Source organism: Alosa alosa, chromosome 11 (assembly GCF_017589495.1).
Source record: "Alosa alosa isolate M-15738 ecotype Scorff River chromosome 11, AALO_Geno_1.1, whole genome shotgun sequence".
NCBI lineage: Eukaryota > Metazoa > Chordata > Actinopteri > Clupeiformes > Clupeidae > Alosa > Alosa alosa.
Genome location: NC_063199.1, coordinates 32,604,224 through 32,676,112, shown reverse-complemented (window position 1 = coordinate 32,676,112; position 71,889 = coordinate 32,604,224). Strand labels below are relative to the sequence as shown.

The 71,889-nt window shown below is 43.5% G+C and overlaps 3 protein-coding genes and 1 long non-coding RNA gene across 4 annotated transcripts in view; all 4 read left to right on the top strand.

Annotated features, from left to right (window-relative positions):
- Positions 1-6,940, top strand: part of LOC125302945 — an 18,451-nt gene extending 11,511 nt beyond the window's left edge. Inside the window, exon 3 of the long non-coding RNA XR_007194988.1 lies at positions 6,901-6,940. This is a non-coding gene — a long non-coding RNA (uncharacterized LOC125302945). The remainder of the gene's footprint in view (positions 1-6,900) is intronic.
- Positions 6,941-12,356: 5,416 nt separating this feature from the next.
- On the top strand, positions 12,357-50,564 carry pparab (peroxisome proliferator-activated receptor alpha b). Its single transcript, XM_048256333.1, has 7 exons — positions 12,357-12,546; positions 36,384-36,629; positions 38,676-38,833; positions 43,414-43,552; positions 46,467-46,666; positions 48,614-49,070; positions 50,201-50,564. Exons 2-7 carry the CDS (start codon positions 36,422-36,424, stop codon positions 50,443-50,445), a joined length of 1,407 nt encoding a protein of 468 aa, XP_048112290.1. The 5' UTR covers positions 12,357-12,546; positions 36,384-36,421; the 3' UTR covers positions 50,446-50,564.
- An 8,780-nt stretch (positions 50,565-59,344) lies between these two features.
- Positions 59,345-65,373, top strand: yars2 (tyrosyl-tRNA synthetase 2, mitochondrial). Its single transcript, XM_048257293.1, has 5 exons — positions 59,345-60,150; positions 60,296-60,463; positions 60,559-60,714; positions 61,343-61,513; positions 64,933-65,373. The coding sequence occupies exons 1-5, from the start codon at positions 59,375-59,377 to the stop codon at positions 65,090-65,092; spliced, it is 1,431 nt and encodes a 476-aa protein (XP_048113250.1). The 5' UTR covers positions 59,345-59,374; the 3' UTR covers positions 65,093-65,373.
- Positions 65,374-66,987: 1,614 nt separating this feature from the next.
- cdkn1bb (cyclin-dependent kinase inhibitor 1Bb) lies at positions 66,988-70,825 on the top strand. Its single transcript, XM_048257950.1, has 3 exons — positions 66,988-68,080; positions 68,394-68,520; positions 69,446-70,825. The coding sequence occupies exons 1-2, from the start codon at positions 67,636-67,638 to the stop codon at positions 68,510-68,512; spliced, it is 564 nt and encodes a 187-aa protein (XP_048113907.1). The 5' UTR covers positions 66,988-67,635; the 3' UTR covers positions 68,513-68,520; positions 69,446-70,825.
- The last annotated feature ends 1,064 nt before the right edge of the window (positions 70,826-71,889 follow it).

Below are 71,889 nucleotides of genomic sequence, written 5' to 3'. Positions count from 1 at the left end.
TTAATGATTAATGCTTATAGGTGATTAATATCGGCAAGTTTAGTATTTTTCTATTGCATGTCATGCATCATGTTCTAAAAGAATATTATGTTAATATCAATTTTGTTCGAGCTTAAACAGTTGTATTTTTGGTATGCTAGATGCTGTACCTTTAATAATATCCCACAAGAGAATGCGGTAGTGTCAGTCAACACAACTGTAAATTGGTGATAGGAACAAGGCCATGGGCCAAGGGTGATTCACAGCCAAGTTGACACGGGATTCAGTAGCATGGCCATGGATGGTATTTTTATATGTCACTTCTGCAAAATATTTGTCAAGTAATCGAGTCTGTAAAAAGATAGTTCCTTTGCCATTCTACTTATTCAAAAGTACAATAATTAGACCTAACAGTTTTCTGGCAACAGATGAGTGAGGATATCTAACTGGCCTGTCCACCTCATTCATGAAACCCTACTTCTGTCCACTTTACATCTTCCATCCATTCTGTTTACGTCATAACTTAATGCAGTCTCAGCAAGCTAACTAGAATATGCTTCAACTTATATTTTTTTATATAATATATGACTGACAGAAAAATATAAAAGTTTGCTTTTACTGTACATGGCTTAGGATACGTCAAGCACTGTACAATAATAGAAAAATGGATTTCTGAATACTTAGGTGTCACGGTGAATCGGTGTTGCCCATTGTTGGCTCACGTATATCGTGGATATCTGCATAATCCTATGTATTTATTTGTTTGTTTCTATTTATTGTGTATAGAATGGACTCATAGCACATACTGTAGGCACTACAGCCTGCTTGATGGTTTGCTCTCCAGGTATGATTTCCAGTAACGTTTAGCACTCCAACGGTGTCGTATATTGACAGCCATTGAAAACAATCCATTTTCTTAAATGTGCCCATACTTGGTGTGTAGGCTAACTGTAGGTAACGTTCACTCTTCCTGTCATGAACTCACATGTGCAGCAATCAAATGGGAGGATAGCCAACTTGTTCAAGTGGTGGCATTTCAGACTTGGACAACCAGTATTCCACAGGCACTAGTGTATGGCAGTCAAAAAATTTCAATTGTTCAGTGAAATTACTTGGCCTGTGTAAACGTGAAAATGTATGAATAGTGACTGAACTTCCTTTCGCTGTCAGTAGCTCACCACAGCCTGTCCCAAGAGTGTGCATATTCGTTTCTGCTGGATTCTGTTAGTCACTCGGCATCCATTTTGTGTATCTTTGTCAGACCTGTCAGGTAGCTGGATGAGAAGGAGGCAATTAATAGGAGGGTAGCTGGGCTTTAGGGCAAAAAGGTGGTAGTTTGAGAGTGCAGCAAGTAATACAAGATGATCAAACTACAGGATCTGCTCTTTGTTATTGGGAGCCTTAATTGTTGCTGACTGACTGCATATATATATATATATATCCGGCTTTGCAGTGCTCTGGACTATTCCCAGATGCTCGTCTCAAAGAGCTGACCTTGGTTGGGAGCCACAAACTGTTCTTTTCCACTGGCGCAAAATGTGCTGGCAGGACCCAGGGGCTGGACAGACCTGAGCTCCCCCTCTCACCTCCCCCCTTCCACCCCCCAACCGGCAGCCACCGTGTGCACGCTGCCCCCAGCTCCCCCGGCAGTCTGGCCGGTAACCTAACCTGCTTACAATGCAGAAGAGCCCCCGAGCCTGGCTGGCCAGCTCCTTCAGCCTCACTGGCCGCAAGCTCCGCGCCAAGCATTCGATTACCCAGGCATATGGCTTATAGATCCCAAAAAAAGAGTAGGGAGCAGGGGGTCTGGAGTGTGTGCTGCGGCTGCTGCTAGGCCTTAGCAACAGGGGGGCCTGGACACCCAGACCCCAGACCTGCTGTCTTCAGGGAGATTAGCCTGTGAGCTACGTAGCTCTGTAAGAGTCAGAAACGTGGACATAATTCGTATTTCAAGGACGGTCTAGAGAAGAAACCGCAGTACACCAGAAGGACTTGTGAATAGTCCTCTTAATTGAGAGATACCAGCTTGTGAATAGTCCTCTTAATTGAGAGATACCAGCCTGAATATACCCATTAGCCAGTTTCAGTGATGCATTACTGAAACTGAAATGTGTAGTGTTAGTATGACTGTGACAATTATCTGAAGTTTAAGTTAAAATTGAGTTTTATTTAGCAGACACTTTTATCCAAAGCGGCACATACTTGCAACGGCGAGTTCAGGGATGGATCTCGGGGTGACTGATTGTCAGGCAGTGATGTTATCACTGCTCCACCATGCCAGCTAACTTTATCCATGTCAGCCAGGGATAATGGGTACGTACTACAATGAAAAAGAACCTTTCTCAAACCAGTCTCATACACCTGAAGGAAACATGCGTTTTTTTGTGCGGTGTTGTGTGCGCCTTTCTGTGGTCTGGCCTTCCGCCGTGCTCTTATCCCCAATGCCTCGGCTCGGCCCGTGCTTTTATCCCCAATGCCTCGGCTCGGACCGTGCTCTTATCCTCAATGCCTCGGCTCGGCCCGGCCCGTGCTCTTATCCCCAATGCCTCGGCTCGGCCCGTGCTCTTATCTCCAATGCCTCGGCTCGGCCCGCCCGTGCTCTTATCCCCAATGCCTCGGCTCGGCCCGTGCTCTTATCCCCAATGCCTCGGCTATCCAGCAAGGCGCAGAAAACGGCGTCCATATTGTGTTTGCGGAATGAATTATGAATGACATTGCATAAGACTGCCCATTACACAGTTATTTCCATGTCATCCACCATGAGACCAAAGCAAGCAAAACATTTTCCAGCGCGGGCTCTTTGGAAGTGATATTGTGGAGTGGGCCTCCCGCGGGCAGCGTTTGCTTATGGTTCTCTAGAGCAGATGGCAGCCCAGCGGGCTCCTGCCGCTCCCTCACACACTCTCACAGGGCACCCTGGCAGCGAAAGACGCTCATGCCCTCACATCAAAGTAGACGTTTTAAAGGGAAATGTGTTCCGTCACACAGCTCCGTTTTTATTGTCAAGTGTTGACTGAAAACAGCAGTCCTGTGTCTTTCGTTGTAGCTCGTCTGTTTAGATGGGCCAGGCTCACATTCGCATTCAGATTTGCACTCTTTTCTCGGCGTGGCACATTTAACAGTGCGAGTGCCCTCTCCCCACAGTGGCAGGTGAGCAGCAGGGCCTGCGGCTAGCCCAGCTGCTAATGCGCTACTCAAGGCAGCCCATCCACTGGCTCCTCCAGATGAGCTTTTCAGTGATAGGAGAGCTATGCGTCCTGCCCTGCTCCTCCTATAAATAGCCCCCAGCAACAGATGCTGTTCTCTCTCTCGGGTGTGAGGGCCCTTGGATGGCACGGGGGGGGGGGGGTGGGGGCTCAGGAGAACATGTCAGAACTGATGACTTGTCTCAATCAGCCAGGGCCATCCAGGCCACCGCAGAGCCGCGTTCGTCTTCCTGAGTTGGCGTGACCATGAGTCCACCCACCTGCCCTCCACCCTGGCCACTTTGGCCGCTCCAGCTCCAAGCGGACAGCGTTGACCGCCATTCAGTGCCAGAGCTCTGCCCACACGCGTTGCTCTGCACAGGGGGCAACACTGCAAGCTTACTGACGAAAACACCTCCGCAGAGGATGCAGCTGTGATACGGAAGCCGTACATCACACTGAGCTGGCACCTGTTTGACATGTATGACTAACCCGTCAGACCCGCATTCAAGCCTACAGCGGTCCGTTTTTATGGCGCTGACGAGGGGAAATTGTGGTGCTCGATGCCAAGCTTCAGCCAGGTGCATGAGTTTGGCTCAGCTCTGGCTATTGTAAATTGAAAATGTGGCCACTCATGGAAAACAATGTCTTTTGCATTAACTGTCAGTGAAGTGATCCCATGGGGTTTTTTTTCTCAGTATAAGTAATACAGTAACATTCAATGGGATCTTTTATCAGTTGAAAGGGTAAAAGTTGATTATGGAAGAATCTAGATACGATTCTGAATGCTTTGGATGGGAAAATGGGCATGTTCTCAAAGCCTGTCTTCCACTTGGCCCTGTGGCCTCTTGTCAAAGTCAGTCTAACAGACCATATCCTACGTCGCAGGCTTTTGTTTCCCATTTTACAAATGTGGAATTATGTGGCTTTAGACTCTTCAATAGCTCAAGCAATCATTTTCTGTAAAGTGAAATATTCTTTAATTCTCTGGTAAATTAATACATTCAGTTAGGCTGCTACCAACAGCTATACAACAAATGATCAGGTCATATATTTAATGTGTACTGTATGTCTGCATATACTGTGTGTGTGTGTGTGTTTTTTTCATGTTTTGAAAATGTGTTTAATAGCCTAGTGCTTCATATTTACAGAGTAAAGCACCTCATGAAATAATCATTCGAGCAGAGATGATCTACTGCTTGCTGAAGAGTGATTTCTCATGTGAGTGCTGGACATCCTTATCTCCAGATTTTCTGCCCAACCCCCCATGCTCCAGCCATCTCTGGCCTCAAATAATCCTTTAGCAGAGATACTTCTGTCCATCTGTGCTCTGAAGAGACTTGCAGCCAGAGTGCTATTGATCTTGACATATTTACTTTAGCATGAACTGCCGGCGGTCATCTAGCCCGCAAGTGTCAATTAAAGGGCCCGAGATAGGTCATCCTGGGCTGCTTTGGAAGAGTGGTCGATTGCACAGTGGATTAGTAGACATTCAGCCACACTGCTCAAGGCCACTCACAAACCCAATGGGTTTTCAGTTAATATTTAACAAATATTTAAGATTCAAGTTTATGGCATTAGAAGAGTGTGCGCACAGGTTTGTGAGTGTGTTTGCCCATGCAGTGATGCATATATGTGTGTGTGTGTGTCTGAGATGGAAAGCAGCTGATGGAGGAGTCAGTCGTGTCTGCCCACCTCAGGGGCTGTTTTACAGTGCAGCGTCCACTCTACTGCAGCCAGAACTGGAGTCATTTTTCTTCTCTAAAGATGGTGCTGATTGAATATCATCTGCGATGGTGGAAGCTAGAATCCCTGTTTAGTCCATTGGATGTACACCCAATTTCGGATGTCTGTATTTATGTAGATGGTTTCTTATGATTATTTGGTAGTGTGTGCATTGTGGTTTGTGTATGAATTTGAGTCTTTGTGTACATGCACGTTTAAAGCATTTAGTATGTTTGATTTGTTAAAATCAGGCTATATGTATGGAAATATCTATTATAGACTATGTCTACACGTTTGTGTGTGTGTGTGTGGGTGGGGTGTGTGTGTGTGTGTGTGGCTGTGTGTGTGTGTGTGAGGCAGTGGAACTTCAGCGCTCTGCTCTCCACAGCACACACACATATTGTAATCCCCATGAAGGCCCCCTATCAGCCCCAGAGGTCGTTGGGAGGTCACACTGTCTGACTTTGACCAGAATACCCCCTTCGCCTGGCCCAGTCGTCCCCTCACACGTGTAACAGGACCCGCTCACCCCCTCGGGCTCGGGTATAAATAGCTGGCCGGCCATGCCTGCTCTGCTGACCTGTGTGTGAGAGGGGGGGGGGGGGTGCATAAGGAGGCATGCCTCTCTATTTAAGCATGGTCGCCGTGCGTCTGTCTGGATTCCTCCTGTCTGCACGGCCCTCTGGCCTCGGGGGGCTGCCTGCCAGCCACCTCTGATGACACAGCCAGGGGGCACAGGGAAGGGTGCCCCTGTGGTGCGGTGGGGGCCAGTCGTACCTCAAGGTGTGTGTGTGTGTGTGTGTGTGTGTGTGTGTGTGTGTGTTGGGGGGCGCTTGGAGCTAATGGACCTGCTGCTGTTGGCCTGGCTACTGTATGAGAAAAGCCCTTTTGCTGCACTACTCCCGCAGCTGATCAGCTGCCTGTAAACTCTCACCCATTCACCCCTGTGAACAAGTTCAGCTGCACTTTAATGTTTTACTGACCAGATGATTCTTGCCAACCAAACGTGAACCCATTTTCAGAGGCATTGTACTCACTTTCACTTTCTGATGCATTACAGTTGAGACATCATACACTTTTGCATTTTCTATTTACATATAGGCAGGAAAAGACTTCCATTAATTCCTTATTCCTAATTTCATTATAGTATATGTTCTGCTTTTATATATTATTCAATTTCCCAAAGAGTGTTTTATTTCTCTCCCATCATTGACCTATTCTGCTTGAATCCGTTGGAGATGAGGCAGTGAGAACTGTGAGCAGCTGGCAAAGCCTTGCCCAAAGCTGCATTGTGTGTGCTGTAAGAGGGTCGGACTCCAGGGCACTAGCCGAGGCCTCCATTGGATGCTGGGACACTGCCCTGCACCACGGCTGGCTGAGCCGGGCAGCAAGTGATCTCAGCTGCAGATGCTGCCTTTAGGAAAGAAGAAGTGCTCGCCCAATCAGGGACCAGGTGTTCGTTGAGCGCCCGGAAAAAAGTGCTGTCAGATTGCGTAAGCTCCTGGAGGCGAGCTGGTGTGGAGCAGTAACCGGTATCGACAAGAAGTCACATTTCAGCTAAAGCATCCGTCGCTGAATGGCATGTTGTGTGAAAAGAGCAGAGCCAGTGCTGTTGAGAGAGCTGGTGAAAGATGAGAAATTAACAGAGAGCGGAATGATATACAGAGATGTACCAACACAGTCTTTTCTGACTCCCACCAGACCGTATCAAGTCCTATTTATGGTCAGGCACATAACACTGTAGTCATCATGTGACACTGTAACTTGTCATGGGCCTCAGTAATGACTACCTCTTCATAACAGACAACATGTCACAATTTCAGAAAACACTGGAGGTAGACAGCAGTTACGAGAGTGCTGGGCAGTATTTTAACATCCTATTTTGTGTCAAACATCTCCGTAGCACAAGATGCTAATTCTTCTGTATGTGTGTTTATGTGCTTCTGTGATTGCTTTGGCCGAAACTCACCTGTGCATTGTAACTGACCCTACTTTCCTTATGTGTCTACAGATAGAGAATCTCTGAGCAAAACGGAGGTGCAGAGGACAGCATCTGAGGAGGGGGGGAGAGCAGAGGAGTGGAGGGATCTGTGAGCGTTTACTCCTCCCTGGCACGCAGGAGAGCAAAACAGGTGAGAGTCATTAGCAAAGGCAGTAATGGTCAGTGCACATGGGGCACCGAGATGTAATCTAGCGTAATATGGTGCACAGGAGGCGTGATTTGGGTATTAATGTGGATACGGGACCGAAATGGGCATAAAGAAAATAAGTAAGGAATTAATGCGTTTTTACTCTGTCTTTGCATACTGAATGTGGGTTTTTAATCATATTTGGATTTTTTAATAGCCTTAGTAGGAAAGGTTAATTATAAACAGAAATCTGTCATTGTTCCAAGCATTGGTATTTGCATGAAGATGAAAAATGCATAATTCTTCAATTTGTGTGTTGATCTTTCCTAAACAGTGCACTCCACATGTTATATTATTATTTGTAATTTAGCATAATGTGCAAACATTTCCATTTCTCTATGTACATCTGACCAGCATACAACATCTCACATTCATTCAGACCACGGTTTTCATTTTGTAGAGTTCAAAAACAATATTAATGCTCATTTTGCATACTTGTGCATTATTCTCCAGCTAGCTTCACCATTGTGCATGCTTTTCTCTGAGTGGTATCACATGCATTGACCAGTTGTCTAATTATTTTATCCTACAGAGGCTGTATGAGTGTTTTCATCTAGGAGGAAAAATGGATGCACATCTAAGGTGAAGGTTTATGATTAATATTTGTGTCACTGTATAATTTATTTGAACTGCAGCCTACCTATCTACCTGGCCAATGGACTGCGAATACCAAGAACCAAGACTGTCCTTTGGGGTGAGGTAGTAGGTTGTATAGTTTTAGGGTCATACCCTTCCTGTCAGATAACTATACAACTTACTGTCTTTCCTGAAGTGACTGTAATGTCATCGTCCTCCAGAAATGGACCAACCATGCAATCCTTCCAGCAGTACAAGTACCTTCGTTATACTCAAAACTGAAGGTTTATATGAAAATTGTTTGATGTGAAATTATATGGTGTGTGTCTGTGATTCAGACAGTCAGTAAAGTTGCATTTTTGGTGCAGTAAATACACTATTTTATATGTGAAGATATATCAGATGTTAAATAATCTGGGTGTGTTCTGCCTCTGTATAATAATGATCGTAATAATGATTGTAATAATGAAACATTGTGTCTATCCTACTTGTTCACTGACTTGATATCTCAAAGTACTGAGAGCAAAGGACTTTCACTGGTACTTTCTGTCCTGATGGCAACCAATGATGTTCGCACAGGGTGAGGTAGTAGGTTGTGTGGTTTCAGGGTAGTGATTTTGCCCCATCAGGAGATAACTATACAACCTACTGCCTTCCCTGGAGGGCAGCGATACAGCGCCAGACTCCACATCCATCAGGGCCAAAGAAAGACCAGACGCAGGCTAAGTCCATTCTGAACTGTCCTTAAAAGAACCCCCAAATCTACCTCACCTGGGATGTCTATGTACAGTAGGTGTGAGACATTACTTCAGGTAGGACAGTTCCAAACTCGCACATAGCCTCACATTGGTGAACACTCAATTCATTTTTCCGCTTTGCTTGCCTGTCCCCAAACATTGCTCGTGCATGTTCAGTGTGAGATGAATAAAAACAGTTGATTGTTGCCTAAAACATGGTTTTGGCTCTTATTTCCCCTTCGCCCTTTGTGCTATCGATCTCAATGGCCCGAGCCTCTGGTTCAGCCGGAGGCTTCAGCTAACTGCTGAAGGGGAGAGAAAGAGCGAGCTAAGCCTGTGGATAAATAAAACATGGGCTTCACCGCACGGCACATGGCCATTAGGCAATGTTCACGGCATGGCTACATGGCCTGTGGGACGCGGGAGGCCAGACAAGACAAGAACAGAGGGTTTGCAGGGCTTCCTGCACCACTGCCTCCGGTCTGACAAGCGATGCGTGCCTACGGCGTGAAACAGGCCATGGCTTCCTGATCTCCAGCTGACTGAGGCGGAACAGGGAGTCTTACCTTAACAGCGGTGGTGAACCAGAGAGGGCCAGAGCCACTGGACAGAATGATCCGATGAGCGGACTTCAGCCCTGCAGAACGACATGGGTCTAATATAGATACGTTGTCTCTTTGATAGTTCTGTATGTCTGACCTGCATGTGGATCATGAGAAGCATGTTGAAATTGTCTCGATAGATTGCTCCAGTCATTTAGTCAGTGTGAGGCTTAAAATAACCTCAAAGAACTGAGGGCAAAGAACAAAACAGCTTTGGGGCAAATCATTTTGTTCACTCCTCATTACTGTCCCCCAGTCACACGGACTCGGTTTGTGCCACTTCAGTTGCCCTGTGACCAGCCTGAAACAAAGGTAGCCTACACCAACAGTCATCCTCGTGGCCGATCCTTTGCATTGTAAACGAGGGAAAATCCTCTTTTAATCACTGGCAAGAAGGAAGTGGCTGTTTTTTTGGCCATAGCCAGACATTTTACATGCCTGTCTCAGCAGGGGGCAAAATTCTTCTAAATGTTGTGTAATTCGGGGCATTGCAGGTCAAAGAGGACAATGTAATTAAGTGAGATGAAAAATGGGTCAGGGGAGTCACATAATCAAGGCAGCCCCCATGTCCTGCTAATCTATTTACTACAGTAGCTTGATACCAACAGAATCTTTTTCTGATCTGAGTACAGATTAGCATGGCACGCTATGAGCACTAATATTTTTCTGCCACGACCCACACAAAGAGACTAGTGTGGGGACCTGTTGTTGGTGGTGGCGTTGTTGTAGAATGTTAAATGTGAGATTAAAGGCTGTATGTGCTGTTAGCGATCCTCCTGTGGCTCAAGCTGAGTTAAAAGCACCACTCACTTTGTGAAGATTAGTTGAGTTGAATTGTCGTGGACCTTGGCCCTGTGGACGGGGGCGGTTGAGTGGAATACTAAAAACTGGCAAGACAATGGCGCTGTGTTTGGCTTGACACAGGGAAGGAGTCTCACGGTTTTATAGTCTGTCTCACAGCGAGGGGTAGTTCCTCCCCCAGGCAACTGTTCGACTCATGAAGAGGAGGGGAGTACCACCTAGTGGCTATATGCTGCTACTGTTGAGGTTAGAGAGAGGAGGATTTAGTTTGAAATTCACTGATGCTTATATAGAGGGGAAAACGTGAAAAAACAGAAATTACCCTAATGAGAAGACAGAAGATTTTTTTGAATTTCTCTGGGATGGCACAACAATGCAGTTTATTTTGTGTAACTCACTGTATCACTCAGTGGATGTATGTGTGCAGAGACAGACAGACTGTAATCATTTTACTTCAGCACAGAATTGAAGAGGAAGAATACAGGTTTCTTGAGTCATGGTGTTTAAAGCCATATTTAGCACTTGAAGGAAATGTCTTTCCTAAAAGCCTGCAATTATTGTGGCCCACAAAGAATGCCTGACCTTGCCCTCTGCCAAAACCTTACTGGAAGCTGACCATATGCCTTCCAGACTTTAGATTATGACAATGTAACATGGTCAGTCTAAACCACTATCTGTCACTTCTATCTGTCATGCTCCAAAATATGCCGCAGTAATACTAGGTGGGAAATGGCAGGTTTGCATGTTTCTGTCAGCACAGCAAATAAACTGAGATCACTAAAAGACAACAAATAAGATTCCCCTTCCTGAATTGCTGATTGTATCAGCCAAGTGGCTACCAAGTAGCATTTAGAGCAAAAACAGAGCAGGCAAGATGGCAACAACAGCCCATTTCCTGTACTTTTTCAAAAGCGTTCTACCACCCAAAAGCTTCTAATATAGAACAATCCATAAACAAGACAAAAACAGATTGGAGCTGTGACTTGAAGAATGTGTGAACCTAGTGTACAGTGTCTTTAGAAAGCCAAATAATATGGAGGTTTGGTATTGGTATGGTATGGTATTTGATACAAGAGCCTTTTTCAGGATAAATCATCTTTCTTTTAAATCACACTTCCTTCTCCATCGTGTCTCAATTTTCCACACAGGTGTCACATTACGTGAATCTAATGAATGTTTGAACAGGATCATGAACATAATATGAAATTCAGACATTTCTGGAAGATTGTGATATTTGACGGTGACGTAACATTAGAACGGAGGTGCAGAACCTTAATAGACTAAATTATCTTACAGTCTTTCATTTGCTGTTTTGCAAATTTGCAACCTCTCTTGCAGAACAATATTAAGGGCTCACCTCCCTAACTCCTCCTGTCTGTGCTGCTCCTGATGTAATATATTCATCCCTACGGGCACATATTTCACTCCCGTTTGCAAAATGAAGAAACATCATTTCACCATAGCGTCGTGGCCAGGAAGAACACTAAAAGTTGACGGCTGATATTTGGCTTGGATAGGTCCAGTGAGGACATGTGCCGGGTTGTGCATGAATTGTGAAATGTACAGCCATCTCATGCCGCCCTCCCTCTCTCTCTCTAGCCGCACGGATGCTGACTTCAGCACAATAGTGGTCCAGACTTCTGTCTACCTCAGAGGGTGCTGTTGCAATGGTCCACTGTCCAGATATATGCGTCTGGTCACTGACGATGCTCTTGACGTGGCTCCAGGGAATGCTGAACACAGCCGATCATGCCCCTGTCATGGGGTATGCTTGGCTGGGATAAAACCGGGACATGGCCGACTTGGTCATCTGGAGGCCTGGGCCTGCTCCCAGAAACGGCAGAAACAAACCAGTCATCTGTCAGTGGCCTTGTATGTACAACAGATGCTGTGTGAAGTGTGATAGCGGCATTACAGAATGGGGCTAGTGCTAATGAGCAGTATTAATAATAGTTCACGTGGCATCACCAACAATATGAATTTAACATGTAACAAAGGAACATGGACATAAGGTTATTTCTATTTTTCCATATTGTGATAGGCCTATGTAACAGAAAATGCCTAGCCTAATTCAAGTAGCCTATGGGGGCCTATAATTGGTCTAGCATTTATTAACGTAATGAAAAACACCAGAACTAATCTTTTTAACCCTAAGCATCACCTAGAGTCATTAAAATATCACAACTGATGGATTCAATTCAGCTAATAGGCCTTTTTGAGATTGAAATTTGTTCTCATGCATGTGCACTGGGAGGTGAGGTGAACCACTGATAATCTTTTGAAATAATGAAAAACCTCTGTGGAAACGTTTGGCATAGCCTATATACATGAACAATTCAGATTTTGAAACAATCTTCGCACTAATGTTAATTTCCCCATTGCAAATGACTCATATCAACGACTGAGAAAAAAGGCTGCTGTCATTTCAATGTTAGGGGGCGTCCTGCTCTAGGGAAAGAAGATGCGTTTCTATTCGTTGAAACAATAGGTGTGTCAGGGGGTGTGGGGTTTCTTCTGCACGCCTGTCATTCATGACGCCACATCCGGGCGGTGGGCTGCGCGGCTGCTGCCCTGCTGCGGCTGGAGAGGGAGTTTGACAGCAGCTGTGCTATTGGAGACAAACAAGGACGTGTGTTAGGGGATTTTTTTTACCTTCTTGTTCCCCCACCCCCTGGTCATAGCTTTGACAGTCTCATAGGCTGACGAGTTTCTCGGCGATATGGCAGCTTCGGTCTGGACTGTTCAATGCAAGGTAAACTAGCATTTATTGATTCATATTACTGACCGACTGTTTTCATTGTATGTGGCATGGCTACACAGATCTAATGACACCAAGTAAACAGTCTAGAAATGGACATACAAAGAAATTGAGCCGCTGTGCGATGAAATAGTAGGCTACTTCAGGATTCTGATCTGTGATCAGTAACTGTTTGGGGCTACTATGTATTCGGGCATTGTTATGGTCCAGTTTATTTTTGCATGCACGCCTGCGCATGCAGCCTTGTCGATATCCTGTACTGTCCGTTGTTGTTACATGTAGTCCTTCCAGTCACCGCTTAGAATCATTAATTGCCTCTGAATCTAAACAGGTTATATATGGGAACTTTATTTTACGAAAGTATGTTGCTGCATCTGTTTTGAAACAGATTTAAGTACATCATGCACACTATGTTTTAGTGTCAACCCCTCAACAGGTGCATATATAGGCTATGTTAACTTTCTCCTCACTTTTCAGTAAGCCTACTTTCTCTTTCAATAGGCTACTGTTGATGGCAGGCAGTTTAACTGTCATTAAAGCTATATTATTTCTAACAACTGAAAGAAATGCTATAGGAAACATGAATTTGTTATGGAGTTCTGTTCATCTGTGGCTGTTTCTACCCTGGAGTACAAGGTCATGGTCAGGTGTTGGGATGGGGCAGATGAGCTGTTAGGAGGTAGCTGCTGGTGCTACTGAGTTTTGTCATTTTAGTTCAGTCTGATACCCTCAAGTATTTCACTGACCAACAGCTTTCTATGTTACCCTCATACTTTAAGTAGCCTACAGAAAGCATACAGTAGTGGTAGACTAGCACTTAAGGTAATGAGCATGTGTATCTTAAAATTTGATGCTTTCATAGACAGATGAAATAAGTGCGATGAATAAGACATCTAAACATGTCAATATATGTCAACAGTTTCCTATAGTCACCTACACATCAGTGTCTGGGTCTGGAGTTCATGTGGAACTAGGTGACCTCACCTAGTATGCTATGTGTTGCTCTGTCATCGATGACCTTCAGGTTGTGAATAGTTGCTTTAGAACTTTGTGGCCATTAGTTTGCTCTTCCATTGTCTTGGTCCTCCAGAACAATGAGTAGCTGGTTCAGGCTTTTTCCCTAACCTATGACCCTAAGCTTTGGGTGAGAAATGAAAAATGACATCTTGTGACCTCATGGAACTGTCTGTCTGACTTTTTCAGGTGGGAGGTTTAGGCAGCTTTTCAAAAGCATTTCTGTTCTGTTGCAAGGAGAGCTGTGTGTTATTTGTGCTATTCAGTGCTTTGAACTGGCGCAGCAAATTCTCATGCTTGTTTTCTTTTGCAGGCCTGAGTTTATTGTGATGTTTACTTGTTGTTATAGGCAGGCACTAAACACTGCAAATTACTCCAGTGTGTTTTACACAGACCAGGCTTTTCTGACTGCGGGCAAACTCCACCACTGCACCTTCACGCAGAGCCGGCCTTAGATCCATGTCATACATCATTTCAGAGCCCTGGAACAAGACAGCTTCACAATGGGAGTCCACTTCCTGTTGATTCCATTGTAAATGTTTTATCCAAGAGACATCTTCCCTTTGAGTATCTGTGACGTTAATGTTCCAACAAAGCTGAAGAGCTGCACCATGAAGAGGGTGTTTTGTAAGATGCCATGAAAGAGCCACAGCTTCTCCAAGCATCTCGAAGAGCATGGTGTAAAACAGTTTTACACATTTACCAATTTTGGCTCATTGTGCAAAAAAGCTAAGCTCCACTGAGAAGTTGAGCACAGCAGAGTTGGTCAGACTCTGTGCAAGCAGCAAGCCTGTTTTTAACGCTCTTAACCGGTTATGCATGGAGCACTCTCTCTCTCTCTCTCTCTCTCTCTCTCTCTCATTCATATTTACCAATCCTAAAAATGTCCTGTGACAAACATGTGCCTTATGCCCCTGGTGTTTCAGTAGAGTCTGGGACTGTCTTCTAATGAGAGGAAGGAGTAAAGTATGGCAGCACAACCATGTTAAAGCATGCAGGAGTCTTATCTAGGGAACTGAAACATGACCCATATCCTGTCTTACCTGTCGTAGTCCTGTCTTACCTGTCGTAGTCCCCCAAATCCACAGGCTTCCGAACATATTTAAGGATCTATTTTCCATTAATTAGCCTAGCCTAGCATGTTCTGTGTTAGGAATTTGCAGGTTAGAGAAAGAGACTGTTTTAGTTGTTTGGCACGTTGTGGAGGGGACTTGTGTCAACAAGCGCTGAAGGCGTAACATAACCAGAGGATATGGGGAAATTTGATAAAGTGTGCCATCATAATCTGTGCAAGGTGTTCCATGTTTAAATAACCTGTACACATTGGCTGCTAGGAGGCCATGCGCTTACATAACTGAGCCTAAGAGAACTCTCTTTCATGTTGTCATGGCTCTGGTGACGTGGAGTTTGCAGACAGTTCAAAAGTCCAACTTCAACTCTGGTTTTGGCCCACAGTCAGTCAGACAAATCTTTCAGGGCAAGTTGCCGAGATATGGCCTAATTTCTTTTTAATCCAGAGAGCAGCAGTGATTTTTGAGTCATTTACTTCAATAGCACAGACATGTTGGGACACTCATAGCCATTTCACACAACAGGCTAAGCTATATGTTCAGTTGTTATTTAGCATTGGAAGGCTAACATTTTTAGCCAAAAGACACAAAGGCTGAGGAGAAGGGAGTTTTTTTGTCATTTCCTCTACTAGGTTAGCTACTAGCCAGAGCATAAAGGAATGACCCAGATATTTAGAGGTTGAGGTTTCTGTGCTGTGTACGCATCTGCACACGGTACATTTGCTTTCTGGGTAAATTTAAAACTCTGATCCAGAGAGTATCCTTTACAAAGCTGTTGCTCTTTTCTGGTGTCTAGAATGTACCCAAACCGAGCGTCAACTCAATGGGGATTAATGTTGAGCGCAGTAATGAGGAACCCAGCCATGAATTTTAATTTGGTTCATTTCCTCACAGCTCCCCAACTTGTATGTGATTGTGCCCTACATTCTCACTTAAACGGATAAATGAACCGTTCTGAGGGGGCTCCTGAGGGCATTGACACCCAAAACACTGACTGGGAATATATTCTGAGTGTACTGTATGTTGATGGACTGCACATCCTGTTGCGGCCTGGTGGCGTCTATGCCATATTCCATAACATTACCTTTACTTCATTTCAAATGTGAGTTCTGCAGCATTGGTATGTCTAGACTACTTTTACCTAATACAGGTTCCTGATTCTCTGTGTAAACTACAGATGTCTACCACATTAGACACTACAGATTTCCTGTATGCTTTAGAAATCAGTGGCTACATGTTCCTGGCTTGTGTGTGTTAAAATGTTGTACTGCTTTAGCCTAGTTGTAGAAGCATTGGAATCTGACACCTCTAATCAGTCTGGCTTTTAAAAAACGTTTTCAGAAACGCACAGGAGTAGGGGGGAGGGCTATCTGGTGCTGCTCTCCTGAAACAGGATTTTCAGGTTGAGTTAACAACTGCTTCTTTCGGGGTTTATCACCTAGCTGCTCTCTGTAAGAGCAAACAGCCCTGTCTACTGCACAGGGTTAGTAACAGTCCTTTAGCAGCAAATCTTTCACAGGTGTGCAGTTAGAGAGATCCCACAGTAGCATCTCACCCAAATCCTATCCATAATCCAAGTCTCCTCACACAGATAGCATTGTTGTTGTAATAATGAATAGTGATTTGTGTGCCTAAGAGTACAGGTGCATCTAAAACAAAATGGAATATGGTGGAAAAGTCCAGTGCCCTGCCCAATTGCTCGGGAAACCATTGCTGGTGTTTTCTCTGAATTAGCTGGTTAGAGCTTCTCTCAGGTCAGTTTTACTGTATTATACATTCTTTATTCTAACATTTTGAGATACTGTTTTTTTATTTCTATGAGCTATAACCCATAATCATCAAGATTAGTATAATCTAGATTATATGTAAGTTTCACTTTTGTAAATAAGTTGCTGAAACGTTTTTCCATGATATTCAATTTTTTTGAGATGCACCTATATGTGTGTGTGTGTGTGTGTGTGTGTGTGTTTTGTATGTGTATTTGTTTTTGCTTTTGTATTTGTGTGCACCGGCATGAATTTGAGTCAAATGCCTTATACAGTCAAGTGTGTATAGAGAGGCAGACCAATAGACAGCCTGCACACACTGCCATGCCTCAGCTTTAAGTGTTCTCCTGAGGATCCCTCAGCCTCTCTCGCCGTCTGGCTGACATCTTCATTGGCCTAAGTGACTGAGCCCCAGTCGCAGACTTATGCTAATCAGCTCTGAGGAGATTGTCGGAGAGCTAATGATAAACGAGTGCACACTGCAGTCTTGCGCCCCCGGCTCAGCCTGAGTGCCCTTTGACCCTGAAGCCTGAAGCTTTGGTCCTGGCTATGTTCGGTGGTGGCAGACCAAGTCGCCCGGGCTGGTGAGGGTTTGACCGTTCGAGAGTGGCCATGTTACTTTGCGGAACCCTTCCCCCTCTCTGCCTCACGCATGTCAGCTGGCGGGCTGTCTCTCGCTCTTCTGCGTGCCTTGTAAAATCCTTTGCATGCATCAGAGCTGTAACATTACCACTGAGTGGAGAAGAGAGCCTAAGCCAAGCAGAATGTAAACCTCTCTCTCATTCCTCTACTCCATGATTGTTTCAGAGGGCTTCTGAAATATGAAATCCTTCAGGAATACATTCCTGCAGATCAGGAACAGTCGGAATCGGGTAAAGGGTTTACGTATTGGTCGATAATTTTGTTTTTCTTTCATATATTTTTACCATTTCATATGGTATTACATGTGCTTGACGTTATGATCTGCAAGAGTGTGGAGTATAACAGGCTTGGCTGTTTAGGCAGCTGACAATTGTGACACTGAGGACTTTGGGGGGTAATTAGATATGTTTGCTCTCTGGCCCAGCCTGATGCCAAAGGTTGGCCGTTCTTCTCTTCTCCACGATCTAGCTAGCGAAGAAACCCTCCCCGCCTCCCTGCTGTTAAATCAGCCTTAGAGGTTCATCAACAGTAGCAGCATGGCCATTCTCACCTGCTCTCCCCTAACAGGGGTTAACAGAAGGACTCGCTTGGCATCAAGGGCAAAAGCTCCTCTTCTGTGGCGATGCAACAAAGCTGTTCTCCAGGCTGTGCTCACGCGGGACTCGAGTGGTGTCGTCTGAAATACCTCCCACTCGAATGCTCGGCCGAATTTGGCAGGCAGCGCTCAGGGGGTGGGGGAAGTGATGTGGGGGCAGAGGGGTTCAGCTCAGCGTAATGTTGCACTGGAAAATCCAGCGGGGGCCACACAGCTGCTTTTCAGAGAGAAGCCAGGGCCGTTTCACTCTGTCCTGATACGAGGAACATTAAACAAAGTCGCCGCAGAATGAGACAAAAAAACACCTCCATAGATTGCCATGTTCACATGTGCATGCCAGTCCCCCTGTAATTGACCAATTTCACAGTGTCCAGGTGTCCGGCTTCATTGATGTTGATGATGCCTTAATTGGCAGGGTAAAATGTCTTCCTGTTTCTGTCTTTCCTGTGGACTTTTCTTTTGCTGTCTATGGGACAGTGCTCTTCCACAGGAAGTTGATTTACACAGCGGCCCCATCTTGTGAAATGGGCTAATTGTTTGGGGGAAGGAAAGCTCATGTGTTGTGTTACGAGTGGTTTTCTGTGTGCAGGCTGCGAGAATACTGTTTTCTTAAAAAGGAAAAGTCAGATGTTCTTCAAATATGTGACACCCCCATGGCAACTCTAAGCCGCCCTGGGAAGACCTCTCCCTGATTCTCGCCAGATGAATTTCGCTCCGCCTAGCTCCACTCACATCCATCTGGGATCGCTTCCGTTAAGAGTGATTTCAGCACGAGATTGTATGGTAGAGCCAATCAGGACGCAGGGCGGGAGTTTCATAGATGTGACGTAGTGTAGAAGCGACTGTGAGACTGTTCTCAGCGTCACGGGTTGGCTTCGATGTGAGTGGTTGAAGTAGATGACAATGTCAGTAGATGACGGACAAGTGGCTTATCCAATCAAATGCAAGGATTTTTGATAAGGTTTGATAAGGCCCAGCTTTCTGAAACACCACTCCAATGGATCGATCCCAGATGGATGAGTGGAGGTAGAACGAAATTCACGTTGGCGAGAGTCAGGTTACAAGTGAACTGCATTAGTATGGTATTGCAACAGAGTTGTCTTATCCAATGTGAATGGCGCTATAGATTTGAACCTTGATTCAAAGTCTTCATTTGATGTGACTTTCTCTGTGCAACAGAACTCAACGAAACAAACAGAATTAAGCAATGCGGTTGGCACCAGTGGGTTCCGAAGCGTAGTTTGTCAACATGCGAGTAACCCCCACCGCCCGTTGTCCGTCCCTCGTGGTGAGAGCGTAATGTCAGTGTGGGCCCAGCAGCAGCTGAGGTGATCTTTTAGCCGCTGCAAAGGACTGGCAGCGGTCCAGGGCCGAGGACGTTGGCTGCCCTCCTGTCCATCTTTGCCCCCCTGGCTGTGATGTCTGATGCCAGAGCTGTCTGTCTCGGCTGAGAATAGGGGCAGCTGTGGGAGTGAGGGGTGCAGAGCTGCACGTCTTTGGTGGGGAAGCGGAGTCTGTCGGATGCCCCACGGATTCCATCGATGGGGGACAAATGTTTTAGGACGCACGCCCTGAATCAGCTGACCCTGCTGATCCAAAGGAATGGGTTGGGGTTTGGAATAGGACGGTATTGCCAGTCGTCTGTGGGGCTTGGCTGCCGAGCCTTACTGTACATTGCAGCTCCGCTGCGAGTCATGAAGTTGCATGTGCAGAAAACTTGGCGGGGTTTCAAGAGGTGAAGCAATAAAAGTCCTCAAAAGTCTCCACCACTCCATCGCTTTCCCCAAACGCACCGTCAGCCAGGACACAACCACAGAGTGTTGAAATGCTCGTCTAATGTTGGATCTTGATGACCCCTTTAGAAATCAGCAGCTGGGAGCTGGCCACAGAAGCGCTCCGCAGCGATGAGTTGAGACCATAGACTGTAAAAAATATGGACAAAGCGTCTGTGACGTCACCCATAGATTTTCTGAAGAACGGTTATAAAGCCGTTTATGGGGGGTATGGGCAGCGCCATCTTGGAAAACCTTTGGGAAATCCTAACCCCGCCCACCTCCTGGCCAATCCATATATGGGTAAAGGGGCGGGGCTCTGTATGAGACTGGGCAAGCCAGTGAACCCGCCTCGTCGTCAGCCGAGCAGCCTCAGCTAAGCTATCTGTAACGTTAGGCCTACAAGATGGACTGGCACAGACGTTGCTGTAACATAATTTGCTGGTAAGTTTGATCTGCTAACATGAAGTTTATGTATATTTCTTAATGCCATGTTCAGACACTTTTTAATTTTGTATGCTGAAAGGTATTCGGGTGAACAGTTGAAAAGTTGAGAATGAAGAGTTGAGTTTGCAGATTCTAGCTTCTAGGTAAAATAAACTAACGTTAGCTATCCCTCCCTTGCTGAAGTTACGGAATAACGTAGAGTAATTTAGCAGTTTAGCGTTACAGGTTCAGCAACTCATACTGACAAAAATGTATCTTTGCCTTTATTGTTTTGTGAACGTTACCCATCTCATATCCTCAGTGGCAACCATCATTTTAACGTTAATTAATTTACGATAACATCAGCCAGCTCGCTGTATTCTGTCAACGTGTGTTGTGAATTGATAACAAAATCGTAGTAGGGTATTAGTTAACTTGTACATCATTAATTATTTTTGATTAACTCATAAGATCACATTTTGAAATCGCTATTAGGGGTTTGCACGGCGTGTCATCAGATCTGGACATTGCCATATTGGAGATACTCGCCTCATTAGAAAATATTAGGCACTGGCCGCCGCCAGCCTCTTGCCATCTGGATGGTTAACTTTGCTAGCTAGCCAGCTAGCTAGTTCCTATCTGACGAACGAGTAGTGTGACAACGGCATTCTTATGGAAACGTTGGTGCTGTTGCGAGTTGTTGCACTGGTTTGAATCCACAGTTTACGTGTTGAATTACACAATAAAACGTGTTTTGCAGTAAGTTGCTGGTTTGTAGAATGTAGCACTATCAGCTCGCTCAGTCTTGTTGCGAGTCCTGGCTCTCTCTGCTGACTGCCTCCCTCTCACCGCCAGCAATTTTAAACTGTGTGACGTAATACAAAAAAACATGGCTGACTTGGATGTGGGCTGGGCTTGATGTCAAGCCCTGCCTTCCCGCAGGAGCGAGAGGCTCCTCGTATCCCTAACATCGTCAAGGAAAATGGTTAATTATTGCAGTGTTTTAGGTTGTACCAATAGGTCATACTGAGAAAAACATCTGGTGTAGGTATCGACTTCCAAAAGTTATTAAAAAACCAGGGAGAAGGGCCAATAATGTCAGAATTTCAAAATATCGCGCCTTTTCTTGTGGTCCAAGTCCTGCCCTATATGCCTTTGCATCTTAGACGCATTTTAATGAGCTTTTCTGTTGTTTAGACACGCTGCAATCACTTTTTTGGGGGCAGCCGTGGCCCACTGGTTAGCACTCTGGATGTGCCCTTGAGCAAGGTACCTAACCCCTCACTGCTCCCCGAGCGCTGCCGTTGAAGCAGGCAGCTCACTGCGCCGGGATTAGTGTGTGCTTCACCTCACTGTGTGTTCACTGTGTGCTGTTTGTGTTTCACTAATTCACCGATTGGGTTAAATGCAGAGACCAAATTTCCCTCACGGGATCAAAAAAGTATATATACTTACACTTATACTTACTTAATTAGGGGTTTGCACCGACGTCACGTTCTGGCCGGTAACTATGGTAACCCAGCACGCGCAGCCATATTGGCGATACTCAGTGAACATAGCTGCCAACTCTCACGCATTGGCCGTGAGACACACGCATTTGATTAGTTTCACACACTCACACGCCACACTCCCCCGATTTCTCACGCAGATGCCTGAAAAATGAGTTTAGCCTATCTATAGATCTACCTGTTGAGCCACGATTATGCTTTCAGAGACGGTGAGAGGGTTCAAGAGCACCCCCTGTCTGTGGACTTTTCTCAATTTTCTCTCATTTGCAATGCTACTTCAGAAGCCGTCCCAGGCGCATTCCCCCCGCATTTCCCCGGCTTTAGGTATGCTTTGAGTATTATTGAGTATTTTTCACGCTGAAGTGTCAACCTGGGAGGTCAAATACCTGGCAGATGAGGTTCAACTAAACTAAACCTATACATATGATATCACACATCAGGTCACACATGCGGAATCTAAGCTTTCCAATGATGTTAGCGCCAAGTTGCTGTGATAAATGGTTCATGAGAAAATTAACATTGAACCGACGTGCAATTTAGGCTAATCATATTTGCATTTTGCACACAGTGCACACCCATTACTCTCGGTTTAATATTTCACTAACCCTTCACACAACACGTGGCAAACCCAATATCACAATAAACATCAAACGTACCGAATACGAGGATATAAAGCATGCCTCTGTGCAATAAGTGGTTCCTGAGTAATCCGGTTTTGAAATTGCAACACATTTCTACATAGCCTCATTGGAGCGAAATTATAATGTATTCTAATGTAAACTATTTGTCAGTAGGCCTACATAATTTTTTGTAAATTGCTCAGCCATAGATTATCCCACTATCATGGTTCTTATATTGTCAGGTTCCAGCCAATCCCATTACAGATAAATAAATATATTTATATTGGCATGCTTCCTAGTGACATTAATGCAAAAATATGAAGAATCAAATAATGAGACACAAATATTGATATAAAGCCTGACATAAGCCATATGCAAACATTCACATCATGCAGATATGGGTACATCCTGAAAAAGGAATAGCATGTAGGCTATAGGCTATGGCTATTACAATGACCAATATATTATCTTAAATAAACTAGCTGAATAACACAGGTGACCACTTCTGCATAATTTCATGGAGTGCTGAAATGTACAGACATTTTTGAACATTTCTGAACTGTGAAATGTAGCATATGTTTTTTGTTGTGGTTGTGAACTTATTGCAATATCACCATAACTATTCCACCTGTGTGTGCATGGTTATAATTCTGAAGTGCAAAATAGCTTAGGCTATAGCACAAATATTTCCATAAAAAATAAGCAAGTCTGACCTCTGAATTTATTTTGAAAGTGCACCTGATTGATGCATTTAAAAGTTAAAATATACAAACTTTCTTAAATTCTTACAAAACACCCACCCACTTTTTTTAAAATTGTTAGTTTGGACACCCCCACTTTTGCCGTGTGAAAAATACCAGTGCTGTTTTTTCAGCATCTGTTTAGTGCTTCATTGTCATTTTCATTGGATTCTCCCATTTGCGTGTAAATCGCTCATAAACTTTTTTTTTTGTTACACACATTCTCCCATTCCACTTCTGTCACACACACAGTGACAAGCGCCAAATCCCCGCTGAAGTGTTGAAGAGATCAGTCGTCCCCCTCACTTTTGATAAGGTAAAAAGCCTTATAGGTACGCCAAATAAATAATAACCTATAGGTTTACGCTAGGCTAGGTAAAACTCCCCATTAACAGCATCACGTCACTAACCACAGCTAAGACTGCACAATCTCTATTCACTGTTGGATATCTGAAGCCAGTTTGTCTACTTAGATACTGTAAATCCTCAAATTATGGCCAGGGTCTTAAGACAAAGTACAGGCCTTTAGGGGCAGGATTGTATTCGAGACAGCCCTTTATTTCTTATGCAAGTTTTATTTTGAGACATGCGTTTCTTGGAGCGGCATACTGGTAGGCCTTCAAAAGCATGACATTTTCGGTTTAGTTTGATATTTAATTTACTTTTGGACTGTTTGATTATATTGTTAAATGTTGGGACTGATGGGCACTGAAATTTGGGGAGGTATTTGATGATCACTATTACGTTCCATGTAGTTGAAAGAGTGTTGGGATTTCAAACAAACCTTTCATGCGTTCATTGAAGGTCATGGTGCTATAATGGAAACCTTATTGAATAGCCAAGTAGCCTATATATTGAGTTATTTTTAAATTATGCATGATTTTTTTATTAATTTCGTAGGCTGGCTTTATTTTGTTATATAGAAGTATCTAAATAACCTGTTAAATGTACCAGAATTCAGGAAATTGCATCTAGTCCAAAAAATTTTTTCCTGGGGAGGACCCCATACCCCCTGCTAAAATGTCCCACCCACTTTCAGAATGCCTCCGACGCCCATGGTCCTACTAGTAGGCTAGATCCCTTAGATACCAATGTTAATTTAACTCTGGGACCCTGGTCCCAGGGATGGATTACTGCACGGGCCTTCCGGCCCAGACCCAGGGGCCCAAGGTGTCAGGGGCCCTGAAGCCCAAGCCTTTGCATGGAATCATTGCCTCAATATCAACACATCAGGATGTAGGCTATGAATTTGATTGAATTTAGTATTGGCCATCCCCAAAATGCACCAGAATACAGGAAATCACATCAAACAAATGAAAAAATTCTGGGGGAGGACCCCCAACCCCCCCTTCCACATATGCGACAATTAGTGGGGAGCCCTTAATACATGTGGGCCCAGGGGCCCGAAAGTTCATAATCCGTCCATGCCTGGTCCCTACACCTGAGAACCACTGATGTATGTTTTTTTTACTGTACGGTATAATGCTGAATGAGCTGGTTCCGCAGCAAAATTTGGGTTGGCCCCACCAAATCTCACTCCAAGGTTTTGAAAAGTTGCTGAAATGAAGTACAATGGAGTATTACAAAAATTGTCATGTCTAAACAACAGAAAAGCTCATCAAAATTTAAGATGCAAAGGCATATAGGCCCAAGGGGCAGGGGGGCTTAACGTTCGAGAGCAAACTATCACTGAGGCCAAATAGGTTTTTGAAATTCAATTTTTGGCACTTTGACCAAATAACAGTTACAGCTGAAGCGTTTTAAGCCTTTATATGAACTTTTTCTATTTCCGGAGTAATACAACATTGTGTGATTGGCGTCATAACCTCGTAACTGACTTACAGACTGCGTAATAAACTTTTTTCCGAAATCAATGCTAAAGTGACGTAATAAGCATACAGCCAGAGCGGGTGAAAGCGTCGCACAGAAGCAAAATAACCGTATTCTCTGGATAAGAACGAAAGCATCGGAGCACAACATTTCAGCGATGTTTTGATGGATTGACAGTAGCCTAGGCTATGAATGTGGCGTGTGCTGTTTATATTAAATCACATTTATCTACGAACAACTAGGACATTTAGAACAGTAATGTAGACATGGTGGTAACGAAGTAAGTGGCTACATACCCATGATACTGCAGACTCGTAAAATTAGTTAGAAAATAAGGCAGAAAAACGACAAGTTTCCTCATGCTGCTTCCTTATGTTGGAATGTGCAAAAATGTACAAACAATCAAGAGGATGCCTTCTTGTATGTGATTTCTGCAACAGTGATCCTGCAAACGTGTTGATAGCCTATTGATGATTTATATCCTGTAGCCTAAAGCATGTCACACAGTAGCCTAGCCTACAGAAAACTAGGCTATGTGATGTGATATAATGATAACTTGTATGCCTACAATGGTTTATTAAACATCATAGTCATTTATTAGTCAGTCATCATGTTCATGTTAATGAATAGGAAGGACACCTAAACGATAGCCATAAACCAAAATTTCGCGCAGTATCTGCCGTGAGTCCCTATGCGTGAATCACGAGCTCCTTCCAGCTGACTCTGGCAGATCTCGTGGACAGTCAGTCACGATCGATTATTTAATAAATAAATGTGAATTACGAATAATAATAAAAAGCTTCTACCCAATGTGACTTTTTTCCATGAACTGTAAAAGAAAACACGTTTTTTCCAGCTGTATTCTGCATAAAGAGTAAAGTAAATTATGTACTTATTTCCGGAATTGACGTCACTTCCTGGACTCGTCTGAGGCTGGTCTAATGGGTCTGAGGTCTCTCAATGACTTAACCCCTACTGCTTTCTATTTTGGCAGTTCACCATGGGGAGGAGGTGGAAAGGAGGTCCATGGGCTCTAACCTGGGCCTAGAGGTCCAGGTGAAGTGGTTTGGCTGGGGTGTGGTGATATTGAACCCATTGAGACTATACAGTACATTTCACTTTATGTCTATTGATGGACTGTTACACCTACCCTTTACTTATGCCAAACCCATTTCTGTTCTTTAAATATCAGAAAGCAAACTTACTGTTGATGGCACTGAACTTGCACTTGGAAATGTTTATGGAACTTTTCTGAACTGTGAATTACATTAAAACTCATGCCAAACCAATTTGCCTGTGCTTTCAAAAACATTTACCGGTATACAAATCCGTCAGCTTCAGTCAGTAGGTTGAATTGAAGACCCAGATGCAGAAGTAAAGGTGATTTTTTACTTGTATATCTTGAGCATTACAGGTAACCACTGAATTTGTGAAACTAAAATAACAAAAACTAATATGTACTAAGCTAGTACATAGTCAATACATATTAGATCACTTTAAAGACAGACAGATGCAAATGCTGTAAATACAGGTAATCATCAAGGAGTCTGCTGGTGAACAAAGTCCTTGAAGTCAGAAACTGCCACTGCTCAATGACTTGTGCTCCATCTGGTAGGATTTCAAAATGTTCCAGATCTGAAAACAGAAATATTGGTATGTCACATCCTTGAACACACAACTCACAAATTAAGCTAAAAAAATATAGTTTTATGTGGCAATCATAGACTGTGGAGGCAATTTATGACAACAACGAAGTAAGATTTGCAGACTCACTCCCAATACTTATAATGAACAACAAACTCACAGAACACTTAGCTGAATGGGGACAGGACACGCATATTCAACTATTACACATGCCCTGTTTATGCGGGCAATAAGAAAAAACAAATGTGGTGTATTTAAAGTAATGTAGAATAACTATTTCTTGTATTTTTGTGTTTTCAGTGAAACAGTGTAAGCTCATATCTACACCCTATTGAGGTAGTTATTAACAGTTAGGCCAAGGTCCAGTCAAACAGTAGCCAGCCACTGGTGCCATATTGTTTAATTATGCAATCTGTATCCAACCAAAACCTGCTGATTTGAAGGCATAATACAACTACTTTCCGTGTGTGACTTATCAAAAGATGCTAATGATAATTATTTTGATAGTTATTGCACAGATGTGCCCTGGACTGCTCACAATAAAAGGCCACTCTAAATGTCTGAAATGCATTCATGTTTGTTCAGTATATGGTAACGATGTCTGGAATATACAACCAGTAGGTTGCTCCAATTGAAAAATGAAAAATGTCAAAGTACCATGGAATCAGTGCTGAAGTGATGCTTCTGAGTGTCGACTGCACAGACGAGAATTGAAGTTAGGAGTCCAGAGCCCTCTCCAGCACCCAGCCTGTCTGGATTACCTACAGGGAAACATTGCATAGACAAGAAGTGTTCGTTCAAATTTGTGTTTAACAAATAAATGCCATCAATAAGAGTTTCAAACGTCAGTTATAACTAACACCAGTTATGGTGACTAGCTATCGCTTGTTCTCACAGCTCCATGTTCAAAGTATACGGTCAATGGTTAATAGCGGTTCACAATTTTGCCTCAGACAACAAGCCTTTTAATGCTTCGGCTGAAGTTATCATATGAACAAACCGTTTTTTTTTTTTTTATCTTAAACGTGACAACCCAAAGACTGTATAAATTGGACTAAGCATTTCCACAGAGCGTATTTACAAAGGGTTTTTAAACGAGAACATGCTTTGTTGCCCCAGTATGTGTGAACTAACGTTAACTTTATAGCTGTCTGTTCTGTTAAGCTAACTCATAACGGGAGCACAATGGTTTTCACTAAACAAGTTAACTAAATGTATGTGTGTGCTTCTGCCATTCGGTCATCATTTTCGACATTAACTTATTTGAGGCGATTTGACGCTAACGTAGCCTAACGTTAGTGCCCACTCTATGCTAAACTAGATGTACCGCATAGCGGTACAAAATATGACCGCCGCTCAGCCCTGTACATCCATTCCGCGAAAATAAATCACACTTCAATTTGTCTCCATCTTTTACTCCATTCCCCACTCTTGAAACTTTTGTGTATGCTTGTTTGGCATGCCTGAGTGTGTGTGTGCGGCTGCACAGAAAGTAGCCTACTTGTGCTGAAAAGGTGAATAGATTGTAGAATAGCCAAAGAAGATGTAGCATTGTTATAAAACCTTTAAAATCTCTAAACAATCACAAGTAGGGCAGTTCATCACAGTTCATCCATTGCAACTGGATTGATGAAAGGTCACTTACACCTGTAGGCTACATTGTATTTGGGAAAAGCAAAAGGTATCAGCATAATGTTATTTATTTATTTATTTATTTATTTTTTATGTATTTATAAACAAAAACATCTCTGTCAGTTCCATGACGTTTTCAACAGCTATCAAAAACAAAGGTCATTTTTGGATGGATGGATTTTTTGTGAATGTTTCTTCTTCTACATAAGATTTTAGTCATCTTTAGTTCATGTAATACTTTGTCAATGCACAAATTAAGTAACAGTAGTCTGAAACGTTATTGTTAATGCACAAATTAAGTAACAGTAGTCTGAAACGAAATGCTGTTTTACATCTAACCAGTGGTGCAAATAACTGACATGTCCAAATGGGCCTTGATGAAATGCGTCGCTAGACTGTTCATACACATTTTAACGGGCCAAAGTTGAAGAGCTTTTGTCCGTTATTGTTCGTGCAAATATAGGCTGATTCATGTTCCCTTGCATTGTGTAACTGAGGTCCATGGCTAGTCTGGCTTTCATCAGACCAAGCTCAATCTTTTAAGAAATCAAAAAATAAATAGCGGGCAGATCAGGCTGGGTTCACCCAGCCTAGTCCATAGGCACCCGATATTGTTTAATTTTCAGATTGAGATATACACGCTCTGGCTATTCTAAATGCAAAAAATGCATTAGGGAGTTATGACAAAACTGTAACTAACAAACTAGATCCTAATAGAAAGCTGTTAGCTTCCCTAAGCTACAGGTAGGATTATAAGGTAGGCCTATTTACAACATAAATTGTCAATAGGCTATGCTGGCGACACAATAAAATCTCCTTTGGAAACCAATGGCTTACTTAACTTACAGTATCAAAGCGGACTTAAACTGCCATATCGTGGGCGAAAAGTTGTAATAACATTCACGCAGTTCCATGAGTCAAGGAAAGCCGAATGAAGTAGCCACTTCTAAATGGGACCCACTACACAGTAGCTTAAGGTGTGTTGCTAAAGCAGCCATAATGAAATGAAGGTGTCATTGTTTGGATACTTCACACACACGTGCTTTTTAATTTCACAGACTACAACTACCAAGCTGGAATCAAAGCACATCGATTCCCCTCTCACACCCTGCATGCACTTAAAACAAAATAAACAGGCGCCTCAGTCTCACGATGTATAGGCAAAACTGTATCAGACCGGTGTAACGTTGGTAAATCTTCCATTGCACAGAATGATTTTGTAGCACGTGCAATAAATGACAGTCGAAAAGATACAAACAGTGCTGCTATCAATTTGCTTGGTATAACCGCATTTATAGTTTTCTACAAATGCAATCAATCAAATGGGCCTCCATCACTCAACCAACGCTAACGTAACATTACCTAGGTCCTTATTGATATTACAAGATTAACGTACCTGCAGTAAAAACCAAGCATGTCCGATAAACATCCTCACTTCATCCTCACTTACACTTCATGTGAACATCGTCCTGTCCTTATTAGATGTTCGCCATGCGTAAATTACAGTCCTTGTAGGAAGTGTCCATTATTTTTTCAACCCACTTTTAACTTCCAAAAAAAATTACGTCTCACTGCAACGATCGCCATCTAGTGGACAAACGACTACTTATCGCCAATACTGAAAATGCAGCCATGATGATGATGATGAATATTTTGGCTTTCTTTTGATCCTATTGAATTTGTAATTATGTATCGGCCGTTCTAATACCGATAGTATGTGGGTGCCTGTGTGTGTGCATGTTTATATGTGTGCACCGCCATTTACAGGCCAATGAGTGTACAGTCACTAAATGTACACATAACCAAATTTTTAGCCCCTGGATGAAATTCCCATGGATGAAATTCTACTAAAATTTGGCAGTTATGAACCCCCAACTGAAGATAGGGGGCAAATAATATTGCAAATGAGTGATTATGAGCCAGGTTGATGTGGGCCCTTGAGACCAACATACCATAAAAGATTCACAGAGAACTGTGTCTGCCCTACCCTCCTTTCGGGGTCCAGTCCAGCGGGGGCTGCAGATGAAAACTAAAATGACGGTTCCATGCTATCCATGTGGGGTACATGCCCACCAAGTTTTGTGTACCCGGTCTTTCAGTGTCCCGGAATCCTTGTTGGTGTACGTCACTAAATGTACACATAAATTATTTTATTGTAAGGCCCCCCATGAACGAAAGTACACAAAACTTGGCATGCATTCAGAGGGTGTCATAATGATCCTACACTTTAAATTTCGTGCAGTTTTGACCTTGTCAGCCAGAGATATTGAGATGAAAACACCTCATTTTTTTGCTTTTTAATTTTTTACTAGGTGGCGCTTATACATGAAATAAGTGGTAATGGGATGGGTTGACATGCCCCTTAAGACCAACATACAAAAAAAAGGTGGACCTCTAGGCCCTACGGTTCTCGAGATATTCACAGAAAACTGTCTCCGGCCACCTACAGGCCAGTTGGTGTATAGTAACATAAATTAATTTATTGTGTGGCCCCCCCATGAACGGAATTCCACAAAACTTGGCGTGCATACAGAGGGTGTCATAATGATCCTACACTTCCAATTTCGTGCAGTTTTGACTATGTTAGGATTATAGGTTACAGATACCTTCAATTACACCACCTCATTTTTACTTTTTTTGTGTTTAACTAGGTGGCTATACATGAAATGAGTGGTTATGGAATGGGTTGACATGGCCCCTTGAGATCAACATACAAAAAAAAAAATGGTCCTCCTAAACCCTACGGTTTTGAGATATTCACAGAAAACTGTGTCTGCCCTACCCTCCTTTTAGGGGGTCCAATTCAGCGGGGGCTACAGATCAAAACAAAAAGCGATGGTTCCATGCTATCCATGTGGGGTTACATGTCCACCAAGTTTAAGTGTACCCGGTCTTTCAGTGTCCCGGGAATCATTGACGGAAATTTGGGCATCGCGAAAAAAAAAAAAAAAAAAAAAAAAACCTAAACCTATAGTCACAAACTCTTGCCGTGGCATCATAATAATGCTAACATCTAGTCAGAGAGGGTTAAAGCGGAGCTAGTAATCAAGGATCTTTGATCTAGTGCTAGCTGCTACGTGAAATAGTAGTGGAGTAGTAATATCACTTAACGTTACCTGAAAAAACTGGAACGAAGTCTTCTGAAAGTGTCGGTTAGTAGGCTTCAATTAATAGCTTAGCAAACAATTGTATGTCAGCTTTTTGAATAAAGATGTTCAGAAAGGATGTGGTAACTTTGTGTAGAATCATGGCTGAGACGTCAAAGTTTCAGGGTTTCCACTTTCCACTCAGCTGGCAACCTGCTGCTGTATGCCTCGACGTCAGCCGTCAATCAAGCCGACCACGCCCTTAATTATTCATATATGTTATATCTAAATGTGATCTAAACTAATGAGTTAGAAAAAAAATTCACCCCCCTCACAGTTGTCAGGCACTGGGAAACTATCGAAAAGTACAATAAAAGTCTATGGGACCAGGCTTTAAAAACATGTTTTTACGCTGTGAAAACGGACATTTTAACATTGGAGTCTATGGACATTTGCTCGCTTTTGGGACCAGTCCCTAGCGGATTTTAGATGTATTGCAGTTTTTCGAACTTCCGGGTAGGCTTCATTGTTCAGATTAGAATGTTGCCGCTTAGTTGAGACACAGGTGTCATGGTCAGTGGCAGGTCAGTCCGCTTAGTTTTAGATAGACGTAAAGGAGGCTGAGATAGTCACAGTGTGTAGGGCAGAAACGTACAAGAAATGAAAGAACCCAAATGACACAGTCTGAGACAAGCACAGCGCTTGAGATTAGGTGCATGTCTTTTGTGTGTGTGTGTGTGTGTTTGTGTGTTTGTGTGGATATGGACGTGATCGTGGGTGAGACCGATAGAGACAGAGCAGCTTAGTGACTGACTGTCTTTGGTTCAATTGTAAACAGCTCTGGCAGGTTGTTACGAGGGCTAATTTGTTATTTTGCCGGCAACAGGGAAGGTCAGGGAGAGGTGAGATCAGGTCCATTCAGTGTGTGTGTGTGTTAGGGGTGTAGTAACAGTACACAAAAATCACATCATGGTTCTTGACGTTAATGATGATAACTGACATATGGTCCACCACTTAATATACTTGTCTGGGAAGTCAAAATATGCTTACTGTTGATTACTGTTGAAGACTGCATAAGAGCCTAACATGTGCGCGTTTGTGCGTGCGCATGCGTGTGTGTGTCTCTCATATGCGTATTGCATTTTAGTCCAGGTTTAATTACTTGTGTTGTGAAACACTCATCTGTCAGATCATCAACTGCAATAGTGGAGCCCTAAGGGCAGTGTTGTGAAACTGAGTTTGGAGGCACACTGCTCTGAGCTGCCTGTTCCTTAATGTAGTGTTGCATTTCAAGTCACGCAGGGCTCAAGTGACAGATATGCTGCTGAAATATGCGTTTCAGTTGCTTTCCCCCCTCATTTTATTGTTTCATTTGAGTTTGTGCAAAGTCAGCAGTGTGGAGGCCTATTGCTACTTCCTCTAGGACCGCGTATGCCTGTGAACGTCCAGTAGTAACAGCAGCAGTGTGAAGACAGTAGCCTAATGGAGAATGCGGACAGCAGTTTCAATATTCCTACTTCGCAGATGTTCTGTGGAGCCCAAAGATAGACACATAGATCACATATCATGAGATGTACCACACATCATTACATCACTGAGATGGGAATGTCCTCCTCCAGGCTGTCAATCATCCAGATGAACTGCTCAGAAATATTCTAATGTGCAAGTCGAGTGTTCTTAAGGTATACAGTAGTTTTGTGTGTTGACACTGTCCATGAACCTCAGCTGCCTTTAGTTGTTGTAGTTGTTGTGATACGATATCAGCACTCAACCCTGAGCGTGTGGAGTATTTAAAGTCCTCTATACAGTGGAACTCAGATGGTGCCTGTTACATAATACAGTTACTGCATGTCTAATGTCCTGTACACACATGTCTAATGTCCTGTACACGCTCAATGAGTCAGCTAAATAAAAGAGTAATCAGTTGTGAAGCCCTCATCAAATCAAGTGGTCAATTTAAACATGGCTCGTGGATTTGTTTGTTTCCAAGTGATGTGAATCATTGTACAAAGCGAAAGATTTAGATTTTTTTTTTCACATGCTAGAAGATGTAGCCGCTAAACCGTGCACCGACAAGTAGGCTAAACCAGGGGCTACTGCCACTCCATCAGTTGCTGCGTGAGGGTAGTGAGTGACCGTGTGTGGTATCGATACACTAGCCCATGCCAGGGATGTAAGTGGTGTAGATTGGGTGGCAGCCAGATGTGTTTTTTGTCGCCCCTACGGCTGCACTGTGATAAGAGCAGCCCTGATGTTTGATTAGTGGGCGAATGTGATTGTGTTTGTTTATGTGTGGTTCTCAGTTTGTTCTTTGCTTTTGGAGCATAGCGTGTGATGCACCACACCATAAAAACACACACACACGCGCACACCACAGGTGTTTTGGACATCAGCTGTGAAAGCCTGGCAGGTGAAACTCGAGGCAGGTGTGGGCTGTGTCGTCCGGCCGGCCCACCTTGTCCCCTCCTCTGCGGGGGACGGCCCACTCTCGGCTCACTCGTCTGGGAGCCACTGGGGCCCCGAGTTGTCCCCCCACCACACCGTGACAGAGCTGTTAAAGATTAACCCAGACTCCGACCGACCCCCTCACCCCTCCCCGAGGCCACAGAGACTCAGTGAACCACGCCGCAGTGGGGGTGGGCTCGATCGGGAGGACCACGCTGGACGACCAGAGCGGTGCTTCTCCGAAGGGCTTACGGAGTGGTCAGAGATACGGTCATTAGTGTGGCGCTGCAAATGCGATTGGAAATGTCACTGCAGGTAGTGATGAGACTAGTGATCCTAACTTGATCCCACTTGTTGGGGGTTCCAAGAAAGCTGTTTTGTAGTCAACAGGTGCTGGCAAGGAGCATGTAATCCACAGTTAGCAAAAAGAAAGGAGTTGTACCTACAGATGAAATATGGGTGGTTAGAAGAGATTATGTTTAACTATATGGTATTCTTCCAAATGTAGCTTTGAGCATGTCACCACCCATTCAGCCCGTGCTTTTCCGCTGAAAAGCTGTTCTGTAGAATCCATGTTCAATGCTTAAGAAAATAAGCCCTGGTGAGTATGTCATGTTAAATATGGCAGAAAGTAGGCTGTGTTTACGTAAGGAATTACACAAGGCTTCTGGCTCCTTTCTGAAGGTAGGTGGTGTGCCACTTGGGTCACTTTGCCCTGGTGTGTTTATTCTTGTTACTTGGCTGTTAGTGTTCTCGGTGGTGGTATGCAGGGGGGGCCAGCGTAAGCTCTGCAGTGTCACGCCGCGTTGTGTCGGCATGGTGGTGGGACGTTTGGGGGGTGTCGTTGGGGTTTTGATCGGTCTCAGGAGGGGGCCACTTCACTCTTAAGTCACGTTTAGGCTCAGGCCATAGGAGGCTGTTCATCACTGGGCCCGCTGACTGCTTTATGTGCTGATGCAAGAGCCCTGTTGTCCTCTGTGTGTGGAGACTCACGGAGCCTGAATGAATGAACCCCCCCCCCCACCTTTACCGCCCTCTCCAATGAGGACAGACTATCCTTGGAGCTCACTACTTTGTAGCACTTTCCCTGGCAGCCAGAGCAGAAGCCAAATGACGTCTTTGGTCGTGAAAAACCCCAAAGATTGTGATCTTTAAGCAGTGGTGGCGTTTGAGTGGTTTTGCTGATTTTGCGGCAGATATCCCCTTGCATTGTGTCTGCTGGCTGGCGAGCATGCAGAAGGCTTTGGTGTGTCCTGGATTGCAGCTTGTGCCTGTGGTCTAATCCCAGCCGTCTAATCGTGGGCTGTGTGCTCGAGCCTGCCACAGCATGCCGCCGAAGTCCGTCCCTCGAGTCCCTGCCCCCACTCAGCCCTTCCCCCTACTAGGAGCTCCGCTGGCTTGCTGGGTGACCTTGTGCGTCCTGGTGTGTGTTGCTATGTGGGTATGTGTGGGTGTGTGTGTGTGTTTGTATGTTTTTGTCAGGACAAAGCTCGGCTGTTTCTCTGGGAGGCCCCATACCCTCGCTCTCTCGTTCTCTGTCTCACTCACTATCTGTAGGCCTACATCTATCTATCCTTCTATCACTCTATCATTGTATCATTCTGTCTGACACTCATGCTTTTTTCTTTTCTATTTTCTGATAATATCAATAATCGGTCCACTTGTCCAGAGAGACATTATTATATTCCATTCCATTATTATATACCGTTATATTTTGGTCACAATCAGTGGTCATCCTATGAATCAGTCACTGGCTTCTGAAGGCTTCTGAAGATTTGGCCTCCTCCACACTGTATGTGTGGAGACTGTTTACACTCAGGGCAAGAGAGCTTTGTGTGTGTGTGCTAAAGATATTAGCGATTGGAAAAAAGGTTTGCCACTCATTGCATTCCAGACGTGTCTTTCAGGAGAGTCTGATTGAGGGGCGTTCCTCATAACTCAGACGCCATATCACTCTCATGATTCATGTCCTTTGTGGAATAAATATTTAACTTTGGACATTCCATCAGCTCGAATGCTCGTACTATGGCAGTACTATCAGCCAACGGCCAGAAGAGAATGGTGTTCAGCGAATCATTTGAAAAGCACATGATAATCAGCGAGCATGGTGTGTCAATGTCAACTCCCCGCACTCTTCCTTGTTTTTGTCCCCCCTTCTAGAGAGTGCAGTCCTCCCGTCAAGAGCGCAGGGTTACAGCTGGCCCCAGTTTTGGCCGTTGAAGACGATGGGGTGCGGGCGGGTGTTGCGTTGCGTCCCCTTCTGGCTGGTGCCTGGGGATCGTGTTACTTGCTCTGGTATGTAGAATGCAGTGCAGTGTTGTGACATGATGGTGTAGGCTATGTGCTGAGCTGGAGCTTTGCGCTGGCCTTGTGACCCACTGTTGCGTTATTACGCCGAGGATCACTGGCAATTATGACATTAATTAGCGGACCTCAGTGTTGCACATCAAGCGTGTGTGTGTGTGTGTGTGTGTGTGTGTGTGTGTGTGTGTGTGTGTGTGTGTGTGTGTGTGTGTGTGTGTGTGTGATTGCTCGTCTGTATCTGCAGTGGGGAGGGGTCTATGAATACAGTAGGCCTAGGTCTTGTGGGCTAGTAAAGTAAAGGCAGAGCATTCTCTTCAATGCAACTCGATACATTTGGAGTGGTCACATCATGTTGTGCTGGCAGTCACTGAAGTGTGATTGCAGCTATCGTGTCTTAATGGAGTAATAATTCAGAGTGATAATAAAACATTTCCTCTATCAGCTCCATAATCACAGTGGGAGTTTTGCTGACTGCTGTCCTTCTGTTTATCTTATAGTGATGTGAAACAGCTTTGATGGAACAGTTCCACTTTGTTGATATTGCTGATTAATCAAGAAGTTGTTTGGGGACAGAATTGTTTTTTTCTATGAATTACCAATAATCAGCTGTGCCTGGTCTTTTTGTTTCATAGGCTTTTTCTCGTTTTCTGTGTACACTTATCTCTCTCTCTCTCTCTTCTCTCTCTCTCTCTCTCTCTCTCTCTCTCTCTCTCTCTCTCTCTCTCTCTCTCTCGTAGTCTGATGAGTGAGTCAGTCGCTGGCCCTGTCCGCCATAATGGTAGACATGGAGAGCCACTACTGCCCCCCGTCTCCCCTGGAGGAGTCGGTGCTGGGCAGCCCACTGTGTGGGGACTTCATCGGCAGCATAGAGGACCTGCAGGACATCTCCCAGTCCATTGATGATGACGCCCTCAGCTCCTTCGACGTGCCCGAGTACCAGTCTTCCAGTCTGGGCTCCGGCTCTGAGAGCTCCACCATGCTGGGTATGTGCCTTCTTCAGTCGGCCCAAACACACACACACACACACACACACACACACACACACACCACACTTCTCTCTCTCTCTTTCTTTCTCTCTCTCTCTTTCTCTAGAAAGTCATGATAATAAGTTATGATAATATGCATATAATAACTTAATAATAAGAAGTCATTCCCATAATCAGTCTGTTTTACTGTTATACTGTCTGTAATTAAACCATGAGCACCCTTTATAAAGGCTTAACAGAGGTAGAGGATGTATGTAGGTTACAACTTCCTGTGTTGTGATTGAGGTTGCTGAATCTTCCGTGTGAAAAAGAGTCTTTGTGAACTGTAGGAAATGAGAACATGTCAAACTTTCGCAACCTTCTCCAAGTTCAACCTACCACTACAATGAGGTTGATCATTGTAACAACTGAACACATGAAAACCACAAACTCTCTGCAGTGCCCTTTATCTTGCGTCGTGTGGCTGCCAGTATGTCACAAACATTTTCAAATGTTTGTAAAATGACAACACTCAATAGACATGATGATTTGTGAGCTTCTTGTGTGTCTTGTATGAGAGCACTTCTGACACATCTTAAGACGTGGCTAGTATAATGAATAATGCAACTTTCCAGAAAGAACTGGAAGCTTTGACACATGAGTTTGAATGGTGTCCATTTGGGTACATTATGTCACCTGTTTGGTAATTGTGCTGGTAAAGTGGCAATTTGCGGAGCTACAGTTATGTTAACTGGATAACTGAGACACAACTCAAGTAAAAGCAAAGTATTTCTTGAATTCAATGTGTAAGTTATTTATGATCAAGACCCATTGAACCACATACGTAGAGGTTTTTGTTATATGCAAATCATTAGCTGATCAGAGTAATCCCATAATAGCTCAATGAAAGTGTACCGGATAAGTGAGTCCAAGTGTAGGGGCAAATTGTGGAAGTTCTAACACACACAAAAAAACGTTTTAGTCTATTCTAAGGATTATGTCTAAAACCCGAACATAAGTCTTCTTCTGCTTGCTGATTGTCCTTGGTGAGCTTGTTAGGGGGTTAGCAATTGACCCAGACCTTTTAGGTCCTAAGATGCGGAGATTCCTCAGTCAGATGTTATCTGTGTTATGCTAGGAGACAGTCTTTTTTTTTGCCTCAAGGAAATTTGGATTGAGATGTTTTTCCAATGTTTTTCAGTCAATTAGAAAAAAACAACCATTAATGACATGACAGAAGTTTTGCTTTGCTGATGTCTGTGTCATTCTTCAAACCGAAGTCAAGGTTTTGAGGTGTTATTCTGCAACAGGATAGCATATGCCATAGTGAATAGAGTTGTGATTCCCGGAAAAGATTTGGTAGACTGGTTTTAGGGAAAGCTGTTGAGATATGATTTTACTGTTTACCATTTCTTACTGTCTCTGTAGATCTACCACAAATGCTACCACATCTAGTGACTCCGTAAAGACATGCAACATTTTACAAACACCAACAACAGCATAGCTTTGCAGCATCTTTTGGTCCAACCCAGAAGAACACAGAAAGGCAAACCTGTAGTCGGGCAGCCATTAAAAGGAATTTGAAGATGCCAAAACTAAATGTACGGTACACAAAACATATCTCAATTACAAATATACAAGTTGCAATTGATGGTCCCATTAACGGTCCAGACTTGTGTTTGATTATTCCATAAAGAGCTGTGTTGGTGGGTCAGGTATGCTGTTGCAAAGTGTATTAATAGAGCTTGACTGGAACACAAGGTGTGCATGCACTCAGCAGAGGCCTGACTGTTCTGCCATCAGTGAGTTTCCACTCGTACTCCTCTGCCTGACAACGGCAAGACTTGGCAGTCACAACAGCTAATCAGCCTTCTGTTGAACACACAGGGCCCAGGTGCTGTTTTGTGTGAGTGATATTTTACTACACTGTGCACATAAATTAAAATTTGTCTTCCTGTTTTGTCTTTCTTTCTCTTTCACTATTTCTTTCTCTCTCTCTACTTCTCCATCTCTGTCTCTCTATGTCTCTCGCCTTCTCTCTCTCTCTGTCTGTGTCCCGTATAGACGCCCTGACGCCGGCGTCCAGTCCATCCTCAGGTGTGTATGGAACGGTCCCCGGGCAAGAGGAGTTCTCCTCGACCTCGCTGAACCTGGAGTGTCGCGTGTGTGCCGACCGCGCCTCGGGATACCACTACGGCGTCCACGCCTGTGAGGGCTGTAAGGTGAGCGAGGGGATCCCTGTGTGGTACAACAGTTATACTCCCACATGGGAATCAGAACAGCAGAGATGCAGTCACGGATGCCTCTGGAATAAACCGACCGCTTGTGGGTACTTTGACACTAGAGATTTTGGTGTGGACTGGAGTCTGCTTGGGCTGTAGTTTGGTTTGTTTTGTTGATTTGAAAGATGTTTTCCAAACTCAGCTGGGCAACAAGAGGGTCATTGCCTACGGTTCACCTGATCTAATCACATAAATGGACCATACTATAGTTCACAACAAAATAATGTGGAAAAAACAGCAGTGACGGGGGTGGGCGCTGTATCGCTGTATCGCTGTGTGGGGCGGAAGCTGCACTGAATACAACAGGAAAGCCCTGCAGCGCATAGTGAACACAGCTGGAAGGATTATTGGTGCTTCCACTCCCCTCCCTGAAGGACATTTACACCACCCACCTCACCCCCAAGGCGACCAAAATTGTGAGTGATGCAAGTCACCCGCTCACAATCTGTTTGATCTACTGCCCTCTGGGAAGAGGTACAGAAGCCTGTGCTCCCCACTACCAGACTCACCAACAGCTTCATACACCAAGCTGTAAGGATGCTGAACTCTCTCCTCCTCTCCCCTCCACCCTCAGCTACATAACATCCTGGACATTGGACCCAAAATGGCCGCCTGCACTACTCCACTTGCACACTTGCACACTTGTACACTTTACAACTTGGTGTTGTTGTCCTGAAAACACAACACTTCTGCTGCTCTTACATAACTTGCACCACTATGCCACTTTCTTTCTTACTTAGGTCAAACAGAACTACCCAAGCCTTTTATTGGCCTGACTTTGCACTACTATTTTATTGACTGTCTATGCACAATTTCAACCAAATTTTGCTGCTCTTATTTTTTCATTATTATATGTGCCCTCTTATTTACTTATTTACTTACTTTTTTGTTTACTTGAATGTTATGTTTGTCTGTGGACCTAAATTGGCAAAATATGTCTTGTCTTCACCGTGGGATAGTGAGAAACGTAATTTCGATCTCTTTGTATGTCTGGAACATGTGAAGAAATTGACAATAAAGCTGACTTTGACTTTGACTTTGACTTTGGGGGAAATAATCCCCCCTTAGTTTAGCCCAAGTGTGGATATTACCTTGTCCAGCATCCGTGATGTTTAATGCATGTGGGGTTAGGATAACTATTCCACTTTAATACTTTTTTACTGCTGGACTGAACAGACAGCTATTGGTTGAGGGTTCTTCCACTTGAGAGCTTTTGGTGCACACTGGGGTCTGCTTGAGATGTTTGTTTTGTTGATTTCAAAGCCGTTTTCTGAACTGTTTTGCGCACTAAGGGACCATATGTGAGACCAGATCTGAGCATTTCTTACATGTGTATAGTTTGCAGGCAATGAGGCTTAATGTCTGCAATGTTGGGATAACTGCTCCTTTACCTGAGGGTGAAATAAAGTCAGTCCCTTCCTCTCTCTGTGGTGAGGTATTGCTGATAGAGGCTGCTACACAGGACCGGCTAATGTTGGGATAACTGCTCCTTTACCTGAGAGTGAAATAAAGTCAGTCCCTTCCTCTCTCTGTGGTGAGGTATTGCTGATAGAGGAGCTACACAGGACCGGCTAATGTTGGGATAACTGCTCCTTTACCTGAGAGTGAAATAAAGTCAGTCCCTTCCTCTCTCTGTGGTGAGGTATTGCTGATAGAGGCTGCTGCACAGGACCAGCTAACAGGGACCTGCTCCTTTACACAGGACCCCTTCCTCTCTCTGTGGTGAGGTATTGCTGCACAGGACCGGTTGGGATAATCAAGTCACCCTTCCTGTGGTGAGGTATTGCTGGACCTGCTACACAGGACCGCTGCACAGGACCGCTACACAGGACCCCTTCCTCTCTGCACAGGACCTGCACAGGACTACACAGGACCGGCTACATCAGGACCGGCTGCACAGGACCGGCTACACAGGACCGGCTGCACAGGACCGGCTGCACAGGACATGCTGCCTCTCTGTTCCCTCTGCATCCTTTTCTGAGGCGTTTTGCGTTGCCTCTCTGCGTTTTGCTTTGCCTCTCTGCGTTTTGCGTTGCCTCTCTGCGTTTTGCTTTGCCTCTCTGCGTTTTGCTTTGCCTCTCTGCGTCACTAACCAGAATCCCACTTTAAGGTGGTTTTGGGTGCCGGCCTCGCCACATTGGCCTTTTGTTGCCAGGTTGGATTGTTCCTGACCTCTTTTTCACCCAGTACTGAGCAGGGATGGCATACGTCTGGCTAGTCAGAACCGATGTGCGATAGCGTTTGCTTTTAGAAGTCCAAGGCCAGGCCAGCGAGAGGCCTGCAGGTACTGCTGAGAAAGCAGACCTGATGAACTCCACACACCGTCGGGAAGTTCTCATAGGCCCCGCCTCAGCTGTGCCTGAGGGGAAGGTCACGACCCCCAGACTCATCGCTCCATTATTTCTCTCACGGAGGCCTTCACAAACAACCAGCAGAGCAGGCTGGAGGCATTCGAGCTTCACATTTATGAATGGGTTAGGCCTTTTTCTCAGACTTCTCTAAAGGTCTTGACTGTCAATCAGTGTCAGTTGAGTCTGAGTGCTTTTTTTTTTGTACCCTGGTTTCGTCATAAATTGTTTACCCATGTTCTATTAATTCCAGTCGAAATCCATTTTTCACGAGACAAAGAAATAAGTTGCTTGAAAGTTTTTAGCCAGGTATTGGGGTGGGTGGGTGATGGTCACAGAAAATTGGGTCTTGAACTCTTCCAAATACGTGCTGAATAGCACACATACATTGTGGGTCATAACACTTAAAAGCACATACAGCTGCTTCTTCCTGTTGAATTATGGATCTTGATGGAAGCTATGTTGGGAAGGCAACGAGAAGTGCATTTCCACACGTGCGCTCGGGTCCAGCTGTCCTGTGGCCTGAGTGGCAGAGCATGACCCTGTCCTGTCCTCACACTGACCTGTAGCAGTGGACACGGCCAGAAGCATGGCTCTCAGCTGCAAATAGACCCCTAAGCATCTCCCCTCCTCTCTCTCTTTCACACACACACACACACACACACACACAACACACACACACACACAACACACACACAACACACACACACACACACACACACACACACACACACACACACACACACAAACACAAGCTTAATGCTCTCGTTTGAACCCTTCACGCACAGACCCAGAGCTGTGTCCACATGCCTGCAGGGCCACAGGGGGGAATGTCAGGGGATGTGTGTGTGTGTGTGGGGCCTAATAGCTTCTTAAGCAACGCTGCTCTGGCCAGCCTGCCCCTCATCGTGTCCACACAGCTGGCAGCCAGCTCCGGGTGGTGACACGCCGTTCCTTTACGCCAGACTTGCACAACTGGATTGATAGCAGACTTGGATGGGCTCCCTGCTTGGGTGGACTTGTGTGCTCTCTGCTGTTAAAGGGGTCGTCTCCGAACGCTAGTCCAACCACCCCCCCCACACAGCCCCCCCCGCCCCTCCTCGCCCTGTGTCGTTTGTCACCTGACACAGGATGCCTGCGCCAGCATCTTATTGATTTAAAGGAAGTTGACTCGCTGTTTATCCCGCACTAAACTGGCTGTCTTTGACATTGGCTGGGAATCATCGTCTATATAAGAGCAGAGTGAGAGAGCCATGAGTGTCGGAGGCGGGGGGTGTTTTCTCCTCTTCCCTCTGACAGCTAAGAACATGTCAGGACACATCAGCTCACCCTTAACTGCTCACAGCTTCCACTGTATGTTCTAGTGCCGCTCTATAGGCACAGCAGCCAGCTATGTGGTGCATATTGGACGAGGTGGTATAGAGACATATGATGGACTAGGTTGTATAGAGTATTAAACTGTGTATTAGCATCATGGGTGATTTATAGCCAAACATACATTAATGCATCTCATGCCATATGCTATTAGTTGTCTTTGTATACCTTTTGGTGTGAAACCACATGCTTGCAGACAGTGGTTCCATTATGCCCTGTCTAGTCTCAACGGAAGTTGTTTCCACTAAATACCCATTGATCTTGGGTAATGGCATGAATACCACAAATAACAGCCCCAGCTTATATGAGCAGCACAAACACGGGGGCGTTCTGATCAGTGGAACACGCTGGAGGCTGAGATAACTAACAGTATAGCATGAAAGAGTAAACATGCTTACTACTGGGCTTCCGGTATGGAATGCCCAAGGGAGCTGTGTTGTTGAAGCGAAGCTACGACAGAGTATTAGGGCCACACATGAAGAAAAAAAATATTTTTGCCATGGCGAGATTAAACTCGACATGTTGACTTTAAAGTCAGCATGTCGACATTAAACTCGACATTTCGAGAATAAAGTTGAAATGTAATGTCGACTTTAATCTCGACGTGTCTTTATTTACGTGTCGTCGAGATTAAAGTCAACATTACATTTCAACTTTATTCTCGAAATGTCGAGTTTAATGTCGACATGGCGAGTTTAATCTCGTCATGGCAAAAATATTTCTTCCTTCATGTGGGGCCCTAATACTCCGTCGTACGAAGCTGACCAATCACGTGAGCTCTTCCGCTGCCGCCCACAGGGTTTCTTCAGGAGAACCATTCGCCTCAAGCTGGAGTACGAAAAGTGTGAGCGGCACTGCAAGATCCAGAAGAAGAACCGAAACAAGTGCCAATACTGCCGCTTCCAGAAGTGCCTGTCCGTGGGCATGTCCCACAATGGTAAGATCTGTTCAATTCGACCGCGCAACACACTACACACACACACACACACACACACACACACAAAAGTTTTAAGTATATTTTTGGGCTTTTTGTCTTTATTTGGGTAGGACAGTGAAGATAGACAGGAAGGAGTGGGTGAGATGGGCTGGGATCGGGATATGACTCGGGTCGGATTCAAACCTGGGTCCCCGTGGGCACTTGGACCCGTACAGTACATGGCACGAGCGCTGTAGCATGTTGAGCCACAGCGCCCCCCTCACACACACAAACCTAACTTAAGTGTTGCGTGCAATGGCCTGGGCTAACCGAGGAGGAGCACTTGTCACTCAATAGCATGTCCTGTCCAGATGCTATATTTCAGCACCTCTGAGGGGCAACTGCAGTCTTTTGAGTGAATGACACCTGCAGAGTTGGTGTTGTGAAAGAGCCATGCGTGAAACATGAGTAGCAGAGAGTAGGCTAGCTGGGAATGGTGCTTTATCGCCAGCTACACAGTCTGCCATGAACGTGAGCCTGAGCAGCTTGCTATAGTATTGGCCGTACAAACGATACCAGCCAGCTCATGCTGGAATTTACAGACATGTCAGATTTAATTCCCAAATCCCAAATTGATGTTCATCCAAAGCGCGGGATTTAAGCACACTTGGAATTTTCCCACCACTCAAGCTTGATGTTTATTTTGTTGTTGTTTGCTTGGAAAAGCTCTCTAGTCAAGTGACTTGAAATAGCATGTGTAGATTCAGAACACATTATATCAGGTTATCCAGCTGTGGGCGATCGATTAAGAGGATTGTAGCCGTTGACCCACAGTTACCGTTCTAGTTTTCACGGCGTGTCGGGGTAAAGGTCTCAGGTGGATGGTGCTGGTCAGATCACGCCATCGTTTAAAAATGTTCGACCCGAAGGCCAGTGGAAAGGGGCAATGTGTAAATTACCGCATTTGTTTACACTGCGTGTTGGTTTATCCCAGAGAAGCGATCCATAAATGGGTTGTGGTCAACATCTTTCTGTCTGACACGGGGCTGTGTATGTCTGTGCCCTCTGTGAGTAAACACTTAGTGTGGCCAGGCCAGGTCAATGACTTATGACATGTGCACTGCTTCTGTTTCCATGGCTACGGCAGGGTGTCTACAGATGTGGAGGAGGGAAGAGATTGGACGTTTTGACCACACTGTCGTGGCTATGAATCAGTCCGATGTTAAAGTTATCCAAAGCGACACGGACTCACAGCGGCGGGAATCAAACCGTTACTGCTGCTCCACCACGTCCGACGATCTCGAAGAAGAACTTCAAAAAGATAGATCGATAGATAGATAGATACTTATTGATCCCCAAGGGGAATTTCCATAGTCATCATCCCCTACACACATTTCAGACACATTTCCTCTTGTTCTCCATGCTTCTTCTAAAGGCCAGCATTTCCTCTTGTTCTCCATGCTTCTTCTAAAGGCATTTCCTGAAAGCATTCAGACTCTCAGTGCCCCACCATCCTCCCTTTCTCTTGCGCCTCCTACCAAACCCGACTCCTCTCTCCTGTACACTGTCTGCCGGGCTCTAGCAGACGCCGCAGGGTCAAGGAGGCAGCCGCTCGACTGACCCTGCGCCAGGCCTCGGCTCAAGGCTCTCATCCTCTCAGATTTGGCTCAGGAAATGTGCTTAGGCTGAGCTGGATGGGAGCGTCTCCTCGTGGCATCTTTAGGCGCTTGAGCCGCTAAATGTACAATGTTGCTTTCTCAAGAGGATAGCTTGTGTTGGAGCTGCCAGAGCTTGGAGAATTGTAGCCTGCTTTGCCTCTCAGTCATGAAAACTGTTGTTCCCTTTGGCTTTCAGCATACAGTCCTGTCCATGTTTATACACAAGGAAAGATTTAGGTCAGTGTTTATCAGTGTTTGTCCTATAATCAATGTGTGTGTGTGTGTGTGTGTGTGTGTGTGTGTGTGTGTGTGTGTGTGTGTGTGTGTGTGCTGTATGGATGCTGGGGTTGGTGAGCAGAAGAGAGACGTGCTCTGGGAGTAACCTGCTGTCACTCATCAGTTATAACACTCTGAGCAGAAGAGAGACGTGCTCATCAGTTATAACCTGCTGTCACTCATCAGTTATAACACTCTCCTCACTCTCCTCACTCATCAGTTATAACACTCTCCTCACTCTCCTTACTCTCCCTAATGCACCCAGCTCTGATCCAGGATCAGTAGAGCATGTGCTTTTTAAGAACACTAACTTTTCTTAAAAGCTCTTTCATGATGTGTCATGCTTCAAGTTAAATGTAAAATGTCTGAGGCCTGTAAAAAGGGGGGATTCTTAACCACGGTTGTCCAGAATCCTTACAGATCCTGCATCCGTTCCCTTGAAGTGGGACTCTATAGAGGGTCCGCTTTTGAAGGCCCCTCCAACTTGTAATCTGACTCAGCCTGTCCCCCTGGGTGTCCGCAATCTGTTCAAACAGACGAGGCCCCTGCTGTAGCTGCGCCTGGCCAATCGCTGCCTCCCGGAGTTCCTTAAGAGGGATTTGAACATCCCAGTGTCTCAACAGTGCTGACTCTGCCAGCTCAGCGTCCCATGCCATCCCCTCCTTTCCTCACCGCGCCAGAGGCTCAGCTGAAATAGAGTCGATTGCGTCGGCCTGTCTGCTGATCTGTCTGGTCAACGCGGGGTCACAACACTTCCTTTTTTTCCTCAGCCAGTCTCCAAAAAAAGCAGAGAGAGAGAGAGAGAATGTGTCAAGTGCCGGACATTTGTACTGTATATTATTGGGGGAGGTGGGGATTCATGACATTTCCTAGACTATGTGTATGTAGATATATTGTGCTGTAAGTTGCAGTCATTAAAAGTGAATAACAAATCAGCTTTCAGTGAATGGTTACTTTAGAAGGGATGTGCTTATTTTGCTGACCTGCACTCCTCCTGACAGCTATCCGTTTCGGCCGGATGCCCCAGTCGGAGAAGCTGAAGCTGAAAGCGGAGATTCTGACGGGGGACCGGGATGTGGGGGATCCGCGGGTGGCTGACCAGAAGACGCTGGCTAAGCAGATCTACGAGGCCTACCTGAAGAACTTCAACATGAACAAGTCCAAAGCAAGAACCATTCTCACGGGCAAGACCAGCACACCGGTAAGGGGAGTTGGGGATGTGTGTGTGTGTGTGTGTGTGTGTGTGTGTGTGTGTGTGTGTGTGTTGTGTGTGTTATGGACAAAAAAACCCACATCAGTTGGCCTAAGAATGGGTTTGCTTCATTTTCAATAGTTGTAATCTTAACATGTTTAGCACCCAATAGGGTTGGAATTGTACTAATTGTACCATATCCAATATAGGACTGTGTGAGCTATACGCCCAAACCTCAAATCAGTCACTCACAACAATCAGTCCTCATCCATTGCAATGGTGATGAGTCTGATGCGATCTTACATTAAAACATTGTTGAAGACCGCACACAAAGTTAGGCGTTGACGTATCACATTATTTTTTTACAGTCGATCATTTGAAATCTTATCTCCTAGTCACCACATAGAGTACCACATGTGAGAGGTGTATCGAGGTGGAACCCATTCTTTTATGGGGTGTGGAAGGAATGTGAAGTTGAAGGGGAGGGGTCAGTGCTGACCGGACTTCACAGTGTCTTATGTGTGCAATACTGGAGCGATTGTTGCAGTCACTGACTGTTCACTTCCAGCGGTTAGCCACGGCTCCCTGGAGTCAGGCACAGCTGTTGGGAAGCCCCGTTTTCAAGCGGGCGGCTTCTGTCCTGGTATATTGCACATTTTAGGTAATGTGCTGGACAGCTGTATTCAGACTTTCTTTACAGTATGACATTCATCCATTCGGTTCATTTCATATTGGAGATCATACTAGAGATTACTGTATGGTTCTAAGAGTCTGAACGCGTGGTTCATACTAGAGATTACTGTATGGTTCTAAGAGTCTGAATGCGTGGGTCTTCTAACCTTACAACATAGTTCTGGACCCCTCAGCATCTGCTCAGTCTAACTTTGTAAGCCATTGTTTAACCTTAAGAGAGGTTAAACACATAAACAGACTTTATCATCAAGAGGCACTCACTCTGTAAAGCCAGTAATTACTCTACAGACTATGTAACATGAACAGGGTGGACTTACAGTGCTACTTACTGAGTAACCTATAAATAATCCTTGGCAGATAGTCAGGGAAGCCTCTTCCTTTTGACATACATTAGTCCTTATCCCCATAAGGGAAAACAGACCTCTCATTCATTTCTACTTTGCACCAGCGACGAGGCTAGCAGGCAGATGAATCTCTGTCTGAACTGACAGAGTCCCGGCTCTGATTATTTCCCACTCTGACTGTTGAATCTCAGTTATCTAGTGCTAGCCTATAGCTTGGCTGTTGTTTATCTGTGAATAATACCTCTGTTCCCTAGCCACAATGAGTCACTCTGGGCCTGTCTAGACAAACAGCAGCAGGTGCTAGCCATGACGCCTGTGTTGCCCCTCGGCTTTGCCCTCTCTACCATCTCATTGACACATGTGGAACAAAACGGGAGCACTATTTCCCGTGGCAGTTTAGCAAGTGTTAAGATAAATATACATTGGTGTAGTTATACAACTTGCTCAATGGAGTGTCAGGTTTTCTGCAAGTCATGGGCCCACAGCTAAAAGCACATTGCTGATTAGATTAGATTGGTTTTGTTTGCACACAGTAAACATCGCACACTATCACCTCACTGCCTTGCCCTGTTAAACATCTTCATAATTAGCAATATGTTTTTTCATATATTCTCATGTGTTTGCTGTTGCACACAGACATTCATAGAAAGGGTCAAATTGTCAGTGTAAGACAATGACAGTTGTAATTGTAAGCATGCACTGGTCTACTGTACTCAAATGGCATGCATTTCAGCATAATACCTTTCCAAAGCTATCATGCATCTATATGCTACTGAGACCTTGAATTTCCCCTTGGGGATCAATAAAGTATCTATCTATCTATCTATCTATCTATCTATCTATATGCAACACAGATGATTGTCAGTGTAGATCTCAAAGTCAGTCAAAGCCATAACTGGCGTTTGTTTCCTCCCTCTAGCCCTTTGTCATCCATGACATGGAGACGCTGCAGCTAGCTGAGAAGACGCTGGTGGCCAAGATGGTGGGCTCGGCCGCGGGCAGTCTCCAGCACAAAGAGGCCGAGGTGCGCATCTTCCACTGCTGCCAGTGCACCTCCGTGGAGACGGTCACTGAGCTGACCGAGTTCGCCAAGTGCGTGCCGGGCTTCTCGGGCCTGGACCTGAACGACCAGGTGACACTGCTCAAGTACGGCGTGTACGAGGCGCTCTTCGCCATGCTGGCCTCGTGCATGAACAAGGACGGGCTGCTGGTGGCCTACGGCAGCGGCTTCATCACGCGCGAGTTCCTCAAGAGCCTGCGCCGGCCCTTCAGCGACATGATGGAGCCCAAGTTCCAGTTCGCCATGAAGTTCAACGCGCTGGAGCTGGACGACAGTGACCTGGCCCTGTTTGTGGCCGCCATCATCTGCTGCGGAGGTGAGGGGAGGGAGAGGGAGAGGGGGAGAAAGAGAGAGAGAGAGAGAGAAAATATGGCCATATTATAATAATAATAATAATAATAATAAAGCTTTATTTGTATAGCACCTTTCATACACAGAATGCAGCTCAAAGTGCTTTAGGCACACAAAATAATAGTCAGTCAGTCAAAATCACTTTTCTTTGCTGTTTATGTTATTCAGAACATATCAAAAATATAGAAAATGGCGTCATAAGACTGGCAGCCTTAACCCTCTTACCCCCACAAGCACGCCATATGGCAACTGTGGCAAGGAAAACTCCCATATTCCAGGAAGAAACCTTGAGCAGAACCTGACTTAATAGGGGAGCCATCTGCTTCTGGCAGGCTAAACCCTCAATAGTAGCAGATGATCTGAAAATGTAGTCTACAGGATAAGATGAGTTAACTAAAAGTTTCCTGTACAGGTATGTTTTCAGATCTTTTTTAAAATATTTACTGTTATGTACAGAGGCAGGGTGTTCCATAGTTTGGGGGCATAATGGATAAGCAGCTTCTCCATCTTTGTTTGTGGAGCACTTTGGGTATTTGCGATTAAAAGATTAGAATTGGATGATCTAAGTTTCCTTTGTGGTTGATAAGATATTAAAAGCTCAGATATATATGAAGGTGCTATGCTATTCAGAGCTTTGTAAGTAATTAACATAACCTTAAAATCAATTCTATAGGAAATAGGGAGCCAGTGCAGTTCAGCCAACACAGGGGTGATGTGTTCTCTCTTCTTAGTCTTAGTTAAAAGTCTAGCCGCAGAGTTCTGTATGAGTGCCAATTTCTTTAGATGTTTCTTTAGATATTGCAGGCAGGCACACAAATGAAATTGCTGATTGATTAATGAAACACAAATAAGCCAATTTCACCAATGATGAAATCAGTGACCTGTTAGTGGCTGCCATTATCTGACCAAATATCTAGAGGAGAAATTGACCACAGTGCAAGCAAGCGCACACATACTGTATAATTGGCTACACAGAACCACCACGGGTGAAAAGCCACTGACATTGTTTGAATTCAGAAGCATGACCTGGGAACACAAGGTAAAGTGTGTTATGTCAACACATTCTAATACCCCCCCCCCCCCTTCCCCCTCCAGACCGGCCGGGCCTGGTGAACGTTGCGCACATCGAGCGCATGCAGGAGGGCATCGTCCACGTGCTACGACTCCACCTGCTGGCCAACCACCCGGACGACGCCTTCCTCTTTCCCAGGCTGCTGCAGAAGCTGGCCGACCTGAGGCAGCTGGTGACGGAGCACGCGCAGCTGGTGCAGGAGATGAAGAAGACGGAGGACATGTCGCTGCACCCCCTCCTGCAGGAGATCTACAGGGACATGTACTGAGGAGGAGGACCCCCAACACCCCCATGTCATCCTCTTTAGCAGGCTTGCGCTGTGATACTCCAAGCATGTGTGTGTGTGTGTGTGTGTGTGAGAGAGAGAATGTGTGTGTGTGTGTGTTTGTGTGTATATGTGTGTGCAAGTGGTTCCCAACTGAAACACTGCAGAGGAGACAAAGAGCCCACTCTGGGTGACCCTGGGGGGTGCAGACATGAACACTGACCCCTGACCCCATCCACGTCAGCCGCTCCTTGACGCAACTCCAGAGGATCTTGGGTATTTTAGGGTCGCGGCGACGGCAAACTCACGGGCGCCTGAAGGGGAAGGCCAAGGTCACAGCAACAGCAGCCACGAGAGCCACTGGACAGGTGGGCGGGTTTTGGGGTGTGAGGGGGTTGATTGATGTCGGCAATGAGGACTCAGTGCAGAGCCTTGACCTTCATACTCTCAGAAGCACTATCCCTTGGCTAACTCAAATTCTATGGTTTTGCTCTCAGAAGCACTATCCCTTGGCTAACTCAAATTCTATGGTTTTGACATTAATGGAGCCACTAGAGAGTGTGTGTGAGCTAGAACTGCTGACGTGCTCCTCCATGACCAGCTGTATCTCCTACATTGTGTATTACTAAAGAGCCGCACGTCAATGGTCAGAATGACACCTTTAGATTTACAGCAGTGACACCCAAGTGACTTCAGCATAGAGCGCTGCCATCCAATGCAATGCAACTGACTGTGTGTAATAATAAATACTCAGGGCCAGGCACTTTGCTCCCCACAGTCTCTGGGAGCGATTTGATAACCAGCAACTGACTTCCACACCGTTCAACCACTGAATCGCTTAGCGAAATGTAACACCAAGCCATGTACTGTTAAAGCCACCACTGTCTGTTAGTCTGTTATTAATATCAGTCAAGGTCATGAGTGAAACTGGTTCAGCCATCAATCAATGCCCTGTGCTTTTTCTCTGCAAGCGTTATTTGCCTGTTTGAGTGTCTTTGTGTTGCGTGCCACCATTCTTTGCTTTAAAACCTGGTTTGAGGTCAAGGGCGCAGTGTTGAGATAAAGTCCCTAGACACTCCTTTTAACACTGCAAGCCTTTGCCTGGACTTTGTCCCTAGCAGGCAGAAGGACATCTTATACATACCACCACAATATTAGTCCCTGATTTCAAGACTTTTCTTACAGTCTGAATGGGCTACTCGCCACATCCTTCACTCATTTGGCTATTCACTGATACCATTGTCAAATCTATATTATTATTAACCTGCAGTATGTTTATGATGATATAATTAGTATCATAAACACATAGTCTGATTTTAATGAATTGAGAGTATGAACGTGGACAATAACCCAGAGATTTTATTAATTAAATTATAGATTTTATGCTCTTAATTTGCTGTTAACTAATGAAATAATTGTGTCACTCACTGCATTAGATGTGTTCTGGCGTGGACAGCTCTGTGTTATTAATTTCACTGCTCTGTGAAGCCTGTAGGGAGTGTGGTGTAAGTGCACAAACAACCCCACTGTGCTCAAGGCATGTTGACAGGCTGGCTTTCATGAAATATTGCTGTTGTGTCTGATTGAACTCCAGCGCGTCCTAATCTGACTCGGTCACGTCCTGTGACTTTGTCCCCCTGGCATTGAAGCCATATGGAAACATGGCACGTTGGAGGCATGCTTTTCACCCGTGTAAGCTCAACTCAGGTTCCTGAGTAGGGGATTTTCCCCTCGCCTGTGACTCTACTGCCGATACTCCAACGGCATGGCTTAACCAAGCCTAAATGTGCCATGCCGTACTGCACCAAATGTGTTTTTTAGGGGTTATGACTGTGATTGGCACGGTCACCTTCTCAAATCTGAGTGTTTGTTTGAACAATTCATGTCAGAACAATTTATACAGAAGTAATGCTAAAGAATAAAGGTTATGATCCCTTCTACACAAGAAAGCCAGAGTAATGATCCTATCCACGAGAAAACTTGCATTTCACTGTAGTCACCACAAAATGGGTACGCATATGGCCGATTCTCTGGGGCTACATTCACCAGAGTAAGATAATTTTCTTGTTCAGGGAGTGGTGGTTTGCAGCACTATCATAACATCACATGAAAATGACTGACAGCCGACGTGACTGAACAGCACATAGGTTCACTGAGTACATGCGATACTCAAGCACAGCACACAACCGTGCGTATTAATACCTCACTTTACAGATGCCTTCTGACTAAACAAATGCTTCACACTCCAGCTTGGGAAAGTGTATTTAGTGTTAAAGGGCTAGCTGAAATACAAACAGATGCTATTTTAAAGATTAAAACAGGTTAAGGTTTGCTCTCTCTCTCTCTCTCTCTCTCTCTCTCTCTCTCTCTCTGTTTCTCTCTCTCTGTTTCTATCTCTCTCTCTCTCTCTCTCTCTCTCTGTTTCTATCTCTCTCTCTCTATCTCTCTCTCGTCTTCTTTAATACTCCACCTCTCTTCTTTCACTCTCTCCCATCCCCTCTTTCTGTCGCTCTCTTAACCACAGTGCCTCCTCTGGTCTAGCATGCTGAGTCCCACTGTCTGTCTGCTTAAAGTCTCACTGGTTAGATTGTGATCTTCAGTTGTCTCCTCATGTATAGTAGATTCTTGTCTCTTTAAGACAAGCTGTAATAGCTGCACTCCAGCCATGCTTTGCTCCTGATTCCATAAAATGTCATCCTGGAGGATCTGTAGTTGTTGTTTTTTTTTGTTTGTTTTTTTCCAGTGTGACTGATAGGTTACTGTAGAGGCTTTGGGAATACAGTGTTGGTCAACTGAGGAATTTTGTAATCACAATAGTTCACTTCACAAGGAGGGCAAAATGTTTGAATTGTTGAGCTTTTGTTTTAAAAATGTACCTCCTTGAAATTCATGAATAATTTGCCTCCAAGTGTTACACCATAGAAAAGCTCTGTTAAGCACTGTCATTGTCAAAAATGTTATTTTGACTGGAGTGCACATTTAAAAGCTAGATAGTATACTGAACATCACTGTTTTACCAATGGCTTTAGATATCATCTTTAAAGTATGCATACAAAAGCAGGTTACTGTATATCTGGACCTGATTATCCTCTGAGAGAAAATGGAGGTCACCTGCCTCCACCAGCACCAGCTAACAGTCAGGATAATGTATGATAATGGCATGATCCATGGCATTATTACTTTGTGCATGTTGCTGTTGAATTGTATAGTTGTACATGATCTGAAGATGTGTTTATTTCAAGTCATTCAGTCAAAAAACGATTAGTCAGCAATGTCAATTAATTTCATCTGTTAACACCACATTCACCGTAATTCTTACAATGCCACTTTTTAAATGGGAGAATGTACATTGTCTGACCTGGCTGCGCTCACATACAGTTTGTATAGATGGGAAGAGCTTGCTTTGTAACCCTGTACATAGAGGTAAATATGAATAATCTGTTGCCCTCGTTAACCTGTGATATGCTACGGCACCACTGGCACTGCAGTATGTTCCTCTTTTATTGTCTTGCTTTTCCCCTTCTCTTTCTTTGTCTATGACTGTACAAACATTTAGCTGCAGTATGTCTTGTTTTTGTCACTTTATGCATAATTTTGTGATTGTGCTGTTAATTGAGTTGAATCATATTTTTATACTAAAGCTAAAAAATATATATAAATATATCATTTGTTTTGATTATCTGAGATGTTAGTGCAATGTAAATAGAATTATGGTTAACTCTGTAACAGATTGTATGACCTTAGAATTGAATTGGCATGAGGACATTCCTTTTGTGATTTCCACATTGTAGAAGAGGGATTAAGCCATGTGCTCTGTGCCTGGAGGTTCTTGCCTTGACATACATAACAGATACTCCTCCATAGCTGCCATTAAAACTTGACCTGGGGCCAGTCCCACCAAGTGGACTTGTCAGGTTAACCATTTTCCTTAGTTATCTGAAACAAACAGGTCTGTCTTGGCTATCTAAGTCCTCTCACAGGGCATAGCGGCCTTTGTTCCTGCTGTGGTCTCAGGTAAAAGATCATGCTATGAAGGGGATGGTTCATGCCTAAAGTTACCACTGAGATTCCAGAGGACTGACCATAACTGCTATGAAGGGGATGGTTCATGCCTAAAGTTACCACTGAGATTCCAGAGGACTGACCATAACTGCCATGGCAAGCCAGATGGTTCTCATCTCTCTGGGTGCTCGCTTATAAATCAGTCACAGATCAACACATCACATAGATCAACACATTGTTTTCTGTCCTAAACCTAGTCCTGATCTAGAAGAACCCTAAAACAAGACATAAGAGTGCTGAGTTAAATATTTATCATTTTCCCCAATGCTGCACGTTACTGAAACTCATTCATATTATTGAAAATATCAGAAGACTCCAGAAAATGCAGTACAAATGAACCTCTTCAGCTAATGTGAGAGATTCAAAGCCGGTGCCTTAACAGTCTCCCTTACCATTAAGAAGGCACAAGGATGGATTCTGATCAATAAAACAGTTGAGACCGCATGTTGAACATTTGTTCTTAACAGAAATATTACAACATTTATGTGTCAGTGGAATGCTGACTCCGCAGCCTGTAGTGATAAACGTTAAGTGAGTGTCATCCCCACATATTTTCCAATGCAAAGTCATGCGGGGTGTCAAGTTCTCTGAATAAGTTGAGCCAAAATCCAGGGAGCAGACAGTTTTCAGTTAGAATTGTAGGTTATATTTTAAGAATTTAGAAGGGATTATAATTGTTATCAGGGAATATATACCAGTCTTCCCTAGTTTGTACTAGCTCAGGTCACATTGAGGTACTATTTTACCTTTGATGGATTCATGCTGACTTGTAGTCAAGCAATATTTTTTCCTGAATGATCCCTAATATTATTTCTTATCTTCCCCAGGTTGGTTGGTTGTCTAGCTCCTGTCATGTTAGAACTACTGCACAATTAGTGTAATGTTCATGTATAGTAATGGTTTTGTAACCATACAATAAATGTTTGGCAAATGTAATGTCTAGTCATTTAAACCATAAATAATCTGATCTTAACTGGATTTCAAAATAAAATGTCCAAAATCTATGTGTTTCTTGTCATACTCTATAAATCATCACTATACAACACTTTTTGAAGTATAGCTAGGATGCAATTCATGAAAATTGGGCACTTCTGGATAAGTTTTTGATTTTTGGCAGGGTGTTAGGTATAGACCTAAGGTTTTCAAAAATCCATGGATACAAGTTGGGGTGGCCCCCCTAGTGGCAGTTATCCATAAAATCCAAAATGGCCCCATGAAAAAAGAGAAGGTTATATCTCAGCTTCCTTTAGTCTTAAATTGTTGTATAATGTATTTTCTCTACTTTGTTTAATACAAGGAATCCAATTTTGATATGTTCTTCTTATTTTAAGTCCATTTCCATGTAGTATCATAGTCATATTTAGCTCATAAACTGTCAATATCTCTGAAAAAGTCACATTGAAATACTCAGGTCCCTAGACCCATATCTTTACCTCCAAGGTATGCTTTTCTTTGTTGATTGGACAGGTCACTATCACTATAGTGTCAAAAATCACATGTTGTGACCAAAAGGACCATTGTTGAGGCCTTAAATAAACACAACTTCAGAACTATGCCACAGTGAAAAGTTATATATTAGGCTTTTCACCATGTTACGGATCAATATTACATTTTAGTCAAATAACACAAAAAAACAATTCATACTTAAACATCATGTATTTATTCAAAGATTTTTGGTTTCACTCTTCATCTTTACAGCCTCCCTCACACTTGCACAATGTGGTACAGCAAAGTCCAGCTCAGTGGCACTTACAGTTGCCCATACAGGCAACCACACAGCCACAGTTGAGGAGGAGTGAGGATCCCTTGCTGGCATCTTCCAGATCTGTCCAATATGCCACCCAGACTTTGGTTCTGTCATTCCATTCCATTCTGAAATCTCTGGAGTTTTGGAGAGGGACTAACCTGACTCCGCCAGATGGATTGCTTCACATTTGCTCCGCATATCCATCTGGGAACTTTCCGTTGGAGAACGTTTGGGAATGGGGCGAAAATACTGGTTAGCTGATTGGATAAACCATCTGTCTATCACCACCTATGTTGGTCGGTCCAAATCAACCAATCAGATAAACGAAACGTTCTTCTAATGCCATCTTTTAACATACAAGTTAGATAAGTAGCTAACGTTAACGTTTTTAAACTTACTATTTGTATGTGACATGAACCTCATCAACGACAATCCCCCACAAAGTTTTCATGGTAGGCTACACGTCTGAAGAAAGCATATTCCTTCTTGTTAAGTAACTAAGATTCAGTGCTACCAAACACTAACTTGAATTGACCATGGAGGATGTCTGTGTCCTTCATTCCTCCCAGCTACATTGCAGAGACTCCTAGCTTCCCCAGATATACTAAAATATATTCAGATAAAACTTCAGCGATAGCTATGGTCATCTCATCCGTGGAAGTCCCTGTTCTGTTCCAGGAGTTAGGCCTCTCAGAGCTGTGGATTGGATTTGGATCAGGGAAGGCATATAAAGATATTCCAATCCACCACATCTCAGAAATACTGGGACCTCAAAAATGCCAAGCACTGCCCCTCTTCTACGCGTTCACATGATGTGACGTTGTATCAGCAATGTATGGAATTGGCAAAAAAACTGCATGGATTGCGTGGGCAGCTTACCCAGAAGTCACCGACAACCTCATTCTGATCACCAAGACTCAACCAGCCTCACACTGGAATCAGTGCACATACAAGTTCTCAAATGCTGAACTGTACTCATGTATAGTAAGAACTGCGATGTCGAATCAGTCAATGAAACCCGGAAGCTTCTTTTCACTCATGGCCTCAAGTCCCATGGACCTCAAGTTGGATTCAATCCCCCCGACCCATCATGCCTTATTCCAGCATGGAAAGCGTGCCCTGCACACTGCAGCTTTTGTCTGGAAGCAATCCCTCTCCAAAACTCCAGAGATTCCAGACCCCAGTGAGTGGGGTTGGGAATGGAATGACAGAACCAAAGTCTGGGTGCCATATTGGACAGATCTGGAAGATGCCAGCAAGGGATGCTCACTCCTCCTCAACTGTGGCTGTGTGGTTGCCTGTAAGGCCACCGAGCTGGAATTTTCTGTACCACATTGTGCAAGTGTGAGGGAGGCTGTACTAATAATGATGAAGAGTGAAACCAAAAATCTTTGAATAAATACATGATGTTTAAGCAAAGTCCTTTTAGGCAAGTCCCTCCACTCGGCGGCCATATTGCAACGCTTTTTGGGCACTCATCGGGCATCCATTTCGGCAGAAATGCGCGCACGCAAGGCTTCACGACACCAATCTTGCTCCAGCAGTGAGATCACAACACATGATTGGCACGATGTCTTCACAACACACCACATTATTGGCTCAATGTATTCACAACACAGCACATGATTGGCTCAATGTATTCACATGTCAACATTTTGCATGGGGTGTGATTTATGTGAACAACTGCCATATTGCCGTTACAAACTAAGCTCATGCATTTCTATGGAGGATTTTTTGAGTGCTGTGTCTCCTCATTAGAAAGTCTATGGTTTAAGTATGAATTGTTTTTTTTTGTGTTATTTGACTAAAATATAATATTGATCCTTAACATGGTGAAAAGCCTAATATACTGTAACTTTTCACTGTGCCATAGTTCTGAATTTGTGTTTATTTAAGGCCGCAACAATGGTCCTTTTGGTCACAACATGTGATTTTTGACACTATAGTGATAATGACCTGTCCAATCAACAAAGAAAAGCATACATTGGAGGTAAAATATGGGTCTAGGGACCTGAGTAATATTTCAATGTGACTTTTTCAGAGATATTGACAGTTTATGAGCTAAATATGACTATGATACTAGATTTAACATGGAAATGGACTTAAAATAAGAAGAACATAACAAAATTGGATTCCTTGTATCAAACAAAGTAGAGAAAATACATTATACAACAATTTAAGACTAAAGGAAGCTGAGATATAACCTTTTCTCCTGTCGGCGGGGGCCATTTTGGATTTTATGGATAACTGCCACTAGGGGGGCCACCCCAACTTGTATCCATGGATTTTTGAAAACCTTAGGCCTATACCTAACACCCTGCCAAAAATCAAAAACTTATCCAGAAGTGCCCAATCTTCATGATTTTTCACATATTCCTTCCCAGCTAGTATGTTTTAACTAGTTGTTGTCTTCAAATTTATTTCTGATTGTGTGGTCTTATGAAGAACAGGCCTACACAGTAGCCTATATAGGGCCTACTGTCACAGCTTGACATTGCTAATTATTTTTGACGAAAGACGCCAGTTAGTACAACAAGCTTTTTATCAGATCCAACCAGATCCAGATGTTGGTGGTGTTTTTTGTTTGTTCTGTTTTGTTTTTGCAAGCAGGTATCTTATCTCTTTAGTCCAATGTAGTCCAAAACTTCAGTTCCTTTGTAATTCACAGGCCTTGGGATTTCAGATGTTTACTTTTAGCCCCATCTGTTGGCCACAAAAATAAACTGCACTTATGGTCACTGGATGTTATGGGCACATTCAACATATTCTCAAAATACCACGTGACTATAACCTTTCTATAACATGGGTTATCTCTGGAATATATTCAAAGGAGCTTTATTAGCATGACTGTTTGGTACAGTGTTGCCAAAGCTAGTGTTACAAATAACACAGTAGGCTAGTATCACAAGGGAAAGAAGACAGAGATGCAGCATACAATGTATACACATGTGAGCACAAAATAGACAGCAGTAGAAATATATCTCTCTGCCATATTATGAATATGCCCAGGCTGGCCATTTGTGAACATTTTTGTCGTCAAATTAATCCCACTTCAACAAGAGAGGGCGCTGTTTTCTTCAATGACTGGTGAAAAAAAGTGACGTTTACGTCTTGTATTCCAAGATGGCGACCCCCATAGCACGGGGATGTCCTCGCGTCTGGAAACTCAGCTGTCATCCGTTCAAAAAATATTATTTAAACCGTTCTAATTTTCATCTTTCAGTAATCTATAACAACGGGCTTCTTGCATCACTTTACAAACGCGGCGTCTTAAAGGATTGCTTCCCTGAAGGTGCCGGTCAGGTTCAGCTTCCTTTGCTCCTTCAGTCGGGGTCTCAGACTGTTTACTGTGGCTTTGACCCCACAGCAGATAGCCTCCACGCGGGGAATTTACTCGCAATTATCGGCCTCCTTCACTTCAGAAATGCCGGACACAATGTCGTCGCTCTTATCGGTGGAGCAACAGCTCAAATTGGAGACCCAAGCGGCAAAACGACGGAAAGAGAACCTCTGTCTAGTGACGTGGTTAAACACAATGAAAGTGGCATAAGGGAGAGCTTGCACAGATTATTTGCCAACCATGAACTATACTTTTGCAGCGACCCCAAGAAACTGGGCACGACATCAATCATGAACAATGCAAAGTGGTATAAAGGGTGGAATGTGGTTACGTTTTTGTCAGACATAGGCAGACACTTTCGAATGGGCACCATGCTAAGTAGACACAGCGTGCAGTCTCGACTCAAAAGTGCGGAAGGGATGAGTTTCACAGAGTTCTCTTATCAGCTTTTCCAAGCCTACGACTTCTATCATCTGAACCAGCTATGCAACTGTAAGATTCAACTTGGAGGAACAGACCAATTGGGCAACTTGATGACTGGGCATGAGTTTATCCAAAAGTAACTACAAAGTCATAGAGTGTTTCACACTGAAATAATTGCAAAACCTGCGTCTTGATTCAAATAACACTGTGTGGTAAGTGACCAGACAGTATCCTAGCTTTCTAAACAGTCGTGTCTATATCTTTCTATTTGCCCCATGTAGAAAGACTAATTCAGATGTATATGGACTGACTATTCCACTCATAACCACATCTATGGGAGACAAGCTGGGGAAGAGTGCAGGAAATGCAGTGTGGTTGAACAGGGACCGAACATCCCCCTTTGAACTGTACCAGTATTTCCTGAGACAGCCAGACAACAGTGTGGAACGGTATTTCAACTGCCACCTTTTCCAGGCATGCAGATGTCTCATCTGATTGGTTAAGCAGATACTCTAAAATGTTTCTCTTTTTTTTTGCCTTGCAGGTATCTAAGACTTTTCACCTTTCTTCCCCTGGCAGAGGTGGATAAGGTGATGGAGGTGCATTTGCAGGAACCTGGAAAGAGGACCGCTCAGAAACGTCTGGCTGCAGAGGTCACCAAGCTAGTCCATGGCAAAGACGGCCTGGAGAGTGCAAAAAGGTAAGGCAGTGCTGCCAAAAATGTCCACAGGGCAGGTAAGAAAAAGAAGGAACTTGTTCCACTCTGTAACCTGTTGCTAGGGGATACGGTATAGAATCATGCTGAATGCAGAGGCCTGTTGCATATTTAAAGGGACACCAGGCAACGTTTTTGTGTTAATTACTCATCTTCGTAAGTCTGTATATGGTTAAATGACTCATTACAGGGCGAATGAAGAGACTCTCACCCGCCCCTACTGCCTGTAGGAAGAATATCCCGCTTGCAAGTTCAGTGTATCCTACCCGCCGACCGAAGCAGGATCAGTTTACATCCTGCATCCACAGCACAGAGGCAGGCTAACGAGACGCTAGCGATTGTTGCAAACGTGTGTATAATGGCAGAGCCGGCGAAGAAGCAGCGAAAACCCTTGATGGAAGATGCAAAGAAAAGGAAAACAGCTTCAGACCGAGCAGGGGGGTTCGTAGAGAAAAAGCATCAGGCTTGCCTGGTGTCCCTTTAAGTGCTATTTCCTTAACCATGGGGGATGCAATTTAAATATCTTGATGAAAATATGGGAGATTGTTTTTATTTCCAGCAGCAGATAGCCTTGGTGCTGTTTTTGACTCCAGGCTGTGTGTATGTTTGGCAGGTGCACCAACGCTCTGTACCATAGCAACCTGCAGGCACTGGAGCAGATGAGTGATGTGGAGCTTCAGGAGCTCTTTCGAGAAGCCCCATTCATGGAGCTGCTACTGGAACCGGGCACCACTGTGCTGGACGCCTGTCGCCACATACAAGCCATTCCAGATGGACCCAGAGGGTAAGCGCTAATGACTGAGCCAGAGGGGTTGGTCGGTACCATAGACTGTATCTATGGTCGGTACCATTTGAGGAGAAAAAGTCTCAGTGATTTTTGCCAAGGTATACCAGAGTTAGAAAATAAGTGATGGCTTTGTATTGGTTAGCTTTTTGTAGTTTGATCATCCTGTTTATATCAATTATATGCAGGGATATGAATAGGATGAAGGATATTTTTTTTAATTGTAAGTTTTCTGAAATGTTATGTATATAAATTATCAAAGGTACACAGGGTTGATCTGTGCCTTGTTTTTAATCCTTTGGTTCTTCTTGTGCGGCAGTCAAGGTAAAAGTTCACTACAGCCAGGAAAGACTCGCACACCAAAAGGGGCTCTACAGACAAACGGGCATCTACAGGCAAGGGTGCAGCACTTTTTGCACGATTGTCTGTAGAGCCCAGGATATATATATATATGTGTGTGTGTGTGTGTGTGTGTGTATATGGATATGTATGAAGACTTTTTGGTCCTCTGTGTGTGAGTCCTCCCTGGATGTTGTTATTATATACTGAAGTATGCAAATTATTAGATATATTTCAATTAGAGAAACCTTAACATTGGACAGTCAGTTTCAACATTTAACTTTAATTTTTCATTTTGGTGACAGGCTGTGTTGGGGATATCTATTAGTTAAGAGTTTTAGACTATTCACCTGTTGTTAGTTTTGGGATATCTATTAGTTAATTCACCTGTAATATATCTGTGCATAGACACATAATAAACACGAACAGGGTGATGAAACACAAAAAGCTACCCTAAATGCAATTAGAGCTGCATGATTTGGGGGAAATATGCAATTTTTCTGACCGATATTGCTATTTGTAATTTTGAATGTCAATGAATTGATTCAGTTCATTATTCCAAATGTGTCTTTAATTTGTGCCACCCCTGATCGGTGAACACGCCCAGTGCACAAGAAGCACAGCACCCCTGACCGATTGTGAAGCTCACCAATCAGAATGTCATATTGCGATTGTGATAATTGTGCAGCGCTAAATGCAATGTTATCACATATTTTCTAATTCTAGGGTGGTATACATTCTGAAAAACCACTATGAGACTTATTTCCCTCAAATGGTTTCAATTGTCAAAAATTAGGGGGGCTGGCTCAAGGACTATGAAGCTACAACTTCTGTCATTGTCTAAAATTAGCATAAGAAAGCCGTTTCACCATTTTTCAGCCCATTCATAGCAATAGGTTTTCTGGTTGTTTGCTTGTATGTTTATGTATAGATTTAACAAAATGTCTGGTATTATTTCCACTCAACAAATATTAATTGATTGATTTCTTCATAATTAGTAGCTCATATTTTTATGACAACACCCTTGTCATTAAAGGTGAACTTTTCAACATGGGTCCTATTTTTAGATCTAAATTGGTACAGTACTAGCATTCTGAGTGAGTTCTGAACTGATTTTGGTCATTTTTGACCCCACTGAAATTTAAAGATCTAAAAATAGCAAGGCAGTATAGCTGATTCTCCATGATCATGAAAGCCTCAATAGTAGTTATAAATTACCTCAATTTAGTCATTGTTTTGATTTGGATGCTATCAAAATATTGAATCTGAGCTTTTCGTTATAAACTTGTGAGATGCACACTTTGACTTTAGCAGGAAAATGCTGTAGCCAGCTGTTTATGGGCAGACATTTGTTCTTGACATTGTAATTGATTAAAATGTCATTATCACCAAGCTCTCACAAAATACTTCAGGATGTCCCAGAAATAGTATAATAAAAATATTATTTATTTCAGCAAAACAGCTTATGGCAGTGATGACAAATAATGTAGTCTCTAAAAGAAAAAAGTTATGACAGGAAAGAGGGTGTAACTGAAATAGAGTAATAATGATATATGGCACTGTAGCTTATAAGTAAAAGCACTGGCTAGGAGCTTAAAAATACAAGATTGGAACCAAATATATGACCAAAAACCAAAGACAGATTGAACAGTTCTATGGCCGTAATGGGGGCAGCCGTGGCCTACTGGTTAGTGCTTCAGACTGTAGGCACGGCTGAAGTGCCCTTGAGCAAGGCACCTAACCCCTCACTGCTCCCCGAGCGCCGCTGTTGTTGCAGGCAGCTCACTGCGCCGGGATTAGTGTGTGCTTCACCTCACTGTGTGTTCACTGTGTGCTGAGTGTGTTTCACTAATTCACAGATTGGGATAAATGCAGAGACCAAAATTCCCTCACGAGATCAAAAGAGTGTATATATACTTATACTATACTTATACTATACTTACTTTATACATCTCAGCCTGCTCCATCTTCCTATGTCTTTGGTGAAGTAACAGTTAACAGTTAATCATCGCCATCACAGAATCTGAATCAAGTTCCCATTCTTGCAGAGGTTGCACTGAATTAAGTTGCTGCGTCCTTTGATTGTTTATTTCTGTAATGCAGGTGCATTTCTAGTGGGAGTGGGTTATTGATGGTATCACAGGAGGTACATCAACACCCCCAACCAACCTCCCTCCCTCCCCTCATATGTTCAAACTGTCAAAATATGCATGCACAGCTTATTCTGTAGGCTACATAGCAAAACACTCCCTTGTAACTTAAATTCTGAAACATACTCTATAAAATCTAAAATAACTACATTCACTAAAATTGGGTAATTATTTACCAATGCCTACAATACACCTCTTAACCTGCACACCTGTAGACATATGTATAAGGTAGGTAGATAAGCACAGAGGTTGTGTCCCCTGACATGGAAACTGTGAACGTTCGTTCTTTCTCCTACATCTGTTTTTGTAATCACTCTTTTCAGCACTTGGGGTATATTACCACTTCCTGCCCACCTACACAATCTGCTGCACATTGCCATGCATATGATATGCATCATTTTGTAACATGCAGATATGGATGTCTCCTCCAAGACAGCTGCCCCATTGAGGATGTTTTTTTCAGGGGATTTTCAATTTATATTGAATGATTATATAACATCCTCTTTCCCCAGCATCTTCATAATGTATGGTCGTCATGCAAACAATTAACACATTTAAACATTTAAATACTGTATACGCTAAAATGAAAAGCTCAGCAGCTTGAGCAAGGACCAGAGAACACCAGTGCTATTGGTTCAGCCATTGGGAACGAAAACAAAAAAATAGTTTTGTATGAAAGTTAATTCATTTATGGAGTGTTTCCTACACGGCAATGCCTACGTTTTTTTAATTTGTGTTTCACTGATAAATCAATTGCAGCCAGTGAACCCTAATTTGAAAACTGGTTAAAATCAAACATTACTCTCCTCTATGTTGGGCAAATATACATTCTATTCTTATATTATTTTGACTTGGGGGCCCACTGTAATGACTCTAATGTTGTGTTGACTTTGAGCTTTTTTTTTTTTTTTTTTTTTGGCCTGTGAGCAGGTATCGCATGGTTCAAGATGGAGGTGTATGGATCAACCATCAGCGCACTGAGAGTCCACAGCAGGTGCTCACTCCTGGTCACCACATCCTGGCCAACGGCCTTACGCTCATCCGAGTAGGCAAGAAAAACTACTACATCCTCAAGTGGCTAAACCTTTGAAACCAAACACAGCCACCAGCCGTCCCTGGGATGTAAAAAGCCCTTTTGCTGAAACCCTGAGGTGAAACAGCAACCCACACCCTTTATCTGAATTCTATGTTTGCCACAGATACAGAAACACCATGGAGGACTTGCTTCAATCTGTGGTAGAAAATGCTGTTCAGGTTGAAGGTATGCTGTGTGGTGAGAGGTTACAATTTGCCTACAGTTGACAAGATATACTGTTTAGATGTACTTTGACTACACCCGACTTGAAATAAATTGGGGACACAATGACGGCACAGAAGATTTCTGTAGTTTAATCATTCTACCAGCAGGAGGCAGTGGAAGCCTTCTGTTGACTCTTGGGCCTAATTTGTCATGAGACTTTTGGAGGGAAAAGACCTTTGCAGTGAAGTAGTCATTTTAGGAATATTTTGCTTTTATTTAGATTTTTCAATAAATCTAAAAATTAACAAATATATTACTTTATTTTTTAATCATATTTTAATTATTTTTGGGGGTATTTGGTATGTATTTTCAGTGTCATCACTTGCGAGGCAGTAAATTACATGTCTGGTGACCAAAGAGACATGTAATTGTCTACGCGCCTCTAGAATCTTTGCTGGTGACTACAATAACCATGACAACATCAATAGAATAAATTAGAAACAGTTATTAAACTTTTTAATTCGCATTTCAACCATTCAAAATAGAAATCCTGACTGGAAAAACACTTGAAATTCGCATTTAATCTAATGCGCAGGTGGGTGGGATAAGCAATAACGTGGATGAAATTGATGGAAACTGGTGCTTGATGGTTTTGTCACATATTCGCATTTTTGCAGTTTTGATTGATCCCACGGAACTTCTCCCTTGATTAGCCGAATGTCGTACAAGAATGTCGTACAAAACAGTGGATGGAGACTTGGCACATTTTCTTATAGACAGATAGATAAAATAACATATTGCCAGGACCTGATATTAATTAAATGTTACCACACATTAAGTTCAGATTTAACGTTAGACATATGTCTTCCTGCTCCAGTAGGCCTAGCCTTTATACTTTTCATTCTCCACCAGGAGATAATGCATTGAGAGCTTAAGGGCAGGGGCTGGCTGAATATGCAGCAGTAAAGTTGAGGTTTTAGTATTCATCTCTACAAGAGACATACATGTTCAAATTCATTCAATTGCATGACATTTGTTGTGGCTGGGTTTTATAAATGGTCTATATTTCGAAGTATGAACATAATGGAGGCTGCAAGTGGCACGGAACACAGATAGGCACATATAATATACATGGGCGTTGGATGGCATACGAAAATAAATGTAGAAAAGTAGGCCTATTGCCAACTAAAATGAGCTTTAACTCTTCACCAGATGCTACCGGGCTCGTTTTTTATTGACACGTGTTTTACCACTCCTGCATTGCTAAATATCTTCATTCTGATAGTCACATATGGCACATCGTCAGTAGCTTGCCAGAATTTTTTTCTGAGTGTTGTCACACTTCTACGCGACTTTATTACCCAACTGCAGCGGGTAATTTTCAGTGTTGACAAGCATCCTGCCTATGCAAAGTGTTGGCTATAGTGTTTTCAGCTTCACACTTATTATGATCATTTCCGAACATCGCAATTTATTCTGTAAGAAAGGAGCTTTTGCCCACACGTGAGCGTCGATTGGCGCCCTAGTGGTAGCCTATTATCTGCATGAGCATTCGTAAACAAAACACTTCTCATCACTGTTGGTTGGAGTCAAAGCTCATTCAGTTTATTCTTCCAAAATAGTATAGCTTATTAAGGTGGAATTTTGGTTAAATGTGTACTTTTTAAGATAAATAAGACAATTATTTAAATGCGTTAAGGACGGAGTGTAAGGACTCATATTATCATTTGGTTCATGTAGAACATATTTTTAAAATTTAAAACAATAATAGAAGATTGTTATCCGTGGATATAACCAGAGTCAACTGCAAGTCAGAGTTGTGCCATACTTCAGCCAACCCGAAATTGTTACATTTTCTCCGATTTTTTTCCACAATAATTGTTGTTTAATAATTTGTTTCTCTTCTTTTTCAGTCTAAAAGGCCTTTTTTCAGTCAAAGGTCATCTTTTTCTGTCGCGGTTATACATACGGAATGAATGTGTTAAGTAACACCTTAAGAGTTGTTGTGGGCGGGCTTTTAGACTTCACCCAATGAACATCTTTCTTTGGTTTAAATAGCCACGTCAATCATTTTCTCTCCAGTAAGCCTTTCCTTCAATCGCCATATTGGGCACTGAAAAGGCTTGTCTGTTATTTCCCTCTACCCTCTTACTACGACACGAAATTGACAGGAGTGGCTCTTGCAAACTGCACTTTGTTTTGATGATCCGTGGAGATTACTTCTTCTGGCGTTTCCACATTGGCCGTTATTACTAGCGATTTGGGTTTTTGCATGGCATGCATGCGTTTTGGATGATCACTTATTTTACGTCTGTTTTGGAACGTGACCCAGGAGGACTTGCGTGGGGCTGAGGTTAAATCATCGTATTGTCTATTTTTCTGAAGAAGGAAAAATGTCCAATGTTCGCCTTTCAAATGGGAGTCCAACTTTGGGACGGATGGATGCTAGGTTATCGGATAACCCGAAATCTACAACCTGCAGAAGCCTTTTCGGTCAGGTGGATCACGAAGAGTTAAAGAAGGATTTAAAGGGACGTTTGCAAGAGATGGAAGAGGCGGCTTCGGCGAGATGGAATTTCGATTTTTCAAGTCACAAACCGCTCCCGAACGGGAGATACAGTTGGATGACAGTGGATGACAGTCCGATTTTTTACAGATCAGCGAGTGACGTTACGGACAGTTGCCCCTCAGGGAATACAAATGTGGATTTGAATGGGAATCATAACTGTGTGGTAGTGGCACCCTGCAAGCATTCGGAGGAGAAGGATGACAGGTCTGAAAATCAAATGGATTTAGGAGACCAATGCAATGGGCAGAGGAAAAGGCCAGCATGCCACGGTAAGGACATTTCAGTTAGAGATCGCTAACTTTTTTTTAGCAAATGTCATTTATTTAAGAGCGAATACATGCAAAATGAGGCTGAGTTCTGATATTGTGCTACGTTTGTAAACGAGACAATCGGAACTGATTCTGTGATTCTACGAGCGTGGTAGCATGTTTACATTGTAGCTGTATATTGTAGAGCGTGGACGTCTGTTACTTTTGCCTGTCGTAGCCTAACTGTCTGCAGACATTTGTTCGGCGAATCAGCCAATGTATATAGTTGGGTCTATTACCTATGTTTCTGACAGAGTTTCTCTTTGTTTGTTAGATTCAACGTCTCAGAATAAAAAACCACACACCAGTCTGGATGACGTTTCTCGTTGTTCAGGTCTGACACAAGCTGTAGAACACACACCCAGGAAGCCCAATCCCCGGACCCAAACGTGAACATGAAGGTAAGCGATTTAATATGCAATAGCATATAACAGGAAAACCTTCTCACGCACAAATTGACGGTGATGTGGTGTAATATTCTGAAATCAGGTTATTACCATATATCGCGTTAACCGACTGTTAAAGTAGGTCGTTTTCGGGTGTTTATTGAACAGCAGACGTGAATGTAGGCTAGTGTGCCGTTTAATCATCTAGCAGATTATTAAACCGTAACTGCAATTAGGCTACTGTTGTGTACCTAAACGTAAATGCTAGTACGAGTTATATGGGGTAGATTAGATTTGCCACTGCTCTTCTAAATCGCACCAGAAGTCTTCGTAGAATTATCTGACCGAATAGACCACTGCGACGTAGGCTACTATGTCCAAAGAAAGCGTAAACGCTGTTGTCAGGACTTGCTTCAAAGTAGGCTATGGCAGCGATTATTTAAACTGTTTACTACGTTGTGTAGAAAGGGTTAACCTTAAATGAAATTCACACGCGCGACAACTTCTACTACAACCACCTTATGCAGGCAAGCTTAAATTTCCAGCCAAATGAAAACATGCGTCGAGAGAACAACAGTCAAGTAACACGTCAGCAAATGCACCCTCAATAAGGGTCCAGTTTCCTTCTCTATTTTACGACGCTCTGCTCTGGAACTCCCGAGATTCCCGCATTCAGAAGCATAGTGCATACCCGATGTTTTGTTTCTATGAAATGAAAGCGTTGACCGAAGAAAGTGAAACAAGTCAGAAAAAGACTAAAAGGAGATATTCATCTGTTCCCCAAGTTCACTGTGCATTGTTCAAAGAGAAATGTCACCACCTTTAAGGAAAACAGCTGTGTTGCATTCCAAAAAGTCTTGTGTCTTGCTATTTCTCTCACCTCTTTTTAAATGAACATCACACACTTGCCCTAATTACTTCATTTTAATCTCCCAAACAGAGCTGAAGACCCCCCTCCCAGTCACGAAAACCTCAGTGCTTGGCTAATCAAAGAGGATCTGCAAGAAAGACAGAGAAAGATGGAAGGAAGGAGGAAAGACAAAACATATCAACTCTCCTAAGGAAGGGGACACTTCAAGCACTGACACAAACACTAAGTTCTGGCACTCAAAAAGTAACTGCCTCCATAGCAGTCAATGTAGCAGTGTGCAATTAGGTTTCATTTCCTTTGTTGCTCATTCTCTTACTACCTGTGTATATATTTCCTTTTCATATGTAGCACATAATGCGTATTATGATGAAAAAGAATCCTTTATGGAAAAGGTGTGAATTTGATTTGACTTGAATTGCAGTGTAGTTTTTCCTAAGTGTTTCCAAAATGCTGTTTTGTTTTATTTTTTATTTGAAAGGCAGTGTCCCACATCATACTTTTTTTGATGGCCATAAAGTAACCACATTCCTATTATTTGTATTATTTATTTAAATATAAATTCTCAGAAAAGCAATATAATTTGTGCATTTTTGCATCTCTTAAAATTGTTCAGGTAAAAAGCATGGTACATTTGTGGCCTTCAAAACAGAGGCAGGTTGACCCTGCACACAATGGCGGCCCTGTGTCGTACAATTTATTGAGGTGAACTTAACAGTAACGAGGCCTTAGATGTTTAAACACTGTCATGACTTCAGCATGGTTAAACCTACTTTCTCTCAAACATTTATATTCATCAGTCAGCTCTGGAAAAACAATGGTGGTTCAAATAGGGATTCCTGTCTAAGGGTCAAGGTAAAAATCCATAGTCTTAACAGTATTAATTAGTCACAGGTTTGGGCACCGGTTTAGTCCGTTTATTTCTTTACAAGTTTTTGGTGGTTTTGTGCCCTGATGACAGCATGAACAGCAAATAGTTATTTTCACTACTTCCACCATGCTGTAGGTTCTACATGTACTGCATTGAAAACGGGCTCCTTTCAGAAGCAATCAATTGAACTGTGTGCAACTGCAGTGTTTCATAAAATGGAATTTATTTTCTGCAAGTTAACTGTATTTATCAAAAGTATGTTCATCTTATATTAAAACACTGCCTGTGTATTTTGTGTAAACATTGAAGTGTACCTGTGTACATAACTTTGTAAAAACACTGAGAAATTAAACTAACTTATTTATGTCAAGCTTTTATCTAGAAAAAAATGGGTTTTGATCATGGTTATCCAAAGTGGCATTGAGTCATTATTTTTTTGTAAATGCTTATTTTTGGTAGTGTTTTGTAAACAATTGCATACGGTTGCAAACTGAGCCTGACAAAATATTTGATATGTGCATTTTGTAATGTGTGGTATTAAAATATGCTGCAATCAATTAAAACAGAGTTAAATTATGAAACATTGTCATGGTCATATATGTATGCATGGTAACGGTCACACCATTCACAAATAGCTTGGAAAAACCTCTGACTCGTTTGAGACAAGTCAACTTGCTTCTAGGCCTATATTTTCAAGTTTGAGTATAGCCTATACAACCTTTGGCTTTGGTTTCATAGCCTACTGCAGAACGGTACTGTTCAGCTATATTATTCCAATTCGGTGTGTTTTTCCCCTCCCGGTCTAATTCGTATAGCCTACCCGTTTTATGCTGTCGACTGCAAAACAACTAGATGCCTGCCTGATAGAGACATTTGGAATACGGTTAGTTGTATCTGAAAGTAGCCTAACGTTTCGCACGAAAGACCCATAGGAAAGACCGCGCATTGATGAAACATTAAGTCGCATGAAAACAGACGCATTGAGTGACGTTGAGACTGTCCAATCATATCCTCATGAGTGAGAACAAACTACTTCTGGCAACCAATGGTATAATCTGACGGGAGATTTGAAATCAGACAGATAGATGTCGCAAAGCAGTATTCTGCCCTTTTACAGCATTTTTTTTTTTTGTATTTTTGTCGTTGAGAACGAATAAAAGTGAAACCCTTGGCATTGCCAATTTCCCGCAAGATATGATCCCTAACAAAACCGAATTCTAAGCCAGTTGTGGTTCGTCTTTGAGGCTACTTTGTTGGGATATACTTTAGAAACTACAGAGTAGCCTAACAAAATCGTTTTCTATTGTGTTCTTTGGGAAAAGGTAGGTTACCCTTCATGCGAAGAGCGAAGCGAAGACATTCGGTGAGTAAACGGCCACCAAAGTGTCCATAACTTTTATCTCTGACGCGCATGTTATGTTAGGCTACACCTAAACTGATGTTGTAAATGTGGAGAGAAGTGCTTTGAACACTATGGAGCAACAAGAGAAGTCGGTCTCAAGAATAATGAGCCAACTATCAGAGCAGTATGCATACTCTATAATAACCAACATGGAGTAGGCTACTCTTTTCTACTTGACATGAAATCCTCAGTTTGTGATGTCAACCTGTATTTCACAGGAAAGTGTGTGTGTGTGTGTGTCTG

Excerpts from the sequence above, each read along its gene's own strand:
- yars2 (XM_048257293.1), top strand. The coding sequence starts at position 59,375 with ATGGCGACCCCCATAGCACGGGGATGTCCTCGCGTCTGGAAACTCAGC. Across the intron at positions 60,715-61,342 it reads GGCCTGGAGAGTGCAAAAAG|GTGCACCAACGCTCTGTACC; the intron begins GTAAGGCAGTGC and ends TATGTTTGGCAG. Across the intron at positions 61,514-64,932 it reads ATTCCAGATGGACCCAGAGG|GTATCGCATGGTTCAAGATG; the intron begins GTAAGCGCTAAT and ends GCCTGTGAGCAG.
- cdkn1bb (XM_048257950.1), top strand. The coding sequence starts at position 67,636 with ATGTCCAATGTTCGCCTTTCAAATGGGAGTCCAACTTTGGGACGGATG. Across the intron at positions 68,081-68,393 it reads GAAAAGGCCAGCATGCCACG|ATTCAACGTCTCAGAATAAA; the intron begins GTAAGGACATTT and ends TTTGTTTGTTAG.
- pparab (XM_048256333.1), top strand. The coding sequence starts at position 36,422 with ATGGTAGACATGGAGAGCCACTACTGCCCCCCGTCTCCCCTGGAGGAG. Across the intron at positions 43,553-46,466 it reads CGTGGGCATGTCCCACAATG|CTATCCGTTTCGGCCGGATG; the intron begins GTAAGATCTGTT and ends TCCTCCTGACAG. Across the intron at positions 46,667-48,613 it reads CGGGCAAGACCAGCACACCG|CCCTTTGTCATCCATGACAT; the intron begins GTAAGGGGAGTT and ends TCCTCCCTCTAG.